General features: G+C 35.2%; 1 non-coding gene across 1 annotated transcript; it reads left to right on the top strand.

The window, feature by feature from the left end:
• Positions 1-44,129: 44,129 nt before the first annotated feature.
• On the top strand, positions 44,130-44,236 carry LOC139887063 (small nucleolar RNA R71). The gene has a single exon (XR_011772913.1). It is a non-coding gene; the product is annotated as a small nucleolar RNA R71 (small nucleolar RNA).
• The last annotated feature ends 27,853 nt before the right edge of the window (positions 44,237-72,089 follow it).

The following is a 72,089-nucleotide window of genomic DNA, read 5'->3' as shown; positions in this document are numbered from 1 at the left end:
AATAACCCTTCACCGGTGTTTGCAAATTCTTTTTGTGGGTTTGGTGGGTTTCAGATTTGAAAACTTTAGCTCAAAACTTGCGGTTTTGTGTCACCCACTTGCTAACCTTGTATTGGGAAAGCAACACGTCCAGTATACTTGCTCTGTATATGACCTTTCGATAAACTACAGTCCAGTTGTAAAGGAAAGCGTTGAACAAGCAACTGTTAAGGCAATGTCCCCTGACATGCTTTTAATTACGGTCTATAACGTGTCGGATGCAATTACTATCCTTGGTAGGAGCAATAGTAAAGCTCACCCTTATAATTTTCTGGTCTGGCACAAGGTCCTGTCTTTGACCATGCTATGCAACCACCGTTCTTACGGTTGACACCCAATTTGGTTCAGGTGACCTAATGAATTCCAGGTGAATTCCTAGGATTTTACGTTCAATGGTAATGAACACATTGAAAATGGGTTTTCAGAAAACAAATCGGTTTGAAATTTTGATCAAAATATTTTCTCGTTCAAGCTCGAGTTTAGATATCATTGAATTCCATGAGTTTGTAATTCTCAGTCTTTAAGGTCAATCTCAAGGATTGAGTAATATCAGTCTTAAAAGCTGATTTTTGATCTTTAAGGAGATTATCCTTTCTGGAGATCTGATTCATTAGTCTTATCAAGCTAATTTGCACGGCGTCCTCCGCATTTTACAAGACAGATCCTCTCATAGTTAGGATAAGTCTGACCACTTGGCGACCCTGTTTGATGCTGAGGTCCGTGGATTTTCTGCTGATTTTAGAGATGACTTTTCTAGATTTTTCGTCAACCTACAGCTGTTCTGGACGACAACTTCATGACCTAAATCAAGAAGCGCGTTTCTTTTTCGAAAGACTTTACTTCCTTTTAATGATGGAATTGATTCATCGTGTAGATCCATCTTTCTTACAGTAAATAGGGTAAAACTGTTTAGTTTAGTCCAAAGCAAAAGTATCTTCAATTATTTGTTACAAAAATATGTGACTTATGTTTTAAATAACTTGGTAAATTTTCCCACACTTGGCTTTTATTTTCTTTTATTTGCCTTTTTATTGTCCTCTATTCCATTTTAAATGAATTCTAACATTTTGGTTTGTTTCTCAATTTATGTCCTTTCCGAGGTAACAATAATTTCGGTCTTAACACCTAGTTTTATCGTTCATAAATATGTATAAACATGATTTTGAATTTATTTAATTGAAAATTTTGAAATTTTTTACTAGAAGTGGGTAGTCAGTATATAAGACTAGGGCTGTTCTTTGTTATCAGAGAGCACTAGATTCTAATACAACTACTACGTTACTAGTATTTTTAATGGTAACCAAGTGTTTAAGTTAAAAATTTTAAAAATTCGAAAGAATTTAACCCCTTCCCACACTTAAGATCAATGCCCTCATTTGCAAGAAATCAGTAACAATTTAAATTATTGAGGGTGATTAGCGTAGAAAAATAATTAAATTTTACCAAAGTTTTCAAACATATTGGCGTTTGTTTGCTGAATGATAAATGGTGCACATCATTTATTCATTCTGTCTTGTTGTTACATCACATTTGTTTTTCATTTTTGTCGTCAAAAGTACTAGTTTTTGCTGAACTTAATGCCAGTCTTTGAAAATGCGCTGTTTTACCCTGTTTTGTACATGAGATAAACTACAAACACATATATACATATTTTTGAAGTTGGGTTTTCACACCACATTCAAAAATTATTAAAATCTAATAAAGTTAGAAAATTATGAAAGCTATTATAATAATAAAATAAGAAATAAGAAATAAGAAATAAGAAAATTAAGAATTAGTAACATTACAATAAAATAAACAAAAATAGAAAATTACGGATGAGGAGGATGGTTCCAGTATGGGTCCCAAGCGTATCCATAGATGCTGTAAAATGCTTGGGCCGGGTCATATGTAGGATATGGTGGTCGGCTCTCTAAAGTCCAAGGAGCAAATTCGGGCATAACGGTAGGAATGTAGTGTAGTGACCCGAACTTTTCCATGTTTATATATATTAATTGAGATTGATATTTACATAATTAAATGTTTCCAACATGTTAAGCAATCAAACTTGTTAAGACTTGATTAATTGAAATATGTTTCATATAGACAATTGACCACCCAAGTTGACCGGTGATTTACGAACGTTAAAACATGTAAAAACTATATGATGACATATATATGGATATATATATATAGTTAACATGATACTATGATAAGTAAACATATCATTAAGTATATTAACAATGAACTACGTATGTAAAAACAAGACTACTAACTTAATGATTTTTAAACGAGACATATATTTAACGATTATCGTTGTAACGACATTTAACTGTATATATATCATACTAAGATATATTATATATCATAATATCATGATAATATAACAATTTAACATCTCATTTGTTATAATAAATAATGGGTTAACAACATTCAACAAGATCGTTAACCTAAAGGTTTCAAAACAACATTTACATGTAACGACTAACGATGACTTAACGACTCAGTTAAAATGTATATACATGTAGTGTTTTAATATGTATTCATACACTTTTGAAAGACTTCAAGACACTTATCAAAATACTTCTACTTAACAAAAATGCTTACAACTACATCCTCGTTCAGTTTCATCAACAATTCTACTCGTATGCACCCGTATTCATACTCGTACAATACACAGCTTTTAGATGTATGTACTATTGGTATATACACTCCAATGATCAGCTATTAGCAGCCCATGTGAGTCACCTAACACATGTGGGAACCATCATTTGGCAACTAGCATGAAATATCTCATAAAATTACAAAAATATGAGTAATCATTCATGACTTATTTACATGAAAACAAAATTACATATCCTTTATATCTAATCCATACACCAACGACCAAAAACACCTACAAACACTTTCATTCTTCAATTTTATTCATCTAATTGATCTCTCTCAAGTTCTATCTTCAAGTTCTAAGTGTTCTTCATATATTCTACAAGTTCTAGTTACATAAAATCAAGAATACTTTCAAGTTTGCTAGCTCACTTCCAATCTTGTAAGGTGATCATCCAACCTCAAGAAATCTTTGTTCCTTACAGTAGGTTATCATTCTAATACAAGGTAATAATCATATTCAAACTTTGGTTCAATTTCTATAACTATAACAATCTTATTTCAAGTGATGATCTTACTTGAACTTGTTTTCGTGTCATGATTCTGCTTCAAGAACTTCGAGCCATCCAAGGATCCGTTGAAGCTAGATCCATTTTTCTCTTTTCTAGTAGGTTTATTCAAGGAACTTAAGGTAGTAATTATTTTCATAACATCATTCGATTCATACATATAGAGCTATCTTATTCGAAGGTTTAAACTTGTAATCACTAGAACATAGTTTAGTTAATTCTAAACTTGTTCGCAAACAAAAGTTAATCCTTCTAATTTGACTTTTAAAATCAACTAAACACATGTTCTATATCTATATGATATGCTAACTTAATGATTTAAAACCTGGAAACACGAAAAACACCGTAAAACCGGATTTACGCCGTCGAAGTAACACCTCGGGCTGTTTTGGGTTAGTTAATTAAAAACTATGATAAACTTTGATTTAAAAGTTGTTATTCTGAGAAAATGATTTTTATTATGAACATGAAACTATATCCAAAAATTATGGTTAAACTCGAAGTGGAAGTATGTTTTCTAAAATGGTCATCTAGACGTCGTTCTTTCGACTGAAATGACTACCTTTACAAAAATGACTTGTAACTTATTTTTCCGACTATAAACCTATACCTTTTCTGTTTAGATTCATAAAATAGAGTTCAATATGAAACCATAGCAATTTGATTCACTCAAAACGGATTTAAAATGAAGAAGTTATGGGTAAAACAAGATTGGATAATTTTTCTCATTTTAGCTACGTGAAAATTGGTAACAAATCTATTCCAACCATAACTTAATCAACTTGTATTGTATATTATGTAATCTTGAGATACCATAGACACGTATACAATGTTTCGACCTATCATGTCGACACATCTATATATATTTCGGAACAACCATAGACACTCTATATGTGAATGTTGGAGTTAGCTATACAGGGTTGAGGTAGATTCCAAAATATATATAGTTTGAGTTGTGATCAATACTGAGATACGTATACAATGGGTCGTGGATTGATTCAAGATAATATTTATCGATTTATTTCTGTACATCTAACTGTGGACAACTAGTTGTAGGTTACTAACGAGGAGAACTCACTTAATAAACTTAAAACATAAAAATATATTAAAAGTGTTGTAAATATATTTTGAACATACTTTGATATATATGTATATATTGTTATAGGTTCGTGAATCAACCAGTGGCCAAGTCTTACTTCCCGACGAAGTAAAAATCTGTGAAAGTGAGTTATAGTCCCACTTTTAAAATCTAATATTTTTGGGATGAGAATACATACAGGTTTTATAAATGATTTACAAAATAGACACAAGTACTTGAAACTACATTCTATGGTTGAATTATCGAAATCGAATATGCCCCTTTTTATTAAGTCTGGTAATCTAAGAATTAGGGAACAGACACCCTAATTGACGCGAATCCTTAAGATAGATCTATTGGGCTTAACAAACCCCATCCAAAGTACCAGATGCTTTAGTACTTCGAAATTTATATCATATCCGAAGGGTGTCCCGGAATGATGGGGATATTCTTATATATGCATCTTGTTAATGTCGGTTACCAGGTGTGAAATGTCCCGTTCTTATTGATTAAAAACGTTCCATATTAATTGATTTCGTTGCGAGGTTTTGACCTCTATATGAGACGTTTTTCAAAGACTGCATTCATTTTTAAACAAACCATAACCTTTATTTCATCAATAAAGGTTTAAAAAGCTTTACGTAGATTATCAAATAATGATAATCTAAAATATCCTGTTTACACACGACCATTACATAATGGTTTACAATACAAATATGTTACAACAAAATAAGTTTCTTGAATGCAGTTTTACACAATATCATACAAGTATGGACTCCAAATCTTGTCCTTATTTAAGTATGACACAGCGGAAGCTCTTAATAATCACCTGAGAATAAACATGCTTTAAACGTCAACAAAAATGTTGGTGAGTTATAGGTTTAACCTATATATATCAAATCGTAACAATAGACCACAAGATTTCATATTTCAATACACATCCCATACATAGAGATAAAAATCATTCATATGGTGAACACCTGGTAACCGACAATAACAAGATGCATATATAAGAATATCCCCATCATTCCGGGACACCCTTCGGATATGATATAAATTTCGAAGTACTAAAGCATCCGGTACTTTGGATGGGGTTTGTTAGGCCCAATAGATCTATCTTTAGGATTCGCGTCAATTAGGGTGTCTGTTCCCTAATTCTTAGATTACCAGACTTAATAAAAAGGGGCATATTCGATTTCGATAATTCAACCATAGAATGTAGTTTCACGTACTTGTGTCTATTTTGTAAATCATTTATAAAACCTGCATGTATTCTCATCCCAAAAATATTAGATTTTAAAAGTGGGACTATAACTCACTTTCACAGATTTTTACTTCGTCGGGAAGTAAGACTTGGCCACTGGTTGATTCACGAACCTATAACAATATATACATATATATCAAAGTATGTTCAAAATATATTTACAACACTTTTAATATATTTTGATGTTTTAAGTTTATTAAGTCAGCTGTCCTCGTTAGTAACCTACAACTAGTTGTCCACAGTTAGATGTACAGAAATAAATCAATAAATATTATCTTGAATCAATCCACGACCCAGTGTATACGTATCTCAGTATTGATCACAACTTAAACTATATATATTTTGGAATCAACCTCAACCCTGTATAGCTAACTCCAACATTCACATATAGAGTGTCTATGGTTGTTCCGAAATATATATAGATGTGTCGACATGATAGGTCGAAACATTGTATACGTGTCTATGGTATCTCAAGATTACATAATATATAATACAAGTTGATTAAGTTATGGTTGGAATAGAGTTGTTACCAATTTTCACGTAGCTAAAATGAGAAAAATTATCCAATCTTGTTTTACCCATAACTTCTTCATTTTAAATCCGTTTTGAGTGAATCAAATTGCTATGGTTTCATATTGAACTCTATTTTATGAATCTAAACAAAAAAAGTATAGGTTTCTAGTCGGAAAAATAAGTTACAAGTCGTTTTTGTAAAGGTAGTCATTTCAGTCGAAAGAACGACGTCTAGATGACCATTTTAGAAAACATACTTCCACTTTGAGTTTAACCATAATTTTTGGATATAGTTTCATGTTCATAATAAAAATCATTTTCTCAGAATAACAACTTTTAAATCAAAGTTTATCATAGTTTTTAATTAACTAACCCAAAACAGCCCGCGGTGTTACTACGACGGCGTAAATCCGGTTTTACGGTGTTTTTCGTGTTTCCAGGTTTTAAATCATTAAGTTAGCATATCATATATATATAGAACATGTGTTTAGTTGATTTTAAAAGTCAAGTTAGAAGGATTAACTTTTGTTTGCGAACAAGTTTAGAATTAACTAAACTATGTTCTAGTGATTACAAGTTTAAACCTTCGAATAAGATAGCTTTATATGTATGAATCGAATGATGTTATGAACATCATTACTACCTTAATTTCCTTGGATAAACCTACTGGAAAAGAGAAAAATGGATCTAGCTTCAATGGATCCTTGGATGGCTCGAAGTTCTTGAAGCAGAATCATGACACGAAAACAAGTTCAAGTAAGATCATCACTTGAAATAAGATTGTTATAGTTATAGAAATTGAACCAAAGTTTGAATATGATTATTACCTTGTATTAGAATGATAACCTACTGTAAGAAACAAAGATTTCTTGAGGTTGGATGATCACCTTACAAGATTGGAAGTGAGCTAGCAAACTTGAAAGTATTCTTGATTTTATGAAACTAGAACTTTTGGAATTTATGAAGAACACTTAGAACTTGAAGATAGAACTTGAGAGAGATCAATTAGATGAAGAAAATTGAAGAATGAAAGTGTTTGTAGGTGTTTTTGGTCGTTGGTGTATGGATTAGATATAAAGGATATGTAATTTTGTTTTCATGTAAATAAGTCATGAATGATTACTCATATTTTTGTAATTTTATGAGATATTTCATGCTAGTTGCCAAATGATGGTTCCCACATGTGTTAGGTGACTCACATGGGCTGCTAAGAACTGATCATTGGAGTGTATATACCAATAGTACATACATCTAAAAGCTGTGTATTGTACGAGTACGAATACGGGTGCATACGAGTAGAATTGTTGATGAAACTGAACGAGGATGTAATTGTAAGCATTTTTGTTAAGTAGAAGTATTTTGATAAGTGTATTGAAGTCTTTCAAAAGTGTATAAATACATATTAAAACACTACATGTATATACATTTTAACTGAGTCGTTAAGTCATCGTTAGTCGTTACATGTAAGTGTTGTTTTGAAACCTTTAGGTTAACGATCTTGTTAAATGTTGTTAACTCAATGTTTATAATATCAAATGAGATTTTAAATTATTATATTATCATGATATTATCATGTATGAATATCTCTTAATATGATATATATACATTAAATGTCTTTACAACGATAATCGTTACATATATGTCTCGTTTAAAAATCATTAAGTTAGTAGTCTTGTTTTTACATATGTAGTTCATTGTTAATATACTTTATGATATGTTTTCTTATCATAGTATCATGTTAACTATATATATATATATCCATATATATGTCATCATATAGTTTTTACAAGTTTTAACGTTCGTGAATCACCGGTCAACTTGGGTGGTCAATTGTCTATATGAAACCTATTTCAATTAATCAAGTCTTAACAAGTTTGATTGCTTAACATGTTGGAAACATTTAATCATGTAAACATCAATCTCAATTAATATATATAAACATGGAAAAGTTCGGGTCACTACAGTACCTACCCGTTAAATAAATTTCGTCCCGAAATTTTAAGCTGTTGAAGGTGTTGACGAATCTTCTGGAAATAGATGAGAGTATTTCTTCTTCATCTGATCTTCACGCTCCCAGGTGAACTCGGGTCCTCTACGAGCATTCCATCGAACCTTAACAATTGGTATCTTGTTTTGCTTAAGTCTTTTAACCTCACGATCCATTATTTCGACGGGTTCTTCGATGAATTGGAGTTTTTCGTTGATTTGGATTTCATCTAACGGAATAGTGAGATCTTCTTTAGCAAAACATTTCTTCAAATTCGAGACGTGGAAAGTGTTATGTACAGCCGCGAGTTGTTGAGGTAACTCAAGTCGGTAAGCTACTGGTCCGACACGATCAATAATCTTGAATGGTCCAATATACCTTGGATTTAATTTCCCTCGCTTACCAAATCGAACAACGCCTTTCCAAGGTGAAACTTTAAGCATGACCATCTCTCCAATTTCAAATTCTATATCTTTTCTTTTAATGTCAGCGTAGCTCTTTTGTCGACTTTGGGCGGTTTTCAACCGTTGTTGAATTTGGATGATCTTCTCGGTAGTTTCTTGTATAATCTCCGGACCCGTAATCTGTCTATCCCCCACCTCACTCCAACAAATCGGAGACCTGCACTTTCTACCATAAAGTGCTTCAAACGGCGCCATCTCAATGCTTGAATGGTAGCTGTTGTTGTAGGAAAATTCTGCTAACGGTAGATGTCGATCCCAACTGTTTCCGAAATCAATAACACATGCTCGTAGCATGTCTTCAAGCGTTTGTATTGTCCTTTCGCTCTGCCCATCAGTTTGTGGATGATAGGCAGTACTCATGTCTAGACGAGTTCCTAATGCTTGCTGTAATGTCTGCCAGAATCTTGAAATAAATCTGCCATCCCTATCAGAGATAATAGAGATTGGTATTCCATGTCTGGAGACGACTTCCTTCAAATACAGTCGTGCTAACTTCTCCATCTTGTCATCTTCTCTTATTGGTAGGAAGTGTGCTGATTTGGTGAGACGATCAACTATTACCCAAATAGTATCAAAACCACTTGCAGTCCTTGGCAATTTAGTGATGAAATCCATGGTAATGTTTTCCCATTTCCATTCCGGGATTTCGGGTTGTTGAAGTAGACCTGATGGTTTCTGATGCTCAGCTTTGACCTTAGAACACGTCAAACATTCTCCTACGTATTTAGCAACATCGGCTTTCATACCCGGCCACCAAAAATGTTTCTTGAGATCCTTGTACATCTTCCCCGTTCCAGGATGTATTGAGTATCTGGTTTTATGAGCTTCTCTAAGTACCATTTCTCTCATATCTCCAAATTTTGGTACCCAAATCCTTTCAGCCCTATACCGGGTTCCGTCTTCCCGAATATTAAGATGCTTCTCCGATCCTTTGGGTATTTCATCCTTTAAATTTCCCTCTTTTAAAACTCCTTGTTGCGCCTCCTTTATTTGAGTATAATGTTATTATGAATCATTATATTCATAGATTTTACTCGAATGGGTTCTCTATCCTTCCTGCTCAAGGCATCGGCTACCACATTTGCCTTCCCCGGGTGGTAACGAATCTCAAAATCGTAATCATTCAATAATTCAATCCACCTACGCTGTCTCATATTCAGTTGTTTCTGATTAAATATGTGTTGAAGACTTTTGTGGTCGGTATATATAATACTTTTGACCCCATATAAGTAGTGCCTCCAAGTCTTTAATGCAAAAACAACCGCGCCTAATTCCAAATCATGCGTCGTATAATTTTGTTCGTGAATCTTCAATTGTCTAGACGCATAAGCAATCACCTTCGTTCGTTGCATTAATACACAACCGAGACCTTGCTTTGATGCATCACAATAAATCACAAAATCATCATTCCCTTCAGGCAATGACAATATAGGTGCCGTAGTTAGCTTTTTCTTCAATAACTGAAACGCTTTCTCTTGTTCATCATTCCATTCAAATTTCTTCCCTTTATGCGTTAATGCAGTCAAGGGTTTTGCTATTCAGGAAAAGTCTTGGATGAACCTTCTGTAGTAACCAGCTAGTCTTAAAAACTGGCGTATGTGTTTCGGAGTTTTCGGGGTTTCCCACTTTTCAACAGTTTCTATCTTTGCCGGATCCACCTTAATACCTTCTTTGTTCACTATGTGACCGAGGAATTGAACTTCTTCCAACCAAAATGCACACTTTGAAAACTTAGCGTACAATTCTTCCTTCCTCAATACTTCTAACACCTTTCTCAAATGTTCACCGTGTTCTTGGTCATTCTTTGAGTAAATAAGTATGTCATCAATGAAAACAATGACAAACTTGTCAAGGTATGGTCCACACACTCGGTTCATAAGGTCCATGAACACAGCTGGTGCATTAGTTAAACCAAACGGCATGACCATAAACTCGTAATGACCGTAACGTGTTCTGAAAGCAGTCTTTGGAATATCATCTTCTTTCATCCGCATTTGATGATACCCGGAACGTAAGTCAATCTTTGAATAAACAGACGAGCCTTGTAGTTGATCAAATAAGTCGTCGATTCTCGGTAGTGGGTAGCGGTTCTTGATGGTAAGTTTGTTCAACTCTCGGTAGTCGATACACAACCTGAATGTACCATCTTTCTTCTTGACAAACAAAACAGGAGCTCCCCACGGTGATGTGCTTGGTCGAATGAAACCACGCTCTAAAAGTTCTTGTAATTGGCTTTGCAGTTCTTTCATCTCGCTGGGTGCGAGTCTGTAAGGAGCACGAGCTATTGGTGCAGCTCCTGGTACAAGATCTATTTGAAATTCAACGGATCGATGTGGGGGTAATCCCGGTAATTCTTTCGGAAATACATCGGGAAATTCTTTTGCAATGGGAACATCATTGATGCTCTTTTCTTCAGTTTGTACTTTCTCGACGTGTGCTAGAACAGCATAGCAACCTTTTCTTATTAGTTTTTGTGCCTTCAAATTACTAATAAGATGTAGCTTCGTGTTGCCCTTTTCTCCGTACACCATTAAGGGTTTTCCTTTTTCTCGTATAATGCGAATTGCATTTTTGTAACAAAGGATCTCCGCTTTCACTTCTTTCAACCAGTCCATACCGATTATCACATCAAAACTCCCTAACTCTACTGGTATCAAATCAATCTTAAATGTTTCGCTAACCAGTTTAATTTCTCGATTCCGACATATATTATCTGCTGAAATTAATTTACCATTTGCTAATTCGAGTAAAAATTTACTATCCAAAGGCGTCAATGGACAACTTAATTTAGCACAAAAATCTCTACTCATATAGCTTCTATCCGCACCCGAATCAAATAAAACGTAAGCAGATTTATTGTCAATAAGAAACGTACCCGTAACAAGCTCCGGGTCTTCCTGTGCCTCTACCGCATTAATATTGAAAACTCTTCCACGGCCTTGTCCATTCGTGTTCTCCTGGTTCGGGCAATTTCTAATAATGTGGCCTGGTTTTCCACATTTATAACAAACTACATTGGCATAACTTGCTCCGACACTACTTGCTCCGCCATTACTCGTTCCGACACCATTTGTTCCTTTCGTTCTATTAACCCCTGGTCCGTAGACCTCACACTTCGCCGCGCTATGACCATTTCTTTTACACTTGTTGCAAAATTTGGTGCAGAACCCCGAGTGATTCTTTTCACACCTTTGGCATAGTTGCTTCTGATTGTTGTTGTTGTTGCGGTTATTATTGTTGTTGGGATGATTGTTGTAGTTGCTGTTGTTGTTGTTGTTGTTGTTGTTGTTGTTGTTGTTGTTGGGCCGTTTGTTGTAGTTGCGATTGATGTTGCGATTGTTGGGATAATTGTTGCGATTATTGTTGTAATTGCTGTTGTTGTTGTATTGGTGATTCTTATCACCGTTTTCCTCCCACTTTCTTTTGACTTGCTTCACATTGGCCTCTTCAGCAGTCTGTTCTTTAATTCTTTCTTCAATCTGGTTCACTAGTTTGTGAGCCATTCTACATGCCTGTTGTATGGAGGCGGGCTCGTGTGAACTTATATCTTCTTGGATTCTTTCCGGTAATCCTTTCACAAACGCGTCGATCTTCTCTTCCTCATCTTCGAATGCTCCCGGACACAATAGGCACAATTCTGTGAATCGTCTTTCGTACGTGGTAATATCAAATCCTTGGGTTCGTAACCCTCTAAGTTCTGTCTTGAGCTTATTGACCTCGGTTCTGGGACGGTACTTCTCGTTCATCAAGTGCTTGAATGCTGACCACGGTAGTGCGTACGCATCATCTTGTCCCACTTGCTCTAGATAGGTATTCCACCATGTTAACGCAGAACCTGTGAAGGTATGCGTAGCGTACTTCACTTTGTCCTCTTCAGTACACTTACTTATGGCAAACACCGATTCAACCTTCTCGGTCCACCGTTTCAATCCGATCGGTCCTTCGGTTCCATCAAATTCCAAAGGTTTGCAGGCAGTGAATTCTTTGTAGGTGCATCCTACACGATTTCCTGTACTGCTAGATCCAAGGTTATTGTTGGTATGTAGCGCAGCCTGTACTGCGGCTATGTTTGAAGCTAGAAAAGTACGGAATTCCTCTTCATTCATATTCACGGTGTGTCGAGTAGTCGGTGCCATTTCCTTCAAAATAGTTAAATGGAACAAGTTAATCATACAGAATATTAAGAGTAGTTAATAGTATTTCGTAGCATAATATGAACTCATTTATAAAAGCTTTTTCTTCATATTAGCGTTTTATAAGTTTAAATTCGGGTAGTACCTACCCGTTAAGTTCATACTTAGTAGCTAATATACAATTCAACTACTACAATTCTATATGAAAAACTGATTATAATAATATTTCGCGTTCAAACTTTTATACAATATTTTACAAACTTACAATACCGCTTATTTTACATAAAGCATGAAATATAGCACACAATAACTTTGATACAAGATAGTTGTGAAGACAATTCTAGCTAGTACACAAGTCGTTCAGCAAAGGCAATAAAGACACGTAATTCATACGTCCAGAAACAAGTCATGCATTCTGGTTTTACTAGGACTACTTCCCATCCTTGGTCTTGTGCAACATAACCGTTATGGCCGTTGATAAGACAGCGTGTTGTAACGTCATCAAAGGGACGAGGGTTACGTAATGTCCAACAGTCCCGTAATAATCTAAAAACCTCATTTCTTACCCCAATTACCGACTCCGTCACTTGTGGAAACGTTTTGTTTAATAGTTGTAGCCCGATGTTCTTGTTCTCACTTTGGTGAGAAGCGAACATTACTAATCCGTAAGCATAACATGCTTCTTTATGTTGCATGTTAGCCGCTTTTTCTAAATCACGAAGTCCAATATTCGGATATATTGAGTCAAAATAATTTCTTAACCCGTTGCGTAAAATAGCATTTGGGTTCCCCGCAATATATGCGTCAAAGTAAACACATCGTAACTTATGGGTTTCCCAATGTGATATCCCCCATCTTTCAAACGAAAGTCTCTTATAAACCAAGACATTCTTGGAACGTTCTTCGAATGTCTTACAAACTGATCTCGCCTTAAATAGTTGTGCCGAAGAATTCTGGCCGACTCTAGACAAGATTTCATCAATCATGTCTCCGGGTAGGTCTCTTAAAATATTGGGTTGTCTATCCATTTTGTGTTTTTAAACTGTAAAATAGACAAGAGTTAGATTCATAAAAAAAATACTTATTAATACAAGCAATTTTTACATATATCATAAATCATAAGAACACTATATTCCATATATTACACCACACGAATACAACTATCTTATTCCGACTCGCTCGTTTCTTCTTCTTCGGTTTTGGTTCGTTTTGCCAAGTTTCTAGGGATATATGATGTTCCCCTAATACGAGCCGTCGTTGTCCACATTGGTTTAGAAAAACCTGGTGGTTTAGAGGTTCCCGGGTCATTGTTACAACTTAAGGACTTCGGGGGTTGACGATACATATAAAGTTCATCGGGGTTGGAATTAGATTTCTCTATTTTTATGCCCTTTCCCTTATTATTTTCTTTTGCCTTTTTAAATTCAGTTGGGGTAATTTCTATAACATCATCGGAATTCTCGTCGGAATCCGATTCATCGGAGAATTGGTAATCCTCCCAATATTTTGCTTCCTTGGCGGAAACACCATTGACCATAATTAACTTTGGTCGGTTGGTTGAGGATTTTCTTTTACTTAACCGTTATATTATTTCCCCCACCGGTTCTATTTCTTCATCCGGTTCCGATTCTTCTTCCGGTTCCGATTCTTCTTCCGGTTCCGACTCTTCTTCCGGTTCCTCTTCGGGAACTTGTGAATCAGTCCACAAATCATTCCAATTTACATTTGACTCTTCATTATTATTAGGTGAGTCAATGGGACTTGTTCTAGAGGTAGACATCTATCACATAATATCAAACGAGTTAAGAGATTAATATATCACATAATATTCATATGTTAAAAATATATAGTTTCCAACAAAAATGTTAAGCAATCATTTTTAAAGAAAACACGGTCGAAGTCCAGACTCACTAATGCATCCTAACAAACTCGATAAGACACACTAATGCAAATTTTCTGGTTCTCTAAGACCAACGCTCGGATACCAACTGAAATGTCCCGTTCTTATTGATTAAAAACGTTCAATATTAATTGATTTCGTTGCGAGGTTTTGACCTCTATATGAGACGTTTTTCAAAGACTGCATTCATTTTTAAACAAACCATAACCTTTATTTCATCAATAAAGGTTTAAAAAGCTTTACGTAGATTATCAAATAATGATAATCTAAAATATCCTGTTTACACACGACCATTACATAATGGTTTACAATACAAATATGTTACAACAAAATAAGTTTCTTGAATGCAGTTTTTACACAATATCATACAAGTATGGACTCCAAATCTTGTCCTTATTTAAGTATGACACAGCGGAAGCTCTTAATAATCACCTGAGAATAAACATGCTTAAAACGTCAACAAAAATGTTGGTGAGTTATAGGTTTAACCTATATATATCAAATCGTAACAATAGACCACAAGATTTCATATTTCAATACACATCCCATACATAGAGATAAAAATCATTCATATGGTGAACACCTGGTAACTGACAATAACAAGATGCATATATAAGAATATCCCCATCATTCCGGGACACCCTTCGGATATGATATAAATTTCGAAGTACTAAAGCATCCGGTACTTTGGATGGGGTTTGTTAGGCCCAATAGATCTATCTTTAGGATTCGCGTCAATTAGGGTGTCTGTTCCCTAATTCTTAGATTACCAGACTTAATAAAAAGGGGCATATTCGATTTCGATAATTCAACCATAGAATGTAGTTTCACGTACTTGTGTCTATTTTGTAAATCATTTATAAAACCTGCATGTATTCTCATCCCAAAAATATTAGATTTTAAAAGTGGGACTATAACTCACTTTCACAGATTTTTACTTCGTCGGGAAGTAAGACTTGGCCACTGGTTGATTCACGAACCTATAACAATATATACATATATATCAAAGTATGTTCAAAATATATTTACAACACTTTTAATATATTTTGATGTTTTAAGTTTATTAAGTCAGCTGTCCTCGTTAGTAACCTACAACTAGTTGTCCACAGTTAGATGTACAGAAATAAATCAATAAATATTATCTTGAATCAATCCACGACCCAGTGTATACGTATCTCAGTATTGATCACAACTCAAACTATATATATTTTGGAATCAACCTCAACCCTGTATAGCTAACTCCAACATTCACATATAGAGTGTCTATGGTTGTTCCGAAATATATATAGATGTGTCGACATGATAGGTCGAAACATTGTATACGTGTCTATGGTATCTCAAGATTACATAATATATAATACAAGTTGATTAAGTTATGGTTGGAATAGATTTGTTACCAATTTTCACGTAGCTAAAATGAGAAAAATTATCCAATCTTGTTTTACCCATAACTTCTTCATTTTAAATCCGTTTTGAGTGAATCAAATTGCTATGGTTTCATATTGAACTCTATTTTATGAATCTAAACAAAAAAAGTATAGGTTTCTAGTCGGAAAAATAAGTTACAAGTCGTTTTTGTAAAGGTAGTCATTTCAGTCGAAAGAACGACGTCTAGATGACCATTTTAGAAAACATACTTCCACTTTGAGTTTAACCATAATTTTTGGATATAGTTTCATGTTCATAATAAAAATCATTTTCTCAGAATAAAAACTTTTAAATCAAAGTTTATCATAGTTTTTAATTAACTAACCCAAAACAGCCCGCGGTGTTACTACGACGGCGTAAATCCGGTTTTACGGTGTTTTTCGTGTTTCCAGGTTTTAAATCATTAAGTTAGCATATCATATAGATATAGAACATGTGTTTAGTTGATTTTAAAAGTCAAGTTAGAAGGATTAACTTTTGTTTGCGAACAAGTTTAGAATTAACTAAACTATGTTCTAGTGATTACAAGTTTAAACCTTCGAATAAGATAGCTTTATATGTATGAATCGAATGATGTTATGAACATCATTACTACCTTAATTTCCTTGGATAAACCTACTGGAAAAGAGAAAAATGGATCTAGCTTCAATGGATCCTTGGATGGCTCGAAGTTCTTGAAGCAGAATCATGACACGAAAACAAGTTCAAGTAAGATCATCACTTGAAATAAGATTGTTATAGTTATAGAAATTGAACCAAAGTTTGAATATGATTATTACCTTGTATTAGAATGATAACCTACTGTAAGAAACAAAGATTTCTTGAGGTTGGATGATCACCTTACAAGATTGGAAGTGAGCTAGCAAACTTGAAAGTATTCTTGATTTTATGAAACTAGAACTTTTGGAATTTATGAAGAACACTTAGAACTTGAAGATAGAACTTGAGAGAGATCAATTAGATGAAGAAAATTGAAGAATGAAAGTGTTTGTAGGTGTTTTTGGTCGTTGGTGTATGGATTAGATATAAAGGATATGTAATTTTGTTTTCATGTAAATAAGTCATGAATGATTACTCATATTTTTGTAATTTTATGAGATATTTCATGCTAGTTGCCAAATGATAGTTCCCACATGTGTTAGGTGACTCACATGGGCTGCTAAGAACTGATCATTGGAGTGTATATACCAATAGTACATACATCTAAAAGCTGTGTATTGTACGAGTACGAATACGGGTGCATACGAGTAGAATTGTTGATGAAACTGAACGAGGATGTAATTGTAAGCATTTTTGTTAAGTAGAAGTATTTTGATAAGTGTATTGAAGTCTTTCAAAAGTGTATAAATACATATTAAAACACTACATGTATATACATTTTAACTGAGTCGTTAAGTCATCGTTAGTCGTTACATGTAAGTGTTGTTTTGAAACCTTTAGGTTAACGATCTTGTTAAATGTTGTTAACTCAATGTTTATAATATCAAATGAGATTTTAAATTATTATATTATCATGATATTATCATGTATGAATATCTCTTAATATGATATATATACATTAAATGTCTTTACAACGATAATCGTTACATATATGTCTCGTTTAAAAATCATTAAGTTAGTAGTCTTGTTTTTACATATGTAGTTCATTGTTAATATACTTTATGATATGTTTTCTTATCATAGTATCATGTTAACTATATATATATATATCCATATATATGTCATCATATAGTTTTTACAAGTTTTAACGTTCGTGAATCACCGGTCAACTTGGGTGGTCAATTGTCTATATGAAACCTATTTCAATTAATCAAGTCTTAACAAGTTTGATTGCTTAACATGTTGGAAACATTTAATCATGTAAACATCAATCTCAATTAATATATATAAACATGGAAAAGTTCGGGTCACTACAAGGTGTTCACCATATGAATGATTTTTATCTCTATGTATGGGATGTGTATTGAAATATGAAATCTTTTGGTCTATTATTATGATTTGATATATATATATATATATATATATATATATATAGGTTAAACCTATAAATCACCAACATTTTTGTTGACGTTTTAAGCATGTTTATTCTCAGGTGATTATTAAGAGCTTCCGATGTCGCATACTTAAATAAGGACGAGATTTGGAGTCCATGCTTGCATGATATTGTGTAAAAACAGCATTCAAGAAACTTATTTTGTTGTAACATATTTGTATTGTAAACCATTATGTAATGGTCGTGTGTAAACAGGATATTTTAGATTATCATTATTTGATAATCTACGTAAAGCTTTTTAAAACCTTTATCTATGAAATAAAGGTTATGGTTTGTTTTAAAAATGAATGTAGTCTTTGAAAAACGTCTCATATAGAGGTCAAAACCTCGCAACGAAATCAACTAATATGGAACATTTTTAATCAATAAGAACGGGACATTTCAGCTGGTATCAGAGCGTTGGTCTTAGAGAACCAGAATTTTGCATTAGTGTGTCTTATCGAGTTTGTTAGGATGCATTAGTGAGTCTAGACTTCGACCGTGTTTACTTGAAAAATGATTGCTTAACAAATTTTGTTGGAAACTATATATTTTTAACATGTGAATATTATGTGATATATTAATCTCTTAACGCGTTTGATATTATGTGATAGATGTCTACCTCTAGAACAAGTCCCATTGACTCACCTAATAATAATGAAGAGTCAAATGTAAATTGGAATGATTCGTGGACTGATTCACAAGTTCCCGAAGAGGAACCGGAAGAAGAGTCGGAACCGGAAGAAGAGTCGAAACCGGAAGAAGAATCGGAACCGGAAGAAGAATCGGAACCGGATGAAGAAATAGAACCAGTGGGGGAAATAATAAAACGGTTAAGTAAAAGAAAATCTTCAACCAACCGACCAAGGTTAATTATGGTCAATGGTGTTTCCGCCAAGGAAGCAAAATATTGGGAGGATTACCAATTCTCCGATGAATCGGATTCCGACGAGAATTCCGATGATGTTATAGAAATTACCCCAACTGAATTTAAAAAGGCAAAAGAAAATAATAAGGGAAAGGGCATAAAAATAGAGAAATCTAATTCCAACCCCGATGAACTTTATATGTATCGTCAACCCCCGAAGTCCTTAAGTTGTAACAATGACCCGGGAACCTCTAAACCACCAGGTTTTTCTAAACCAATGTGAAAAACGACGGCTCGTATTAGGGGTACATCATATATCCCTTGAAACTTGGCAAAACGAACCAAAACCGAAGAAGAAGAAACAAGCGAGTCGGAATAAGATAGTTGTATTCGTGTGGTGTAATATATGTAATATAGTGTGCTTATGCTTTATGATATATGTAAAAATTGCTTGTATTAATAAGTATTTTTTTTTATGAATCTAACTCTTGTCTATTTTACAGTATAAAAACACAAAATGGATAGACAACCCAATATTTTAAGAGACCTACCCGGAGACATGATTGATGAAATCTTGTCTAGAGTCGGTCAGAATTCTTCGGCACAACTATTTAAGGCGAGATCAGTTTGTAAGACATTCGAAGAACGTTCTAAGAATGCCTTGGTTTATAAAAGGCTTTCGTTCGAAAGATGGGGGATATCACATTGGGAAATCCATAAGTTACGATGTGTTTACTTTGACGCATATATTGCGGGGAACCCAAATGCTATTTTACGCAATGGGTTAAGAAATTATTTTGACTCAATATATCCGAATATTGGACTTTGTGATTTAGAAAAAGCGGCTAACATGCAACATAAAGAAGCATGTTATGCTTACGGATTAGTAATGTTCGCTTCTCACCAAAGTGAGAATAAGAACACCGGGCTACAACTATTAAACAAAACGTTCCCACAAGTGACGGAGTCGGTAATTGGGGTAAGAAATGAGGTTTTTAGATTGTTACGGGACTGTTGGACAATACGTAACCCTCGTCCCTTTGACGACGTTACAACACGCTATCTTATCAACGACCATAACGGTTATGTTCCACAAGACCAAGGATGGGAAGTAATCCTAGTAAAACCAGAATGCATGACTTGTTTCTGGACGCATGAATTACGTGTCTTTATTGCCTTTGCTGAACGACTTGTGTACTAGCTAGAATTATCTTCACAACCATCTTGTATCAAATTTATTGTGTGCTATATTTCATGCTATATGTACAATAAGCGGTATTGTAAGTTTGTAAAATATTGTGTAAAAGTTTGAACGCGAAATATTATTATAATCAGTTTTTCATATAGAATTGTAGTAGTTGAATTGTATATTAGCTACTAAGTATGAACTTAACGGGTAGGTACTACCCGAATTTAAACTTATAAAACGCTAATATGAAGAAAAAGCTTTTATAAATGAGTTCATATTATGCTACGAAATACTATTAACTACTCTTAATATTCTGTATGATTAACTTGTTCCATTTGACTATTTTGAAGGAAATGGCACCGACTACTCGACACACCGTGAATATGAATGAAGAGGAATTCCGTACTTTTCTAGCTTCAAACATAGCCGCAGTACAGGCTGCGCTACATACCAACAATAACCTTGGATCTAGCAGTACAGGAAATCGTGTAGGATGCACCTACAAAGAATTCACTGTCTGCAAACCTTTGGAATTTGATGGAACCGAAGGACTGATCGGATTGAAACGGTGGACCGAGAAGGTCGAATTGGTGTTTGCCATAAGTAAGTGTACTGAAGAGGACAAAGTGAAGTACGCTACGCATACCTTCACAGGTTCTGCGTTAACATGGTGGAATACCTATCTAGAGAAAGTGGGACAAGACGATGCGTACGCACTACCGTGGTCAGCATTCAAGCACTTGATGAACGAGAAGTACCGTCCCAGAACCGAGGTCAATAAGCTCAAGACAGAACTTAGAGGGTTACAAACCCAAGGATTTGATATTACCACGTACGAAAGACGATTCACAGAATTGTGCCTATTGTGTCCGGGAGCATTCGAAGATGAGGAAGAGAAGATCGACGCGTTTGTGAAAGGATTACCAGAAAGAATCCAAGAAGATATAAGTTCACACGATCCCGCCTCCATACAACAGGCATGTAGAATGGCTTACAAACTAGTGAACCAGATTGAGGAAAGAATTAAAGAACAGACGGCTGAAGAGGCCAATGTGAAGCAAGTCAAAAGAAAGTGGGAGGAAAACGGTGATAAGAATCACCAATACAACAACAACAGCAATTACAATAATAATCGCAACAATTATCCCAACAATCGCAACATAAATCGCAACTACAACAAATGGCCCAACAACAACAACAACAACAACAACAACAACTACAACAATCATCCCAACAATAATAACAACCGCAACTACAACAACAATCAGAAGCAGCTATGCCAAAGGTGTGAAAAGTATCACTCGGGGTTCTGCACCAAATTTTGCAACAAGTGTAAAAGAAATGGTCATAGCGCGGCGAAGTGTGAGGTCTACGGACCAGGGGTTAATAGAACGAAAGGAACAAATGGTGTCGGAACGAGTAATGGCGGAGCAAGTAGTGTCGGAGCAAGTTATGCCAATGTAGTTTGTTATAAATGTGGAAAACCGGGCCACATTATTAGAAATTGCCCGAACCAGAAGAACACGAATGGACAAGGCAACGGAAGAGTTTTCAATATTAATGCGGCAGAGGCACAGGAAGACCCGAAGCTTGTTACGGGTACGTTTCTTATTGACAATAAATCTGCTTACGTTTTATTTGATTCGGGTGCGGATAGAAGCTATATGAGTATAGATTTTTGTGCTAAATTAAGTTGTCCATTGACGCCTTTGGATAGTAAATTTTTACTCGAATTAGCAAATGGTAAATTAATTTCAGCAGATAATATATGTCGGAATCGAGAAATTAAACTGGTTAGCGAAACATTTAAGATTGATTTGATACCAGTAGAGTTAGGGAGTTTTGATGTAATAATCGGTATGGACTGGTTGAAAGAAGTGAAAGCAGAGATCGTTTGTTACAAAAATGCAATTCGCATTATACGAGAAAAAGGAAAACCCTTAATGGTGTACGGAGAAAAGGGCAACACGAAGCTACATCTTATTAGTAATTTGAAGGCACAAAAACTAATAAGAAAAGGTTGCTATGCTGTTCTAGCACACGTCGAGAAAGTACAAACTGAAGAAAAGAGTATCAATGATGTTCCCATTGCAAAAGAATTTCCCGATGTATTTCCGAAAGAATTACCGGGATTACCCCCACATCGATCCGTTGAATTTCAAATAGATCTTGTACCAGGAGCTGCAACAATAGCTCGTGCTCCTTACAGACATGCACCCAACGAGATGAAAGAACTACAAAGAAAATTACAAGAACTTTTAGAGCGTGGTTTCATTCGACCAAGCACATCACCGTGGGAGCTCCTGTTTTGTTTGTCAAGAAGAAAGATGGTACATTCAGGTTGTGTATCGACTACCGAGAGTTGAACAAACTTACCATCAAGAACCGCTACCCACTACCGAGAATTGACGACTTATTTGATCAACTACAAGGCTCATCTGTTTATTCAAAGATTGACTTATGTTCCGGGTATCATCAAATGCGGGTGAAAGAAGATGATATTCCAAAGACTGCTTTCAGAACACGTTACGGTCATTACGAGTTTATGGTCATGCTGTTTGGTTTAACTAATGCACCAGCTGTGTTCATGGACCTTATGAACCGAGTGTGTGGACCATACCTTAACAAGTTTGTCATTGTTTTCATTGATGACATACTTATTTACTCAAAGAATGACCAAGAACACGGTGAACATTTGAGAAAGGTGTTAGAAGTATTGAGGAAGGAAGAATTGTACGCTAAGTTTTTAAAGTGTGCATTTTGGTTGGAAGAAGTTCAATTCCTCGGTCACATAGTGAACAAAGAAGGTATTAAGGTGGATCCGGCAAAGATAGAAACTGTTGAAAAGTGGGAAACCCCGAAAACTCCGAAACACATACGCCAGTTTTTAGGACTAGCTGGTTACTACAGAAGGTTCATCCAAGACTTTTCCAGAATAGCAAAACCCTTGACTGCATTAACGCATAAAGGGAAGAAATTTGAATGGAATGATGAACAAGAGAAAGCGTTTCAGTTATTGAAGAAAAATCTAACTACGGCACCTATATTGTCATTGCCTGAAGGGAATGATGATTTTGTGATTTATTGTGACGCATCAAAGCAAGGTCTCGGTTGTGTATTAATGCAACGAACGAAGGTGATTGCTTATGTGTAACGACCCGCACTTTTTCGATCATTCTATACTTATAAGATTAATATTTACATAAATTAAACCTTGCCAACATGATAAGCAATCCAAATTGTCGAGACTTATATTTCCGAAAAGAGTTTTACACAACGTTTGACCGTCTAGTTTGACCGATGATATCACGAACTATACAATATATGATAATTATATGTTTGTGTATATAAATGTATATATACATATTTAACATGATTAAAGAATGTTTTAATATCTCATTTTGTATTAATAACAACAAGTTATATGTGTATTTTGAAACTACTAACTTAAGTTTTCAAAACGATAACTATACGTAACGTTATTTGACATAAATACTTAAGACATATAATGTTTATACATATATTGTATAAGTAATGTTTTTAATCACTTTTAAAGACTTAAATACATAAAACCATATAAGTGTATTCACAAAAGATAGCTATATTTGAATCCTCATTCCATTTTTCACAAAATTTCTATACGTATACCTAGAGTATTTGTACTCGTATCATACCAAGCTCCTATACGTATTTACTAATAGTAAATACACATCAAAATCACCACCTAACCAGCCATTATTCATGCCATGAGGGCTAGGTAATTGAACTTGGAAGCAATTAGGACTAGATACATAAAATTATCACTTGAAATTTTGTCCATATACACCATGTTACACGTTTTTTTGGTGTATATATACATGCTCATTTTGATCCATTTTTACTACCATTTTCTTATCAAAAACACACACTCTTTCTTACTCTCTAAACTCCATAAACATCCAGCAAGAAACCTTGAAGATCTAGCTTCAAAAACCATACTAAAACACCATAAGAAAACCATACAAAAACACTTCAAGAAAACCCTCCAAGAACACCAACTTACTTCCAAACTTTCATCCACTTCTATCACCCTTTTGATTCTAGCTTCTTACTCCTCTTTTACAGCAAACTTATCCAAGGAACTTGAGGTAGAATCTATGTTCATAACCTTATTCGATTCATATATATATAGCTATCTTATTTTGTGGTACAAAAGTTTAACAACAAGAACATAGTTTGAATGTTTTCAAACTTGTTTGCAAACTAAATAGATCCTTCTAACTTAACTTTTAAAATACTTCAAGACATGTAACATAACTTATTTATATGTTAATTTAACAAGGTAAAACTTGGTTTTTCAAAGTATAAGTATTTTTGGAAAAATGGTCATTAAATGATTTAGTTGTAACAAAATGTTTAACTTCATATGTTTCACTAAACTTTCACTTATGCCGTATGATTTTGAATACAAACCAAGGTATTTACAGTTCATAGTCTTAAAGAAGAACTCGATCCAAGAAGATGGCAATTTGAATCAACGAAAACGGACTTGTAACGAAGAAACTATGACCGAAACAAAATTGGCTATCCTAGACATTTTCAACTTCGGGATTCATTGGAAAAATTTACATAAAATCACATACTTCTAAGATAACATGATATTTTATATATATGTACTCATAATTCAATTTCATATGGTTCAGGATCACCCGTAAGCAACACGAGAAGATTAATCATAAGATCCCATGTTTGTACGCAATACGTCATTTGACAACACCGGTACTTTATGTACGCAATACGTCATTTGACAACACCGGTACCGTGGGTCAAGATTAATCTCGACCAATACATATACGATGGGGTTTTATTTATTTCGTTAGGGGTTTTGTTTATTGCGGGTATATTAAACATCTAAAAATGAACCATTAAAATTGAATTACTAACATCGGAATGCTAACTACGGACTAAGGAAATATTCAAAATATTAAAAGTATAACAAGTATATATATATATATATAACGTTTGTTTTAAAATGAAAACATATTGATATATTATATATGGATAGGTTCGTGATATCAACCGGAAGACCGAGTCAAAATATATATATCATCAAGACAAGGGTGAGTATATAGTCCCACTTTTAAACTCTAAATATTTCGGGATGAGAATACATGTATTTTATGTTTTACGATATGGACACAAGTAACTGAAAAATATGTTCAACGTTGAGTTGTACCACTGGCATACTTCCCTGTAGCTTGGTAACTAATATTTACAGCGGTATTGTAAACGCGAATCCTGTTGATAGATCTATCGGGCCTGACAACCCCAACCGGACTGGACGACCAGTATTCAACGGTTGCACAGTACTTCGTTTTGTGACTACACTTGGTACGGTGTAGTAAGATTTCATATTAAAGGGAATATGCGACGTGAAAATGTTAAGTATGGTTACCAAGTGCTCAACCACTTAGAATATTTTTATTAAACTGTTTATATACGAAATCTTGTGGTCTATATATATATTGCTGCCGGCATTAAACCTATATCTCACCAACTTTATGTTGACCTTTTTAAAACATGTCTATTCTCAGGTGATTTCTAAAGCTTCCGCTGCATCATGTTGGATCTAACCAGGATCTTGCGTACGCATGTTTGTGTCAAAAATAAAACTGCATATCCGAGATGTTGTATTGTAAAATATGCTAGAAACCGTGTTGTTGTCATCATTTGTAAAGTTTGTAAGTCGAAGATTATCGCTAAACGTTAATCTTCTTTTTATTGTCTTAAGCTTGTAACAAAAATAATGGTTATGGTTTGTAATGTATAATATATGCAGTTTTCTTTCAAAAATGTCTCATATAGAGGTCAATACCTCGCAATGAAATCATACGTTATCTAACGCGTTCTTATGGTTAAGGACGGGTTATGACATGTGGTATCAGAGCGTTGGTCTTAGCGAACCAGGTTTGCATTAGTGTGTCTAACCGAGAAGTCGTTAGGATACATTAGTAAAGTCTGGACTTTGACCGGGTCTGATTTAAAAAAAAAAAAAAACCATTGCTTATCACTGTTGGTTAAAATTTATGTGTAAATATTATGTAAGTACTAATGGGTTAGTTGTTGTGTGATAGATGTCGGGCTCGAAACTTATTATCACATTCAGCGACTCCGAATCAGAACCTTCAGATTGTGTTTCAGTCATTAACATATCCGATGACGAAAGTGGTATTTTTGGGGAAGACTCACAATTTCCGGATGAACCAACTATAGAAATATCGGAAAGTGAACCCGAGGAGGAAAGTGAACCCGAAGAGGAAAGTGAACCCGAGGAAATTACGAAAGAAAAATATAATCAAGGAAAGAAACGAAAAGCTAGTGAATTAGAAAATCCAAATCCCGAGTTTAATGAGAATGATGTGGCACCAATTCCACTCAACACTACCACCCCTATCCCCGCTATTCCTATTAGTGCTATCCCCGCATCTAGTTCTTCGGCACCTCAGCCAAAACGTAGGGAGACAGCTAGGATTCGCGTTGGGGGATTCCCTGGACATAAATGTTTTGGGAAATAGACCAAATGATGCGCTACCGTATTAAACCATGGAATCACATAATGTTTTGTATAATATTATTAGTGTGGTTTGTTTAAGGTTTGATGTAAGCATATGTAAAATAGCGAAGTATGAAATGCAATAATTTTCCATGGTTAAGTATTATTTAGATTGTAGTAATTGATTCTGTACTAAGCTATTAAGTATGAACATTAACGGGTAGGTACTACCCAAGATATAATTATAAAACGCTAATAAGAAGAAAAGGCTTTTATAATAATACCTGGTTCATATTATTAACAAGCTATAAATGTACTATAAATACACACTACATCTATAATATTCCATGTGAATAATTATTTTCTTTCATTAGGAAATGGCGCGATTGAATCGAATGACGGAACAAGAACTCGAGGAACTCATCAACCAGCGAGTGAACGACAGAATGTTATGGGTTGAGGCTGCAAGAGCTGCTGCAGTTAATCCAAATCCTCGTGTAGGATGCTCCTACAAGACGTTCCAAGCTTGCAAGCCATCATCATTCAGTGGAACGGAAGGACCGATCGGTTTAACCCGATGGATAGAAAAGATGGAGACGGTGTTTAAAAGCAGTGGTTGTGATGAAAAAGACATGACCAAGTTTGCATCGTGCACTTTACAAGATAGTGTACTCACATGGTGGAAGAATTATGTGAAGGCGGTAGGAGGAGATGTAGCTTATGATACTCCATGGGAAGAATTCAAAGCAATGATAATCACCGAGTATTGTCCAAGGAATGAGGTTATTAAGTTAGAAGATGAGTTACGAAGTTTGAAGGTGGTTGGTACTGAAATCACCAACTACAATCAGCGATTCATGGAATTGGTTTTACTATGTCCTGAATTGGTTCCAACCGAAGCACGGAAGATTGAAATGTACAAAGGTGGTTTGCCCAAAAAGGTCAAGGCAAATGTTACAGCATCGAAACCTAAGACAATTCATGAAGCTATAACCATGGCAAACGAGCTAATGGATCAGGTCATCATGGATAAGAAAGTATCCAATACTGATGTGAAGGTATCAGGTAACAAAAGAAAGTGGAATGGAAATTATGATCGAGGTAACCAACAACAATCTTTTAAGAAACAAGAAACCACGAAAGGTGCGGGTAGTGGTTCAGGCTTTGGTTACAAAGGACAAAGTCCTTTATGCAACCGTTGTCACAAACATCATTTTGGTTACTGTAGTGTGTTGTGCACTAAATGCAATAGACAGGGACATCTTGCTGAAGATTGTAAGGCTCTCGTTACAAATGCAAATGGTAACAAGACTCCTGCCACCAACGCAAATAGAACTGCTTTGGCTACCATTACTTGTTTTGGGTGTGGAAAACAAGGTCACTATAAGAGCCAGTGCCCGAATCCAGAGAAGAATATCGGACCTGCACGTGGGAGAGCATTTGTTATTAATGCTAGAGAGGCATGTGAAGACCCAGAGCTTGTTACGGGTACGTTTACCATTAATAACTTATCCGCATCTATTATATTTGATACTGGTGCTGATAGAAGTTACGTGTGTAGAGACTTTCACGCTAAATTGAATTGTTCATCATTACCTCTAGATGCTAAGTACATGATTGAGTTAGCTAATGGTAAACTAATTAAAGCCGATAAAATTTGCCATGATTGTAAAATAAATTTAGCCGGAGAAACATTTAAGATTGATTTGATACCCGTAGAATTAGGAAGTTTTGATGTAATAGTCGGCATGGACTGGATGTCTAAAATAGGAGCTGAAGTTGTGTGCGCCAAGAAGGCAATTCGCATTCCTCGTAAGAATAAAACGCCAGTAATGATTTATGGAGAGAAGGGTAACTCAAAGCTAAAACTCATTAGTTATTTGAAAGCTCAAAAGTGCTTGAAGAAAGGGTGCTATGCTATCTTAGCACATGTTAATAAAGTCGAAAAGAAAGAAAAAGAGAAGTGCATCAATGACGTGCCTGTGGCAAGAGATTTTCCTGAAGTATTTCCGGAAGAGTTGCCGGGATTACCTCCATTTAGATCGGTAGAATTTCAAATAGATTTAGTACCAGGAGCTGCACCAGTGGCTCGTGCTCCATATAGACTTGCACCGTCCGAGTTAAAAGAACTTCAAAGCCAGTTAAAAGAATTACTGAACCGTGGATTCATACGACCGAGTACTTCACCGTGGGGAGCTCCAATTTTGTTTGTTAAGAAGAAAGATGGATCTTTTAGGATGTGTATAGACTATCGTGAATTAAATAAGTTAACTATCAAGAATCGGTATCCACTACCGAGAATTGATGACTTATTTGATCAATTGCAAGGATCATGTGTTTATTCGAAAATCGACTTAAGATCGGGCTATCATCAATTACGTGTCAAAGAAGAAGATATACCGAAAACTGCTTTTCGGACACGTTATGGTCATTACGAATTTTTGGTCATGCCGTTTGGGTTGACAAATGCGCCAGCTGTATTCATGGACTTCATGAATCGAGTTTGTAGTCTATATTTAGATAAGTTTGTTATCGTTTTCATTGATGATATTCTTATCTATTCCAAGAGTGAGCAAGAGCATGAGCAGCATGTAAGGTTGATATTAGAGTTGTTAAGAAATGAACAACTTTATGCTAAATTTTCTAAGTGTGCTTTCTGGTTGAAAGAAGTGCAATTTCTTGGTCACGTTGTTAATAGCGAAGGAATTCAGGTTGATCCAGCAAAAACTGAAGCTATTGAAAAATGGGAGACTCCTAAGACACCAACGCAGATACGCCAATTTTTGGGTTTAGCCGGTTATTATAGAAGGTTTATTCAAGATTTTTCCCGAATAGCTAAGCCGTTGACAGCGTTAACGCAAAAAGGGAAGAAATATGAATGGACCTCGGAGCAGGAGAACGCATTTCAAATACTGAAGAAGAAGTTAACTACGGCGCCTATTTTATCGTTACCAGAAGGGAACGATGATTTTGATATATATTGTGACGCTTCGCGACAAGGTTTTGGTTGTGTTCTTATGCAACGGAAGAAAGTTATTGCATTCGCATCCCGACAATTGAAGATTCACGAGCGAAATTATACGACGCATGATCTAGAATTGGGAGCAGTCGTGTTTGCATTGAAGATGTGGAGACACTACTTGTATGGGGTTAAATTCACTGTGTTTACTGATCATAAAAGCCTTCAACATATTTTTGATCAGAAACAATTGAACATGAGGCAACGTAGGTGGGTCGAGTTAATAAACGACTATGATTGTGAAATTCGTTATCATCCCGGGAAGGCAAACGTGGTGGCTGATGCTTTAAGCAGAAAAGAACGAGAACCAATTCGAGTTCGAGCAATGAACATAAAAATTCGTATGAATCTCAACTCACAAATCAAAGAAGTTCAACGAGAAGCACTCAATGAAGAAAACATAAAGAATGAAATAATGAAAAAGTACGAGAAACAACTTGTTGTACGGGAAGATGGAATTCGGTATTTTGCAAATCGTATTTGGGTACCGAAGTTGGGTGGATTAAGGAAGTTGATATTGAACGAGGCACATAAGACAAGATACTCGATACATCCTGGAGTTGGAAAGATGTATCAAGATCTTAAGACACGTTATTGGTGGCCTAATTTAAAAACAGACGTTGCAACATATGTTGGGGAGTGTTTAACTTGTTCCAAGGTTAAAGCAGAACACCAAAAGCCGTCAGGGTTACTTCAACAACCAGAAATCCCAGAATGGAAATGGGATGGTATTACCATGGATTTCATCACGAAGTTACCAAAGACTGCCTGGGGATACGACACCATTTGGGTGATTGTTGATCGTCTCACCAAGTCTGCACATTTCTTGCCTATAAAGGAAATGGATAGAATGGAGAAACTATTACGATTGTATATAAAGGAAGTTGTTTCAAGGCATGGGATACCTATTTCCATTATATCCGATCGTGATAGTAGATTTACCTCAAAGTTTTGGCAATCACTACAGGAGGCACTAGGAACTCGTTTGGATATGAGTACCGCATATCATCCACAAACCGATGGACAGAGTGAGAGAATGATTCAGACTCTCGAAGACATGCTCAGGGCATGTGTGATCGATTTTGGAAACGGATGGGATAAATATCTACCGTTAGCAGAATTCTCGTATAATAATAGTTATCATGCGAGCATTGGAGCTGCGCCATTCGAAGTATTGTACGGAAGGAAGTGTAGATCTCCTATCTGTTGGAATGAAGTAGGAGATCGACATTTAACTGGTCCCGAGATCATACACGAAACGACCGAGAAGATAGTACAAATCAAGGAGAGATTGAAAACAGCCCGTAGTCGCCAAAAGAGCTACGCCGATGTCCGAAGGAAACCATTAGAGTTTCAGGTCGGGGACATGGTTATGCTAAAGGTGTCACCTTGGAAAGGTGTGATACGTTTCGGCAAAAGGGGTAAACTAAACCCAAGGTACGTAGGCCCGTTCAAGATCATCGAACGCATTGGACCGGTAGCTTATCGACTCGAGTTACCGCAACAACTCGCCGGAGTACATAATACCTTTCACGTCTCAAACCTTAAGAAGTGTCTTGCAAAGGAAGACCTCACCATTCCTCTTGAAGAAATCCATGTCGACGAGAAACTACAATTCGTCGAAGAACCAATTGAAATCATGGACCGTGAAGTTAAACAGCTCAAATAGAGCAATATACCGATTATTAAGGTTCGTTGGAATGCTAGAAGAGGTCCCGAGTTTACTTGGGAACGAGAGGATCAGATGAAACGAAAGTATCCGCATTTGTTTCTCGATGACGCAAAATAGGTACAATTTTAAAATTTCGGGACGAAATTTATTTAACGGGGAGGTAATGTAACGACCCGCACTTTTTCGATCATTCTATACTTATAAGATTAATATTTACATAAATTAAACCTTGCCAACATGATAAGCAATCCAAATTGTCGAGACTTATATTTCCGAAAAGAGTTTTACACAACGTTTGACCGTCTAGTTTGACCGATGATATCACGAACTATACAATATATGATAATTATACGTTTGTGTATATAAATGTATATATACATATTTAACATGATTAAAGAATGTTTTAATATCTCATTTTGTATTAATAACAACAAGTTATATGTGTATTTTGAAACTACTAACTTAAGTTTTCAAAACGATAACTATACGTAACGTTATTTGACATAAATACTTAAGACATATAATGTTTATACATATATTGTATAAGTAATGTATTTAATCACTTTTAAAGACTTAAATACATAAAACCATATAAGTGTATTCACAAAAGATAGCTATATTTGAATCCTCATTCCATTTTTCACAAAATTTCTATACGTATACCTAGAGTATTTGTACTCGTATCATACCAAGCTCCTATACGTATTTACTAATAGTAAATACACATCAAAATCACCACCTAACCAGCCATTATTCATGCCATGAGGGCTAGGTAATTGAACTTGGAAGCAATTAGGACTAGATACATAAAATTATCACTTGAAATTTTGTCCATATACACCATGTTACACGTTTTTTTGGTGTATATATACATGCTCATTTTGATCCATTTTTACTACCATTTTCTTATCAAAAACACACACTCTTTCTTACTCTCTAAACTCCATAAACATCCAGCAAGAAACCTTGAAGATCTAGCTTCAAAAACCATACTAAAACACCATAAGAAAACCATACAAAAACACTTCAAGAAAACCCTCCAAGAACACCAACTTACTTCCAAACTTTCATCCACTTCTATCACCCTTTTGATTCTAGCTTCTTACTCCTCTTTTACAGCAAACTTATCCAAGGAACTTGAGGTAGAATCTATGTTCATAACCTTATTCGATTCATATATATATAGCTATCTTATTTTGTGGTACAAAAGTTTAACAACAAGAACATAGTTTGAATGTTTTCAAACTTGTTTGCAAACTAAATAGATCCTTCTAACTTAACTTTTAAAATACTTCAAGACATGTAACATAACTTATTTATATGTTAATTTAACAAGGTAAAACTTGGTTTTTCAAAGTATAAGTATTTTTGGAAAAATGGTCATTAAATGATTTAGTTGTAACAAAATGTTTAACTTCATATGTTTCACTAAACTTTCACTTATGCCGTATGATTTTGAATACAAACCAAGGTATTTACAGTTCATAGTCTTAAAGAAGAACTCGATCCAAGAAGATGGCAATTTGAATCAACAAAAACGGACTTGTAACGAAGAAACTATGACCGAAACAAAATTGGCTATCCTAGACATTTTCAACTTCGGGATTCATTGGAAAAATTTACATAAAATCACATACTTCTAAGATAACATGATATTTTATATATATGTACTCATAATTCAATTTCATATGGTTCAGGATCACCCGTAAGCAACACGAGAAGATTAATCATAAGATCCCATGTTTGTACGCAATACGTCATTTGACAACACCGGTACTTTATGTACGCAATACGTCATTTGACAACACCGGTACCGTGGGTCAAGATTAATCTCGACCAATACATATACGATGGGGTTTTATTTATTTCGTTGGGGGTTTTGTTTATTGCGGGTATATTAAACATCTAAAAATGAACCATTAAAATTGAATTACTAACATCGGAATGCTAACTACGGACTAAGGAAATATTCAAAATATTAAAAGTATAACAAGTATATATATATATATATAACGTTTGTTTTAAAATGAAAACATATTGATATATTATATATGGATAGGTTCGTGATATCAACCGGAAGACCGAGTCAAAATATATATATCATCAAGACAAGGGTGAGTATATAGTCCCACTTTTAAACTCTAAATATTTCGGGATGAGAATACATGTATTTTATGTTTTACGATATGGACACAAGTAACTGAAAAATATGTTCTACGTTGAGTTGTACCACTGGCATACTTCCCTGTAGCTTGGTAACTAATATTTACAGCGGTATTGTAAACGCGAATCCTGTTGATAGATCTATCGGGCCTGACAACCCCAACCGGACTGGACGACCAGTATTCAACTGTTGCACAGTACTTCGTTTTGTGACTACACTTGGTACGGTGTAGTAAGATTTCATATTAAAGGGAATATGCGACGTGAAAATGTTAAGTATGGTTACCAAGTGCTCAACCACTTAGAATATTTTTATTAAACTGTTTATATACGAAATCTTGTGGTCTATATATATATTGCTGCCGGCATTAAACCTATATCTCACCAACTTTATGTTGACCTTTTTAAAACATGTCTATTCTCAGGTGATTTCTAAAGCTTCCGCTGCATCATGTTGGATCTAACCAGGATCTTGCGTACGCATGTTTGTGTCAAAAATAAAACTGCATATCCGAGATGTTGTATTGTAAAATATGCTAGAAACCGTGTTGTTGTCATCATTTGTAAAGTTTGTAAGTCGAAGATTATCGCTAAACGTTAATCTTCTTTTTATTGTCTTAAGCTTGTAACAAAAATAATGGTTATGGTTTGTAATGTATAATATATGCAGTTTTCTTTCAAAAATGTCTCATATAGAGGTCAATACCTCGCAATGAAATCATACGTTATCTAACGCGTTCTTATGGTTAAGGACGGGTTATGACATTATGCGTCTAGACAATTGAAGATTCACGAACAAAATTATACGACGCATGATTTGGAATTAGGCGCGGTTGATTTTGCATTAAAGACTTGGAGGCACTACTTATATGGGGTCAAAAGTATTATATATACCGACCACAAAAGTCTTCAACACATATTTAATCAGAAACAACTGAATATGAGGCAGCGTAGGTGGATTGAATTATTGAATGATTATGACTTTGAGATTCGTTACCACCCGGGGAAGGCAAATGTGGTAGCCGATGCCTTGAGCAGGAAGGACAGAGAACCCATTCGAGTAAAATCTATGAATATAATGATTCATAATAACCTTACTACTCAAATAAAGGAGGCGCAACAAGGAGTTTTAAAAAAGGGAAATTTAAAGGATGAAATACCCAAAGGATCGGAGAAGCATCTTAATATTCGGAAAGACGGAACCCGGTATAGGGCTGAAAGGATTTGGGTACCAAAATTTGGAGATATGAGAGAAATGGTACTTAGAGAAGCTCATAAAACCAGATACTCAATACATCCTGGAACGGGGAAGATGTACAAGGATCTCAAGAAACATTTTTGGTGGCCGGGTATGAAAGCCGATGTTGCTAAATACGTAGGAGAATGTTTGACGTGTTCTAAGGTCAAAGCTGAGCATTAGAAACCATCAGGTCTACTTCAACAACCCGAAATCCCGGAATGGAAATGGGAAAACATTACCATGGATTTCATCACTAAATTGCCAAGGACTGTAAGTGGTTTTGATACTATTTGGGTAATAGTTGATCATCTCACCAAATCAGCCCACTTCCTGCCAATAAGAGAAGATGACAAGATGGAGAAGTTAGCACGACTGTATTTGAAGGAAGTCGTCTCCAGACATGGAATACCAATCTCTATTATCTCTGATAGGGATGGCAGATTTATTTCAAGATTCTGGCAGACATTACAGCAAGCATTAGGAACTCGTCTAGACATAAGTACTGCCTATCATCCACAAACTGATGGGCAGAGCAAAAGGACGATACAAACGCTTGAAGACATGCTACGAGCATGTGTTATTGATTTCAGAAACAGTTGGGATCGACATCTACCGTTAGCAGAATTTTCCTACAACAACAGCTACCATTCAAGCATTGAGATGGCGCCGTTTGAAGAACTTTATGGTAGAAAGTGCAGGTCTCCGATTTGTTGGAGTGAAGTGGGGGATAGACAGATTACGGGTCCGGAGATTATTCAAGAAACTACCGAGAAGATCATCCAAATTCAACAACGGTTGAAAACCGCCCAAAGTCGACAAAAGAGCTACGCTGACATTAAAAGAAAAGATATAGAATTTGAAATTGGAGAGATGGTCATGCTTAAAGTTGTACCTTGGAAAGGCGTTGTTCGATTTGGTAAACAAGGGAAATTAAATCCAAGGTATATTGGACCATTCAAGATTATTGATCGTGTAGGACCAGTAGCTTACCGACTTGAGTTACCTCAACAACTCGCGGCTGTACATAACACTTTCCACGTCTCAAATTTGAAGAAATGTTTTGCTAAAGAAGATCTCACTATTCCGTTAGATGAAATCCAAATCAACGAAAAACTTCAATTCATCGAAGAACCCGTCGAAATAATGGATCGTGAGGTTAAAAGACTTAAGCAAAACAAGATACCAATTGTTAAGGTTCAATGGAATGCTCGTAGAGGACCCGAGTTCACCTGGGAGTGTGAAGATCAGATGAAGAAGAAATACCCGCATCTATTCCAGAAGATTCGTCAACACCTTCAACAGCTTAAAATTTCGGGACGAAATTTATTTAACGGGTAGGTACTGTAGTGACCCGAACTTTTCCATGTTTATATATATTAATTGAGATTGATATTTACATGATTAAATGTTTCCAACATGTTAAGCAATCAAACTTGTTAAGACTTGATTAATTGAAATATGTTTCATATAGAAAATTGACCACCCAAGTTGACCGGTGATTCACGAACGTTAAAACTTGTAAAAACTATATGATGACATATATATGGATATATATATAGTTAACATGATACTATGATAAGTAAACATATCATTAAGTATATTAACAATGAACTACATATGTAAAAACAAGACTACTAACTTATTTACATGAAAACAAAATTACATATCCTTTATATCTAATCCATACACCAACGACCAAAAACACCTACAAACACTTTCATTCTTCAATTTTCTTCATCTAATTGATCTCTCTCAAGTTCTATCTTCAAGTTCTAAGTGTTCTTCATATATTCTATAAGTTCTAGTTACATAAAATCAAGAATACTTTCAAGTTTGCTAGCTCACTTCCAATCTTGTAAGGTGATCATCCAACCTCAAGAAATCTTTGTTTCTTACAGTAGGTTATCATTCTAATACAAGGTAATAATCATATTCAAACTTTGGTTCAATTTCTATAACTATAACAATCTTATTTCAAGTGATGATCTTACTTGAACTTGTTTTCGTGTCATTATTCTGCTTCAAGAACTTCGAGCCATCCAAGGATCCGTTGAAGCTAGATCCATTTTTCTCGTTTCCAGTAGGTTTATCCAAGGAACTTAAGGTAGTAATGATGTTCATAACATCATTCGATTCATACATATAAAGCTATCTTATTCGAAGGTTTAAACTTGTAATCACTAGAACATAGTTTAGTTAATTCTAAACTTGTTCGCAAACAAAAGTTAATCCTTCTAATTTGACTTTTAAAATCAACTAAACACATGTTCTATATCTATATGATATGCTAACTTAATGATTTAAAACCTGGAAACACGAAAAACACCGTAAAACCGGATTTACGCCGTCGTAGTAACACAGCGGGCTGTTTTGGGTTAGTTAATTAAAAACTATGATAAACTTTGATTTAAAAGTTGTTATTTTAAGAAAATGATTTTTATTATGAACATGAAACTATATCCAAAAATTATGGTTAAACTCGAAGTGGAAGTATGTTTTCTAAAATGGTCATCTAGACGTCGTTCTTTCGACTAAAATGACTACCTTTACAAAAACGACTTGTAACTTATTTTTCCGACTATAAACCTGTACCTTTTCTATTTAGATTCATAAAATAGAGTTCAATATGAAACCATAGCAATTTGATTCACTCAAAACGGATTTAAAATGAAGAAGTTATGGGTAAAACAAGATTGGATAATTTTTCTCATTTTAGCTACGTGAAAATTTGTAACAAATCTATTCTAACCATAACTTAATCAACTTGTATTGTATATTATGTAATCTTAAGATACCATAGACACGTATACAATGTTTCGACCTATCATGTCGACACATTTATATATATTTCGGAACAACCATAGACACTCTATATGTGAATGTTGGAGTTAGCTATACAGCGTTGAGGTAGATTCCAAAATATATATAGTTTGAGTTGTGATCAATACTGAGATACGTATACACTAGGTCGTGGATTGATTCAAGATAATATTTATCGATTTATTTATGTACATCTAACTGTGGACAACTAGTTGTAGGTTACTAATGAGGACAGCTGACTTAATAAACTTAAAACATCAAAATATATTAAAAGTGTTGTAAATATATTTTGAACATATTTTGATATATATGTATATATTGTTATAGGTTCGTGAATCAACCAGTGGCCAAGTCTTACTTCCCGACGAAGTAAAAATCTGTGAAAGTGAGTTATAGTCCCACTTTTAAAATCTAATATTTTTGGGATGAGAATACATGCAGGTTTTATAAATGATTTACAAAATAGATACAAGTACGTGAAACTACATTCTATGGTTGAATTATTGAAATTGAATATGCCCCTTTTTATTAAGTCCAGTAATCTAAGAATTAGGGAACAGACACCCTAATTGACGCGAATCCTAAAGATAGATCTATTGGGCTTAACAAACCCCATCCAAAGTACCGGATGCTTTAGTACTTCGAAATTTATATCATATCCGAAGGGTGTCCCGGAATGATGGGGATATTCTTATATATGCATCTTGTTAATGTCGGTTACCAGGTGTTCACCATATGAATGATTTTTATCTCTATGTATGGGATGTGTATTGAAATATGAAATCTTGTGGTCTATTATTATGATTTGATATATATATAGGTTAAACCTATAACTCACCAACATTTTTGTTGACGTTTTAAGCATGTTTATTCTCAGGTGATTATTAAGAGCTTCCGCTGTCGCATACTTAAATAAGGACGAGATTTGGAGTCCATGCTTGTATGATATTGTGTAAAAACTGCATTCAAGAAACTTATTTTGTTGTAACATATTTGTATTGTAAACCATTATGTAATGGTCGTGTGTAAACATGATATTTTAGATTATGATTATTTGATAATCTACGTAAAGCTTTTTAAAACCTTTATCTATGAAATAAAGGTTATGGTTTGTTTTAAAAATGAATGCAGTCTTTGAAAAACGTCTCATATAGAGGTCAAAACCTCGCAACGAAATCAACTAATATGGAACATTTTTAATCAATAAGAACGGGACATTTCATGTAGTCTCTACCTACGTGTGTACAATGACTTATGATTTGGCTTTGATGATACTGCCAATCTTGAAATGCTTTTTGTCTAGCCATTTCATACTCGTGTCGAGCCATAAAAATTTGCATTTCCGTCATTGGATTACCCCCTCCCGGTTGACCTTGCTGTTGATCTCTCTCAACCTGTGGATGCCTGCCATCATAACGTGATGCCGCATTGTTTCGTTTCTTTAAGACCTTAGCACCATGATAAACACGCAAATCTATTCTATCGCGGGGTTCTGGTTCTGCCATTAATATTCCCCCCCCCCCCCCCGACTTCTATCCACACCAAGATATTCAGCAATTAAAGTAATAAATATACCACCTCCTATTATGCTACCACACCTCATACCCCTAACCATAGTCAATAAATAATAACCCACACAAAAAGGTATACTTACAGCGCTCTGTGGGTCTCGAATACACATGTGGTAAAACAAATCCTATTCATTTACCTTTTTCTTATTCTTACCTCGTTGTGTAATCGAATTGGCTAAAAACCTATGGATTACTCTTAATTCAGCTCTATCAATATCAAGATAAGAGTATAATCTCCCCTGGAATCGGCGATGGCTAGTCATCCTACTCCTTACGTCATTCGTATCAAAATTCTCATCCACCCTCCTGCCATAAACTATTAACCTCTGACAATCATAAGATGCTAGCTCCTCGGGCATATATATACGTAAAGCCCGAGCCATATCTAGTAAAGACATATGGCGCATCTCCCCTCCTAATAAAAATCTAAGAAAACTACGATCGGTTAAAGTATCTACCCGATCATTTATTTCAATAGTACATAATAACTCTATACACCATTCTCTATACACAGGTCTACGTATGTTGAATAAACTTACCCATTCACTAAAAGTAGAATTACCATACCTTTGAGTAAGTAATTCCCTGATTGGCTCGGCCAATTCCACTACCTCTAATGGTTCTCAATCTATAACTCTGGGTACCTCAACATTATTAGACACAAGGTTGTGTAGGTTCTTTTGATATTTTGGATAGTCTATCCAATATCTATCAAATCTCAAATTCGGATGTAAATCTGCCTCATGAATGTTTGAATATAAAACAATTGGGTGAGGCATATCTTGTCGGTATTGGTTATTAATTTCCTGTTGATCTGCATCTTCCGGAGGAGCATTGCGAGCCTGGGATGAAGATTCACCCCTTTCAGTCTGCAAAATAAACACAATTTTTGTTCATCCAAATATGCATTAGTTTTAGAAAAATCATAAATCTAAACAATTACAATGGCATGTTTAATCCATATTAAACTCTACACACATTTTCAAAATATTAACAATTCTACACTTTTACAAATATACTTTTACAAAAATGTACACAAAGTTCCTTCGCATTTATCTTTTAAAACATGTCAAAAACAATCATTATAACAATTAAATAAGTTCCTCATGGCATTCATATCAATTAAATCAAGTTCATGCAATTTTGGTTCAAAAAGTCCACTTTAATCTTCATAAATCATGTTTAGGATCAAAGTTTTGATCATTTAGCAACCTAAACATGTTACACTACTCAATTTAGCATAAACTAACAACAAAATTCAGCCATAACCTGTTTATATCAAAAAGCCCTAATTTTGCTCAAGAACACAAACCCTAGATTATTCAAAAATTGAAGTTCAAAGCTTCTAATCATGTTAAATAGCATCAATCTAGGTTATACAAGCATAATACACAAACAATTGAAGCATTATTACACTAGAAAGTATCAAAATCGAATTAGGCATGAAATTGTTCAAGAACACTAAAAATTCGGATTAAATGGTGTTTAGGTGTAGAAATTTACCGATTTCCTTGAGTAATTCCTGGATAATAGTCTCCTCATTGTAATTTTATGAAAGATTTGATGAAAAATGGTGAAAAATCACGAATTTGGGAGTGTTTTTCGTGGGTTTTTTCGCAAAAAATTGATGTGGTTGGTGTACAAACTAGTCTGTTCGACCAGTTATATTTTTTTCTGGATTTTCTAACCTCCGCGAGTGCGGTGGTGGGAACCCACAAAGCACCGCGAGTCACGGCTAATTTTTATTTTTTATTTTTATAAAACCTTATAACTTTTTAAAACATTTAATTAATTAAATTCTAAAAATTTTGTTTTCCTTTAGGAGCGAGGGCGTTTCGGATCGTTGTCCTAGTCCGTCCCTCGACAAAATTTTAAAATTTGTCAATTTAAAGCGCGGTTTTAAAAGCAAAGATTTTGGGTTTTTTTTTTAATGTTTTTGGCATACTTTAGTTCAATAAGATTAAAAATAATGATAATAAAAGTTCTCGTCCCTCCCTCGGGTAAAGCAATTTCGGTTCAACGACCTAGTCTTCAACTCACGACCAATTTTAAAAATCATATTTTTAACTTAGCAAAATAAAGTAAATTTTTGTTTTTAAATTTACACCAAACTTAAATTTAAAATACATAAAATAAAAAATTCATATTAAAAATTCACACCACACTTAAATTATATTTTTGTTTTAAAAATATTAATTTTTCAAATATTTACAATTTTAAATATATATTAATTTTAACAAGTTTACAATATTATTTTAAAATTAATTTTTAAAACAAAGTAAAAATAAAATTAAAATTTTTTTTGGTCTTTTATCCCACTTTAATCAATCAAATATTATCAACAATATACGCCCCTCTTTTCGGTAAAGTAATTTCGGTAAGCATTCGTTCAAGATTAACTAGACATGATTCAAAAGTATCACCGAAGACTGAAAAGTCATCCATGAAAACTTCCATGCATTCTTCTATCATGTCGTGAAAAATCGCCATCATGCACCTTTGAAAGGTTGCAGGGACATTGCAAAGTTCAAATGGCATGCGTTTGTAAGCAAAAGTACCATAAGGGCACGTGAATGTGGTTTTCTCTTGATCCTCGGGTGCTATTGGAATCTGAAAATATCCGGAAAAACCATCAAGAAAACAATAGTAACTGTTTCCGGCTAATCTTTCCAACATTTGATCAATGAAAGGTAAAGGAAAGTGATCTTTTCTGGTGGCGTCATTTAATTTTCTATAATCAATACATACACGCCATCCTGTTACAGTCCTAGTAGGAATAAGCTCATTTTCTCATTTGTAATGACAGTCATGCCACCCTTCTTAGGCACGCATTGAACTGGGCTTACCCATGGACTATCTGAAATTGGATAAATTAAACCTGCATCAAGTAGTTTAATAATTTCTTTCTTAACAACATCTTGCATATTAGGATTTAGTCTTCGTTGGCGTTGCACATACGTTTTATGACCTTCTTCCATAAGGATTTTATGTGTGCAATACGAAGGACTTATTCCTTTAATATCATGAATCTTCCATGCAATAGCTAGTTTATGAGCTTTCAACACAGAAATGAGTTGAGATTTTTCATTTTCAGTAAGAGAAGACGATATTATTACAGGTAATTCAGATTCATCATGTAAATAAGCGTATTCCAAATGGTTTGGAAGTGGCTTTAACTCTATTGTCGGAGGTTCTTCTATCGATGATTTATATAGATATCTGTCTTCTTCTTTTAGCATTTGAATTTCTTCTGTTGTTGGTTTATATCCATTAGCCATAAGTGTAGCTAACATTTCAGTTTCATCAATTGGTTCAGTTCCTTCTCCTAAAGAACATTCTCCTGTTCCTTGTAATTCTGGAAATTCTTCTAACAATTCTGCATGTGAATCTATAGTTTGAATATAATAGCATGTATCATCTGCAGATTGCGGTTGTTGCATTGCTCTATCAACAGAAAAAGGTAACACTCTCGTCCTCTATACTTAGGGTAAGTTTCTTACCGAACACGTTTATCATTGCTTTAGCCGTGTTTAAGAATGGTCTTCCTAATATGAGAGGAACTTGAGAATCTTCTTCCATGTCCAGAACAACAAAATCTACTGAAAATACTAAAGTACCAACTTTAACTAGCATGTTCTCCATTATCCCTCTAGGATATTTTACTGATCTATCGGCTAGTTGTATGCTTATTCTTGTTGGTTTCAATTCTCCAAGGTCTAGTTTAGTGTATAGTGAATACGGTATTAAATTTATACTAGCACCTAAATCTACCAATGCTTCTATTGAACTAAGACTTCCCAGAAAACATGGAATTGTGAAACTTCCTGGATCAGATAGTTTTTCTGGTATTTTATTCAACAGCACTGCAGAACAATTAGCATTCATAGTAACAGCTGAGAGTTCTTCCATTTTCTTTCTATTCGTGATTAGATCTTTCAGAAATTTAGCATATCTAGGCATTCCTGAAATCACATCAATGAAAGGAAGATTTACATTTATCTGTTTAAACATATCCAAGAATTTGGATTGCTCGACTTCAAGTCTCTCTTTTTTCATTTTACTCTAGTAAGGAAGTGGTGGTTGGTATGGTTTAACATAAGGTTTAGCTTTAACTGTGTTATCTTCATTAACCTTTTCAACTACCGGTTCTTTTTCCTTATCTTGATCAGGTTGTGGTTCTTGTGGAGTAGGAATAGCTTCATCAGAAATTACAGGTAATTCAGGTGGTTTAAGTGTAATACCACTTCTTGTGGTAATGGCTTTAGCTGTTTCATTCCGGGGGTTAGCATTTGTATCACTAGGTAGACTTCCCGATTTTCTTTCACCTATTAACCTTGCTAGGTTACTTACTTCTTGTTCCAGATTTTGAATAGAAGCTTGTTGATTTTTAAATGCTTGAGCATTTTGTTCATTGGTTTGTTTCTGAGATGCGAAAAACTATGTTTGAGATTCAACTAGCTTCGTCATCATATCTTCTAAATTCGGCTTTTTATCATCGGTTTGTGGTGATTTGTTTTGAAAATTAGGTCTTTGCTGATTGTAAGTATTATTAGATACTTGTTGATTGCTAGGACCTTGTTGGTTGTTGTATGGAACATTTCGATTATAATTTTAGTTTTGATTGTAAATTGGTCTTGGCGATTGATAATTATTCTGATAATTATTTCCATGCCTTTGGTTTATGTATGAAACATTCTCTCTTTGTTCCATTGTTAGTTTAATACTGAGACAATCTTTTGTTAAATGTGGTCCTCCACACTGCTCACAACTAATTCGTATTGAGTGGATATCTTTAGTCATCTTTTCCATTCGTCTCTCGATTGCATCTATCTTTGCGGAAATGGAATCTAAGTCATGGCTAGAATCGGCTCTAGCTGCTTTAGATGATCTAACGATATCTTTTTCTTGGTGCCACTCATGTGAGTGGGAAGCAGTGTTATCAATAATTTTGTAAGCATCAGTTTCTCTTTTCTTCATAATGGAACCACCAGCTGCTATATCGATGTCTTTCCTTGTAGTGATGTCGCATCCTTGGTAGAATATTTGTACTATTTGACAAGTGTCTAAACCATGTTGCGGACATCCTCTCAATAACTTTTCAAATCTTGTCCATGCCTCATATAGAGTTTCATTTGGCTTTTGTGTGAACGTAACAATTTCTCCTTGAAGTCTCACGGCTTTAGATGCCGGAAAGAATTGTTTAAGAAATTTTTCAACTAAAACGTCCCATGTATCAATCGCCCCTTCAGGTAACGATTCTAACCATTCTTTGGCTTCTCCCTTTAAAGTCCAGGGAAATAACATGAGATATATCTGTTCATCCTCCACTTATCTTATTTTAAATAGAGTGAAGATCCTATTAAAGGTACGAAGATGTTCATTTGGATCTTCCTTCGGCGCCCCACTAAATTGGCATTGATTAGTTACCATGTGTAGAATTTGTCCTTTGATTTCATAATCTGGCGAATTAATGTCTGGATGAGTAATTGCATGACCTTGGCCAGTGCGTTTAGCTCTCATTCGGTCTTCCATACTTAAAGGTTCCAGATTTTCTATGATTGAATTTGTTGAATCTGAATCACTAGAGGATTCTGATTTAATGGTTCGTTCCTCAACAATCTCTGTTTGAATGATTGGTGGTTCTGGAGGAAAAATTAATGGTTCAGGATCTATGAATTGTCCTTGAATATTCTCCGGATTCTCAATTGTGAGGTCGGGTTCAAAAAATGGATTATCGGAAATTTGAATTGGAGTACTTGGTCGACTGGATGATAATTCTGAAGAAAAATCAACGACGACAATATTTGCTAGATGTCTTGATCAAGTTACAGGTGGTGAACGTACAAAAGGTGGTGAACGTTTTGCTCGGTGCATTCACTGAATATCCTATTAGTTTTTAAAAAGAAAGAAAAATTATATAAGTTATCCAATTAATAGACTTTTCTGATTTTGCCCACATTTCGAATAGCCAAAAGATGCAGCAGAGGGGCAGGATTCGTTTGGTCTCAATATAATTGAGTACTGTTTGGCTCCAATAACCCGGTCCACGTACAAATCCAACTATTACTACGAACCAGAAAATTTTGATGTCTATCAATTTAACCACTTAAAACAATTTTTCGTTTGAAATTTAAAGAAATATTAGATAAGAAATAGAGAAAATTCTAAGTCCTAAAAACTAGAATGGCGAGAAATAAGAGAGAAAAAGAGCGTGTTGAAAAATGTCGGTGAATAAAAGATAAGAAAGTAGCGCGTCGAAACTTAAAAAGAAACTAAAATTTGTAGCGTCGTAAAATTCTAAAGCACCTAAATCTTAGTCTAAGAAAAAGCACTTAAGGGATTTTACGGCAAATCTTAAAAATCTAGAAATAAAATAACTACGGCAAAAAACTATGTCTTAAATTAAATACGAGCGAAAAAAAATTAAAAATATAACAAGAAATGATTAAAAAGGTACGAAATATAAAAAAATAAAACTAAAGTTTATGAAAATATAATTTTTATAAAAATATAATTTTTATATTATTTATTTTATAAAACTATTAATTTTATAATTTATTAAAACTTAATATAACTTAAAAATTCAAATTAAAATAAAACTAAAACTAATTTTATTTAATTAAAACCCTAATTATTAATAATAATAAAATTTTAAACCGTAATTTCGTATTAATTGCAGTCCTAGGTTTGACCTGTCAGAAGACCTCTGCGAGTGCGGTATGGTCCAATTCGAATGTTCCGCGAGTCGCGGAGGGTCCAATTTCAGCTCAAAAGGGGTCGATTTTTACAGGTTCAGTTTTTTTTTATATTTTTATTTTTTTACTTTTTATATTATACATAAAATATAAATATAACTTAAATAAAAATTTAATTTTAAAACTAAAATAAAAATACTTATAAATATTATAAACTCTTAAAAATAAAAATGTATTTTTATTTCTTTTTGAATTTTTATATTGTTATTATTTTTAAAACTTATATTTATAAAAAGAACTAAACAAAAACTTTTATAAAAACTTTTTTTTTATTTTTTTTATTTTTAGCGTTGCGCTTTCGGCGTTTATGTTCCCCGGCAGCGGCGCAAAAAATACTTGATGTTATGCGAGGCGTATATGAAATAGTGTATATTTTACTAGAAAAAACTATTAAATACGATACAATTTTACACAAGATATTTATTTATTTATAGAATGGATATATCTAAACCTTGCTACAACACTTATAGGCAGTGTACCTAATCGTACAGTAGTGTAGTTTTTAGTAAGTCCGGTTCGTTCCACAGGGAAATCTTTAAACAAAGCTTAACGGTATATTAGTTTTAATTTATAAAAATACAAATATATATATATATATAAGTAATATTATTATTATAAAGGGGGGTTTTTACTGTTTAATGACCGGTTTGTCGATTTTTAAAACTTTAGTCGCAGTTAAAACCTAATGTAAAATATTAAATAAATAAAAGACTTAATTTAAAGCGTAAAGTAAATAACGATAATGAAATTGCGAATAATAAAAGTGCGATAAAATAAAATTTCGATAATTAAAAGCGCAATTAAATACAATGACAATAAATAAAAATGTGATAATTAGAAGTGCAATTAAATATGAAAATAAAGGAATTATGCTTATTTAAACTTCCGTAATCAAGATGTTTGACGCGTTGATTTTAGTTTTATGCCCATGGGTTAATTGTTCTTTATCCTGGATTATTCAATTTGTCCGTCTGGTTTTTGTCCATAACAGTCCATCAGTCATAAATATAAAGTGCGAGTATCCTCGTCAAATTATTCTTATACCCGAAGTCAAATATTCCAACTAATTGGGGACTTAAACTGTAACAAGGTCTTAATACTTTGTTTAATAATTACACCAGGATATCGACTGCGTGTAATCCAAGGTTTTAATACTTTGTTATCAATTATGCCAAGTGTCCTTGTACATAATTTCACCCCTGTTTTAATAATTCTAGTGACTATTAATCCATTCCCGTGTCCGGTTAAATGAACGATTATTCGTACATATAAATATCCCGCCCATCGTGTCCGATCGAGTGTATATGGTTATTTATAGGTACGTCCAATTGTAAATCTTTATATTAAAATTAACAAACTATCATTTAGTTAAACAAATATAAAGCCCATTAATAGCCCATAGTCTAATTTCCACAAGTGTCGTTCTTTTGTCTAAACCCCAATTATGGTACAAAGCCCAATTACCCAATTTTAATATTTTTAGCCCAACATCATGATTACTTTGGTTTAAATAAGCATAATAATAACTTAGCTACGAGATATTAAATTAAAAAGGTTGAACATAACTTACAATGATTAAAAATAGCGTAGCGTTACACGGACATAATTTCGACTTACACCCTTACAACATTCGCTAACATACCCTTATTATTAGGATTAAAATTAAAATTATAATATATATATATATATATATATATATATTTACGTATGATGAAAATAAAATAAAGTAAATAATCCGTCGAATTGCATGGCCTTTTATAGGTGGATTTCTGATTTTGTGGGCTCCGCGAGTGCAGCCTTTTTGGGCTTTATAAGCTCCGCGAGTGCGGAGCTGTGGAATCCAGCTCACACAAGTTTGGCTCCTAGCTTGCCGACGGATTTTATTATATAAATATAATATAAATATATAATTTATATAATTAATTATATATTATATTATATTTATATACATAATTAATTTGTAACTTTCGGTCCGTTGCGTCGTACGTTGAAAGTTGGTTCATATCTCGGTTCCGGATTTTCGAACGTCCTTTCGTATAATTTAATATCTTGTACTTTGCGTTTTGCGTCTTGTACTCTTGTAATTTTGAGACGTTTCTCATCAATAATTTGAACCTCTTTGCTTGTACTTTGTACTTTTTAGCTTTTTGGTCGTTTGCGTCTTCAATTCGTCGAATCTGTCTTTTGTCTTCACCTTTTAATATTTAAACAAATATTCCTTGTAAATAGGACAACTGCAACTAAAAGCTTGTCTTTCTTGAGGGATAATGAGATGAAATATATGTTCGTTTTTAGCATTATCAAGAACCCAAATGCAATTTTACGCTACGGGTTAAGAACCTATTTTGACTCAACATATCCCAACATAGGATTTCGTGAATTAGAAAGAGCTTCTAACATGCAACATAAAGAAGAATGTTATGCTTACGGGTTAGTGATGTTCGCTTCTTACCAAAGTGAGAAAAAGAACATCGGATTGCAGCTTTCACAAGTGACGGATTCAGTAGTTGGGGTGAGAAACAAGGTTTTTAGATTATTACGGGGCTGTTGGACATTACGAAACCCTCGTCCTTTTGATGGCATTACAACAAGCTTCCTAGCCAATGGTCATAATGGTTATTTTCCACAAGACCAAGGATGGGAAGTCGTCTTAGTAAAACCAGAATGCATGACTTGTTTCTGGACTTATGAATTACGTGTCTTTATTTCCTTTGCTGAACAACTTGCGTATTAACTAGATTTATCTTCAAAACTGTCCTGTATCATAGTGTACTATATTTCATGTTATATGTAATATAACGAAGTTGTAAGTTTGAAGAATATTTGTATGTGATATATTATTATAATCAGTTTTTCATATGGAATTGTAGTAGTTGAATTGTATATTAGCTACTAAGTATGAACTTAACGGGTAGGTAGTACCCGAATTTAAACTTATAAAACGCTAATATGAAGAAAAAGCTTTTATAAATGAGTTCATATTATGCTACGAGATACTATTGACTACTCTTAATATTCTGTATGATTAACTTGTTTCATTTGACTATTTTGAAGGAAATGGCACCGACTACTCGACACACCTTGAATATGAGCGAAGAGGAATTTCGTGCCTTTCTTGCTTCAAACATAGCTGTAGTACAGGCCGCGCTACATACCAACAATAACTCTGAATCTAGCAATACAGCTAACGGCGCAAGAAATCATGTAGGATGCTCCTACAAGGAATTCACTGCCTGCAAACCTTCAGAATTTGATGGGACTGAAGGACCAATCGGATTAAAACGGTGGACTGAGAAAGTTGAATCGGTGTTTGCCATAAGTAAGTGTGCTGAAGGAGACAAAGTGAAGTACGCTACGCATACCTTCACAGGTATTGCGTTAACATGGTGGAATACCTATCTAGAGCAAGTGGGACAAGATGCTGCTTACGCGCTACCGTGGTCAGCATTCAAGCACTTGATGAACGAGAAGTACCGTCCCAGAACCGAGGTCAATAAGCTCAAGTCAAAACTTAGAGGGTTACGAACACAGGGATTCGATATTACTTTGTATGAAAGATGATTCACAGAATTGTGCCTATTGTGTCCGAGAGCGTTCGAAGATGACGAAGAGAAGATCGACGCATTTGTGAAAGGGTTACCGGAGAGAATCCAAGAAGATATAAGTTCACACGAACCTGCCTCCTTACAAAAGGCATGTATAATGGCTCACAAACTAGTGAACCAGATTGAGGGAAGAATTAAAGAACAGGCGGCCGAAGAGGCCAACGTGAAGCTAGTCAAAAGAAAGTGGGAGGAAAACGGTGATAAGAGTCACCAATACAACAATAAATATCCCAACAATCGCAACATCAATCGCAACTACAACAAACGGCACAACAACAACAACAACAACTACAACAATCATCCTAAGAACAATAACAACCGCAATAACAACAACAATCAGAAGCAGCTATGCCAAAGGTGTGAAAAGTATCACTCGGGGTTCTGCACCAAATTTTGCAACAAGTGTAAAAGAAATGGTCATAGCGCGGCGAAGTGTGAGGTCTACGGACCAGGGGTTAACAGAACGAAAGGAACAAATGGTGTCGAAACGAGTAATGGCGGAGCAAGTAGTGTCGGAGCAAGTTATGCCAATGTTGTTTGTTATAAATGTGGAAAACTGGGCCACATTATTAGAAATTGCCCGAACCAGGAGAACACGAATGGACAAGGCCGCGGAAGAGTTTTCAATATTAATGCGGCAGAGGTACAGGAAGACCCGGAGCTTGTTACGGGTACGTTTCTTATTGACAATAAATCTGCTTACGTTTTATTTGATTCGGGTGCGGATAGAAGCTATATGAGTAAAGATTTTTGTGCTAAATTTAGTTGTCCATTGACGTGTAGCGACCCGTCCAAATCATGTTTGACGACGCCGACTACTTCGGTCCCGTTGCGTGGTCATAAGTCTTTATTATGACGTTTGACCAAAATATGTCGAATTCATTTCATAAGTAAAAGGATGTTTCAAGTTTACAAATGTAGTTCAAAAGATTAGTTACAATACAAAGTTTAACGTACGAATGAAACCTATGCGACACAATTTAAAGTAGTCAAAAGACGCTCCAACTATGCATGCATACTCGACATCCAAGCAAGTATCAAAAAGAGTGCGGAAGCATGTATCAAGTAGCTTTTAAGGACCTGAGAAAACATATAGAAAACTGTCAACGAAAACGTTGGTGAAATCATAGGTGTTTTAGTAAACGTTGCATTTGAACCACAAGATTTAATATAATATGATTATCAAAATCATTTGCATTCCAAAGTTGTTATTTGTTTCGCGGGCACCCAATTATCAAACTTAACTATTTTGCACCCTTTGCGTAGTGTTAGAACATACACTAGACCCGAAAATATATTTCATCCGCTAACGGTAGCGAACCGTCCGAATGAGGCTCGTCAAGCCCATGTGATCACATAATATAAGTTCACGTTTACACCCTGCAAGTGTAACTAATGATAATTGAATTGAGAATTTTCGTTCAAACCAGTACGTGGAATGTTCGTTTTCGTACTCGTGTTCAATGTATAAAAGTATGATACGTATATGTTTCTCATCCCATAGTTTAAAGCATAAAAGTTGTTTGAAATATGGGACTATGATCTCACCTTGAGTGCACGTATGAAAAGTACTTCACAAAGTAACGTGTGCGAAGGATAGTTCTAGTCTTGACCTAAACAAATAGGTCGTATCAATAACGGTAATCACGATAGATCAAAGATGTTCAATTAGTCCTATGGCTCGTTACGACTCGATTATGTAGCGTGTGAAATCAAATTGTCAAGTTTTATGCAAGATACAAGTATAGAAACAAGTTAGGAAGGTTGCATAATCATTTGGTTAAGTTTGACAAAAAGTCAAACTTTGGTCGGTCAAAGTCAACGAAAAAGTCAACACGTTCGGGTCGAGTCCCGAACTATTTTTCTGAGGTTTTTAATCATATATGAGCATGTTAGAACAAGTTACATGTGAATCGGAGGTGCGTAGCATAGCAAACATTATCCGAAAATCGACAAAGTTGGACAGACCACTTTGGCGCGCCGCGCGGGTATATGGCGCGCCGCGCCATTACCTGTGCAGAGAATTCTGGCAGTTTTTAAGTTTTATGCACGAACCTAACTTCAACCAATCACCATTTATGACCCGCAAAAAACCAAAGCATGTATCTTATATCATCGGAAAGGTATTTTGACAAGGAAAACAACTAACCACATTTCATCCATCACATTTACTTTTACAACAACCAAAATCACATTCAAAGCTCCTCATTAAATGCACTCAAGTTCATAAATGAAATTCGATGATTCGGCAACCAATTTACATGAATGATATGCCATTTCGAAGGTGATCAAGCATACAATACAACCTAACACTTACAAATAACATTTCATGTCATTCAAAGCATCAAAAGTTCATTTCAAGTTCATCAAACCCTAACCACAATCCACCAAAACCAATAATCAAGTTTATGAAGTTTTCTAAAACAACCTACACATCAAATTGAAGCTAGTGCTACTAGTAACACATTTAATACTTGCACTTTACCATAACAACAACATTTAAGCAACCAAATTACCAAATCAAACACACCAAAGTTCATATTCAAGCTAGTTACTTCAAATAACGAAATCGAGCATATAAATCATATAATCATGTTAGACTTGAGCCATAGACACTAATTAACAACTTTATAAGTTAAAAACATCAAGAACACAAAATCTAGTGATTTTAGAAAGTTACCCAAACTTGATGAAATCGGTATGGAATCGAAGAGGAAGATGAGAGGATTCCGAATATGCAATTTGTTTAGATGGATGCTTGCTCGATTTGATTTAGATGATGATTCTTGAAATTGGAGAATTGAGAGAAAATATGGAAGTAGAAGAAGAAAAGGGAAATGAAAAAGAAAAATATGGGTGGTGGGGTGACTAGTCAAAAGCTAGTCACCTCTTTGGCACTTTGGCGAAACTAGTCCCTCGAGTTCGGTTGCGGGTGCGTGAATTACCTAAACGAGATATTTTTAAAACGCGTATTAACGAGGGATGTCATAATCATATAACGGAATTTAAATAGTTAAACGGAAAAGTAAACGGAAAAAGGCGGGATGTTACATTACCTACTCCTTAAAAGAAATTTAGTCCCGAAATTTAAGTAGGCGTAGTAGTCGTTGTTTCTTCCTCGAAATTTTGCGTTTCTGGAATCGGGAATAAGTGAGGGTATTTCTTTTGCATTTGATCTTGCCTTTCCCAAGTAAACTCGGGTCCCCTTTTGGCATTCCAACGAACTTTAACAATCGGAATTCGGCTTTGTTTCAATGTCTTGACGGAGGTGTCCACAATTTCAACCGGTTACTCCACAAAATGAAGTTTGTCATCAATAGTAAGTTCCTCAAGAGGGATGACGATATCGGGTTCGGCAAGACACTTTTTCAAGTTAGATACATGGAAGGTAGGATGAACGGAGTTCAATTAAGGCAGAAGATCTAAACGATAAGCAACGGTTCCAATACGCTCCAAGATTTTGAAAGGACCAATATACCGCGGATTTAGCTTCCCGCATTTCCCAAAACGGATTACACCCTTCCAAGGTGAGACTTTTAACATGACGTGGTCACCGACTTGAAATTCAAGGTCGTTGCGTCTTTTGTCGGTATAGCACTTTTGACGACTCCGGGCCGTCCGAAGCCTATCTCGAATTTGAACGATCTTCTCGGTGGTTTCGTGAATGAGTTCGGGTCCGGTGATTTGTACGTCGCCTACTTCGGCCCAACAAAGAGGAGAACGGCATTTTCGGCCATATAATGCTTCGAATGGGGCAGCTTTAATACTCGCGTGATAACTATTGTTGTAAGAGAACTCGGTGAGAGGTAAGTGCTTGTCCCAAGCTTTTTCAAAATCAACCACGCAAGCTCGTAGCATGTCCTCTAAGGTTTGAATTGTACGTTCACTTTGTCCATCGGTTTGAGGATGATATGCGGTGCTCATGTCTAAACGCGTTCCCAACGCTTCTTGCAAGGTACGCCAAAATCTAGAAACAAAACGGCCATCTCGGTCAGAGATAATCGATAAAGGTACACCGTGTCAGGCTACGATCTCCTTGATATAAAGTCGTGCAAGTTTCTCCGTTTTGTCGGTCTCCTTCATGGCGAGAAAGTGTGCGGATTTGGTGAGACGGTCAACAATAACCCAAATGGTATCATAACCGCCCGTCGTTTTTGGTAGTTTGGTGATAAAATCCATTGTTATTCTTTCCCACTTCCATTGCAGGATTTCGGGTTGTTGAAGTAATCCAGACGGTCTTTGGTGTTCGGCTTTGACTTTGGAACATGTCAAACACTTGGAAACATAAGTAGCTACGTCCTTTTTGATGTTCGGCTACCAATATAGTTGTTTAAGGTCGTGGTACATCTTATTGGCACCGGGGTGAATCGAGTATCGTGACTTATGGGCTTCATCTAAAATAAGGCTTCGTAGGTCCCCATAACTAGGCACCCAAATCCTTCCGGCGAAATATCTGAGTCCGGTTTCCTTGATTTCGAATCGAGAGACGAGAATATTCAAGAGCTCGTGTGAAATGTTTTCATCCTTGAGAGCCTCATCTTGGGCTACCCGAATTTGGCTATTAAGGTTTGTGTGGATGGTGATGTTTAAGGCTCGTACACGAAGAGGCACTGCTCTTTCTTTTCGACTTAAGGCATCAACTACTACATTTGCCTTTCCGGGATGGTAACGAAGCTCGCAATCGTAATCGTTTAAGGTTTCAATCCACCTTCGTTGTCTCATGTTTAGTTGCTTTTGATCGAAAATGTGTTGGAGACTTTTGTGATCGGTAAAGATAGTACTCTTGGTTCCATAAAGATAGTGTCTCCACATTTTAAGTGCAAAGACAACGGCTCCGAGTTCGAGATCATGTGTCGTGTAGTTTCGTTCATGAATTTTGAGTTGTCGAGAAGCATAAGAAATGACTTTCGTTCGTTGCATCAACACACACCCAAAACCATGTTTCGAGGCATTGCAATACACAACAAAATCGTCATTGCCTTCGGGAAGTGACAAGATAGGAGCGGTGGTTAGCTTTGTTTTCAAGATTTGAAATGCGGATTCTTGTTAGGTCGCCCAATTGAATTTCTTTCCCTTGTGAGTTAAAGCGGTTAGAGGATGAGCAACCAAAGAAAAATCCTTGATGAATCTACGGTAGTATCCGGCGAGACCCAAGAATTGATGAATGTGAGTAGGAGTAGTGGGAGTCTCCCATTTACTAATGGCTTCGATTTTCATTGGATCGACTTTAATACCTTGGTCACTTACAACATGACCAAGAAATTGAACTTCCTTCAACCAAAATTCACACTTGGAGAATTTGGCATAGAGTCGTTCTTGTCTTAAAAGTTCAAGTACGAGCCGGAGGTGTTCCTCGTGTTCTTCTTCGCTTTTAGAATAAACCAAAATATCATCGATGAACACGATAACGAATTTGTCAAGATACGGTTTGCACATACGGTTCATAAGATCCATGAACACCGCCGGTGCGTTAGTGAGACCAAATGGCATTACAAGAAATTCATAACTACCATAACGAGTTCGGAAAGCGGTTTTGGAGACATCTTCCCCCTTAACCCTTAATTGATGATAACCCGAGCGGAGATCGATTTTTGAATATACACAAGACCCTTGTAGTTGATCAAAGAGGTCATCGATGCGAGGAAGAGGATATTGGTTTTTAACCGTCAATTTGTTTAGTTCACGATAATCAATGCACATTCGTAGGGATCCGTCTTTCTTTTTAACAAACAAAATCGGAGCGCCCCAAGGTGAATGGCTAGGTTGGATAAAACCAAAATCAAGTAGTTCTTGGATTTGACTTTGCAATTCTTGCATTTCGGATGGAGCGAGTCTATAAGGTGCATGTGCTACGGGTGCGGCCCCCGGAATAAGATCGATTTGGAATTCAACCGGTCGATGAGGTGGAAGACCTGGCAATTCGTCGGGAAATACATCGGAATAGTCACTAACAATTGGCACATCATCGATGTGTTTCTCATCGGACTCGACTTTCTTAACATGAGCAAGGATCGCAAAACAACCCTTACGGAGTAGTTTTCTAACTTTAATACACGAAACGAAGTTGAGTCCGGTGCAACTCTTATCGCCATAGACGATCAAAGGTTCACCATTCTCTATAGGGATTCGGATTGCGTTAAGATCACAAAGGATGTGAGATTTCGTTTTGGCTAGCCAATTCATACCGATTAATACATCGAAGCTTCCTAGTTCCATGGGTATCAAGTCAATTTCAAACTCATTACCCAAAATGTTTAACGTACACCCCCGGTAATATGTGTCGGCACTTAATAGTTTTCCATTGGCCACTTCAATGGTATAAGTGGTATCTAGTGGGAGTGGTGGAGTATTAAAAGAATGAGTCAAAGTCTTGGATACAAAACTATTATCGGCACCCGAATCGAATAAACAAGTAACATAAGTGTTGTTGAGGAGAAACGTACCCGTGACTAATTCATTGTCATCTCGGGCTTCCTCGGTGTTGATGTTGAAAGCTCGGCTACGTGTGTTGGGGTTGGCTTTCTTCTTCGGACATGCATTTCTAAAATGTCCCGTTTGGCCACATTCATAACAAGTACCCGGTTTTGGTGCATTGGGCACCTTTTGAGCGACGGGGGCGACACTTCTACAATCATTGGCCACATGACCACCCCTTTGGCACCGGTGGCAAAATAGATTGCTACATTCACCATAGTGGTGCTTGTGGCATTTGTTGCAAAAGGGTTTATTTCCGCCATAACCTTTCTTGGCGTCGGAGGTGTAAGGCTTCTTAGCAAAGTTGTTGTTGCTTGATTGGGAGGGTTCCCACTTTCTTTTGTTGCCGCCCAATTTATCATCAGCCTTAGGTGCCGGAACTACGATTTCATCTGCCATTTCGATCAATTGGCGGGCCATATTCAATGCTTGTTGTAGGTTAGCGGGTTTGGATGACATCACCCCTTGTTTGATGCTCTTTGGAAGACCATACATAAAAGCCGACCCTTTGAGATTCGGGGATCACGAGGTTGGGACACATCAAGGATAGTTCGGCGAAGGTGTGAGTGGAGTATTTTACCTTGTCTTGGTCCCGACAACCGCTTATGCTAAAGACGGCCTCCGTTTGTTCGAACCATCGAGTAAGAGTAACCGGTCCCCCGGTTCCATCAAAAGTGTGAGGTTTGCACCCCATGAAGGATTTGTAGGAGCACCCTTCGTTTGAGTTACCGGTGAAATGTCCCGTTCTTATTGATTAAAAACGTTCCATATTAATTGATTTTGTTGCGAGGTTTTGACCTCTATATGAGACGTTTTTCAAAGACTGCATTCATTTTTAAAACAAACCATAACCTTTATTTCATAAATAAAGGTTTAAAAAGCTTTACGTAGATTATCAAATAATGATAATCTAAAATATCCTGTTTACACACGACCATTACATAATGGTTTACAATACAAATATGTTACATCGAAATCAGTTTCTTGAATGCAGTTTTTACACAATATCATACAAACATGGACTCCGAATCTTGTCCTTATTTTAGTATGCGATAGCGGAAGCTCTTAATAATCACCTGAGAATAGACATGCTTAAAACGTCAAAAAAAATGTTGGTGAGTTATAGGTTTAACCTATATATATCAAATCGTAACAATAGACCACAAGATTTCATATTTCAATACACATCCCATACATAGAGATAAAAATCATTCATATGGTGAACACCTGGTAACCGACATTAACAAGATGCATATATAAGAATATCCCCATCATTCTGGGACACCCTTCGGATATGATATAAATTTCGAAGTACTAAAGCATCCGGTGCTTTGGATGGGGTTTGTTAAGCCCAATAGATCTATCTTTAGGATTCGCGTCAATTAGGGTGTCTGTTCCCTAATTCTTAGATTACCAGACTTAATAAAAAGGGGCATATTCGATTTCGATAATTCAACCATAGAATGTAGTTTCACATACTTGTGTCTATTTTGTAAATCATTTATAAAACCTGCATGTATTCTCATCCCAAAAATATTAGATTTTAAAAGTGGGACTATAACTCACTTTCACAGATTTTTACTTCGTCGGGAAGTAAGACTTGGCCACTGTTGATTCACGAACCTATAACAATATATACATATATATTAAAGTATGTTCAAAATATATTTACAACACTTTTAATATATTTTGATGTTTTAAGTTTATTAAGTCAGCTGTCCTCGTTAGTAACCTATAACTAGTTGTCCACAGTTAGATGTACAGAAATAATTCGATAAATATTATCTTGAATCAATCCACGACCCAGTGTATACGTATCTCAGTATTGATCACAACTCAAACTATATATATTTTGGAATCAACCTCAACCCTGTATAGCTAACTCCAACATTCACATATAGAGTGTCTATGGTTGTTCCGAAATATATATAGATGTGTCGACATGATAGGTCGAAACATTGTATACGTGTCTATGGTATCTCAAGATTACATAATATATAATACAAGTTGATTAAGTTATGGTTGGAATAGATTTGTTACCAATTTTCACGTAGCTAAAATGAGAAAAATTATCCAATCTTGTTTTACCCATAACTTCTTCATTTTAAATCCGTTTTGAGTGAATCAAATTGCTATGGTTTCATATTGAACTCTATTTTATGAATCTAAACAGAAAAATTATAGGTTTATAGTCGGAAAAATAAGTTACAAGTCGTTTTTGTAAAGGTAGTCATTTCAGTCGAAAGAACGACGTCTAGATGACCATTTTAGAAAACATACTTCCACTTTGAGTTTAACCATAATTTTTGGATATAGTTTCATGTTCATAATAAAAATCATTTTCTCAGAATAACAACTTTTAAATCAAAGTTTATCATAGTTTTTAATTAACTAACCCAAAACAGCCCGCGGTGTTACTACGACGGCGTAAATCCGGTTTTACGGTGTTTTTCGTGTTTCCAGGTTTTAAATCATTAAGTTAGCATATCATATAGATATAGAACATGTGTTTAGTTGATTTTAAAAGTCAAGTTAGAAGGATTAACTTTTGTTTGCGAACAAGTTTAGAATTAACTAAACTATGTTCTAGTGATTACAAGTTTAAACCTTCGAATAAGATAGCTTTATATGTATGAATTGAATGATGTTATGAACATCATTACTACCTTAATTTCCTTGGATAAACCTACTGGAAAAGAGAAAAATGGATCTAGCTTCAACGGATCCTTGGATGGCTCGAAGTTCTTGAAGCAGAATCATGACACGAAAACAAGTTCAAGTAAGATCATCACTTGAAATAAGATAGTTATAGTTATAGAAATTGAACCAAAGTTTGAATATGATTATTACCTTGTATTAGAATGATAACCTACTGTAAGAAACAAAGATTTCTTGAGGTTGGATGATCACCTTACAAGATTGGAAGTGAGCTAGCAAACTTGAAAGTATTCTTGATTTTATGAAACTAGAACTTTTGGAATTTATGAAGAACACTTAGAACTTGAAGATAGAACTTGAGAGAGATCAATTAGATGAAGAAAATTGAAGAATGAAAGTGTTTGTAGGTGTTTTTGGTCGTTGGTGTATGGATTAGATATAAAGGATATGTAATTTTGTTTTCATGTAAATAAGTCATGAATGATTACTCATATTTTTGTAATTTTATGAGATATTTCATGCTAGTTGCCAAATGATGGTTCCCACATGTGTTAGGTGACTCACATGGGCTGCTAAGAGCTGATCATTGGAGTGTATATACCAATAGTACATACATCTAAAAGCTGTGTATTGTACGAGTACGAATACGGGTGCATACGAGTAGAATTGTTGATGAAACTGAACGAGGATGTAATTGTAAGCGTTTTTGTTAAGTAGAAGTATTTTGATAAGTGTATTGAAGTCTTTCAAAAGTGTATAAATACATATTAAAACACTACATGTATATACATTTTAACTGAGTCGTTAAGTCATCGTTAGTCGTTACATGTAAGTGTTGTTTTGAAACCTTTAGGTTAACGATCTTGTTAAATGTTGTTAACCCAATGTTTATAATATCAAATGAGATTTTAAATTATTATATTATCATGATATTATCATGTATGAATATCTCTTAATATGATATATATACATTAAATGTCTTTACAACGATAATCGTTACATATATGTCTCGTTTAAAAATCATTAAGTTAGTAGTCTTGTTTTTACATATGTAGTTCATTGTTAATATACTTTATGATATGTTTTCTTATCATAGTATCATGTTAACTATATATATATATATCCATATATATGTCATCATATAGTTTTTACAAGTTTTAACGTTCGTGAATCACCGATCAACTTGGGTGGTCAATTGTCTATATGAAACATATTTCAATTAATCAAGTCTTAACAAGTTTGATTGCTTAATATGTTGGAAACATTTAATCATGTAAATATCAATCTCAATTAATATATATAAACATGGAAAAGTTCGGGTCACTACAGTACCTACCCGTTAAATAAATTTCGTCCCGAAATTTTAAGCTGTTGAAGGTGTTGACGAATCTTCTGGAAAGAGATGCGGGTATTTCTTCTTCATCTGATCTTCACGCTCCCAGGTGAACTCAGGTCCTCTACGAGCATTCCATCGAACCTTAACAATTGGTATCTTGTTTTGCTTAAGTCTTTTAACCTCACGATCCATTATTTCGACGGGTTCTTCGATGAATTGAAGTTTTTCGTTGATTTGGATTTCATCTAACGGAATAGTGAGATCTTCTTTAGCAAAACATTTCTTTAAATTCGAGACGTGGAAAGTGTTATGTACCGCCGCTAGTTGTTGAGGTAACTCAAGTCGGTAAGCTACTGGTCCGACACGATCAATAATCTTGAATGGTCCAATATACCTTGGATTTAATTTCCCTCGTTTACCAAATCGAACAACGCCTTTCCAAGGTGCAACTTTAAGCATGACCATCTCTCCAATTTCAAATTCTATATCTTTTCTTTTAATGTCAGCGTAGCTCTTTTGTCGACTTTGGGCGGTTTTCAACCGTTGTTGAATTTGGATGATCTTCTCGGTAGTTTCTTGTATAATCTCCGGACCCGTAATCTGTCTATCCCCCACTTCACTCCAACAAATCGGAGACCTGCACTTTCTACCATAAAGTGCTTCAAACGGCGCCATCTCAATGCTTGAATGGTAGCTGTTGTTGTAGGAAAATTCTGCTATCGGTAGATGTCGATCCCAACTGTTTCCGAAATCAATAACACATGCTCGTAGCATGTCTTAAAGCGTTTGTATCGTCCTTTCGCTCTGCCCATCAGTTTGTGGATGATAGGCAGTACTCATGTCTAGACGAGTTCCTAATGCTTGCTGTAATGTCTGCCAGAATCTTGAAATAAATCTGCCATCCCTATCAGAGATAATAGAGATTGGTATTCCATGTCTGGAGACGACTTCCTTCAAATACAGTCGTGCTAACTTCTCCATCTTGTCATCTTCTCTTATTGGTAGGAAGTGTGCTGATTTGGTGAGACGATCAACTATTACCCAAATAGTATCAAAACCACTTGCAGTCCTTGGCAATTTAGTGATGAAATCCATGGTAATGTTTTCCCATTTCCATTCCGGGATTTCGGGTTGTTGAAGTAGACCTGATGGCTTCTGATGCTCAGCTTTGACCTTAGAACACGTCAAACATTCTACTACGTATTTAGCAACATCGGCTTTCATACCCGGCCACCAAAAATGTTTCTTGAGATCCTTGTACATCTTCCCCGTTCCAGGATGTATTGAGTATCTGGTTTTATGAGCTTCTCTAAGTACCATTTCTCTCATATCTCCAAATTTTGGTACCCAAATCCTTTCAGCCCTATACCGGGTTCCGTCTTCCTGAATATTAAGATGCTTCTCCGATCCTTTGGGTATTTCATCCTTTAAATTTCCCTCTTTTAAAACTCCTTGTTGCGCCTCCTTTATTTGAGTAGTAAGGTTATTATGAATCATTATATTCATAGATTTTACTCGAATGGGTTCTCTGTCCTTCCTGCTCAAGGCATCGGCTACCACATTTGCCTTCCCCGGGTGGTAACGAATCTCAAAGTCGTAATCATTCAATAATTCAATCCACCTACGCTGCCTCATATTCAGTTGTTTCTGATTAAATATGTGTTGAAGGCTTTTGTGGTCGGTATATATAATACTTTTGACCCCATATAAGTAGTGCCTCCAAGTCTTTAATGCAAAAACAACCGCGCCTAATTCCAAATCATGCGTCGTATAATTTTGCTCGTGAATCTTCAATTGTCTAGACGCATAAGCAATCACCTTCGTTCGTTGCATTAATACACAACCGAGACCTTGCTTTGATGCGTCACAATAAATCACAAAATCATCATTCCCTTCAGGCAATGACAATATAGGTGCCGTAGTTAGCTTTTTCTTCAATAACTGAAACGCTTTCTCTTGTTCATCCTTCCATTCAAATTTCTTCCCTTTATGCGTTAATGCAGTCAAGGGTTTTGCTATTCTGGAAAAGTCTTGGATGAACCTTCTGTAGTTACCAGCTAGTCCTAAAAACTGGCGTATGTGTTTCGGAGTTTTCGGGGTTTCCCACTTTTCAACAGTTTCTATCTTTGCCGGATCCACCTTAATACCTTCTTTGTTCACTATGTGACCGAGGAATTGAACTTCTTCCAACCAAAATGCACACTTTGAAAACTTAGCGTACAATTCTTCCTTCCTCAATACTTCTAACACCTTTCTCAAATGATCACCGTGTTCTTGGTCATTCTTTGAGTAAATAAGTATGTCATCAATGAAAACAATGACAAACTTGTCAAGGTATGGTCCACACACTCGGTTCATAAGGTCCATGAACACAGCTGGTGCATTAGTTAAACCAAACGGCATGACCATAAACTCGTAATGACCGTAACGTGTTCTGAAAGCAGTCTTTGGAATATCATCTTCTTTCACCCGCATTTGATGATACCCGAAACGTAAGTCAATCTTTGAATAAACAGACGAGCCTTGTAGTTGATCAAATAAGTCGTCGATTCTCGGTAGTGGGTAGCGGTTCTTGATGGTAAGTTTGTTCAACTCTCGGTAGTCGATACACAACCTGAATGTACCATCTTTCTTCTTGACAAACAAAACAGGAGCTCCCCACGGTGATGTGCTTGGTCGAATGAAACCACGCTCTAAAAGTTCTTGTAATTGGCTTTGCAGTTCTTTCATCTCGCTGGGTGCGAGTCTGTAAGGAGCACGAGCTATTGGTGCAGCTCCTGGTACAAGATCTATTTGAAATTCAACGGATCGATGTGGGGGTAATCCCGGTAATTCTTTCAGAAATACATCGGGAAATTCTTTTGCAATGGGAACATCATTGATGCTCTTTTCTTCAGTTTGTACTTTCTCGACGTGTGCTAGAACAGCATAGCAACCTTTTCTTATTAGTTTTTGTGCCTTCAAATTACTAATAAGATGTAGCTTCGTGTTGCCCTTTTCTCCGTACACCATTAAGGGTTTTCCTTTTTCTCGTATAATGCGAATTGCATTTTTGTAACAAACGATCTCCGCTTTCACTTCTTTCAACCAGTCCATACCGATTATCACATCAAAACTCCCTAACTCTACTGGTATCAAATCAATCTTAAATGTTTCACTAACCAGTTTAATTTCTCGATTCCGACATATATTATCTGCTGAAATTAATTTACCATTTGCTAATTCGAGTAAAAATTTACTATCCAAAGGCGTCAATGGACAACTTAATTTAGCACAAAAATCTCTACTCGTATAGCTTCTATCTGCACCCGAATCAAATAAAACGTAAGCAGATTTATTGTCAATAAGAAACGTACCCGTAACAAGCTCCGGGTCTTCCTGTGCCTCTACCGCATTAATATTGAAAACTCTTCCACGGCCTTGTCCATTCGTGTTCTCCTGGTTCGGGCAATTTCTAATAATGTGGCCTGGTTTTCCACATTTATAACAAACTACATTGGCATAACTTGCTCCGACACTACTTGCTCCGCCATTACTCGTTCCGACACCATTTGTTCCTTTCGTTCTATTAACCCCTGGTCCGTAGACCTCACACTTCGCCGCGCTATGACCATTTCTTTTACACTTGTTGCAAAATTTGGTGCAGAACCCCGAGTGATTCTTTTCACACCTTTGGCATAGCTGCTTCTGATTGTTGTTGTTGTTTCAGTTATTATTGTTGTTGGGATGATTGTTGTAGTTGCTGCTGTTGTTGTTGTTGTTGTTGTTGTTGGGCCGTTTGTTGTAGTTGCGATTGATGTTGCGATTGTTGGGATAATTGTTGCGATTATTGTTGTAATTGCTGTTGTTGTTGTATTGGTGATTCTTATCACCGTTTTCCTCCCACTTTATTTTGACTTGCTTCACATTGGCCTTTTCAGCAGTCTGTTCTTTAATTCTTTCTTCAATCTGGTTCACTAGTTTGTGAGCCATTCTACATGCCTGTTGTATGGAGGCGGGCTCGTGTGAACTTATATCTTCTTGGATTCTTTCCGGTAATCCTTTCACAAACGCGTCGATCTTCTCTTCCTCATCTTCGAATGCTCCCGGACACAATAGGCACAATTCTGTGAATCGTCTTTCGTACGTGGTAATTTCAAATCCTTGGGTTCGTAACCCTCTAAGTTCTGTCTTGAGCTTATTGACCTCGGTTCTGGGACGGTACTTCTCGTTCATCAAGTGCTTGAATGCTGACCACGGTAGTGCGTACGCATCATCTTGTCCCACTTGCTCTAGATAGGTATTCCACCATGTTAACGCAGAACCTGTGAAGGTATGCGTAGCGTACTTCACTTTGTCCTCTTCAGTACACTTACTTATGGCAAACACCGATTCAACCTTCTCGGTCCACCGTTTCAATCCGATCGGTCCTTCGGTTCCATCAAATTCCAAAGGTTTGCAGGCAGTAAATTCTTTGTAGGTGCATCCTACACGATTTCCTGTACTGCTAGATCCAAGGTTATTGTTGGTATGTAGCGCAGCCTGTACTGCGGCTATGTTTGAAGCTAGAAAAGTACGGAATTCCTCTTCATTCATATTCACGGTGTGTCGAGTAGTCGGTGCCATTTCCTTCAAAATAGTTAAATGGAACAAGTTAATCATACAGAATATTAAGAGTAGTTAATAGTATTTCGTAGCATAATATGAACTCATTTATAAAAGCTTTTTCTTCATATTAGCGTTTTATAAGTTTAAATTCGGGTAGTACCTACCCGTTAAGTTCATACTTAGTAGCTAATATACAATTCAACTACTACAATTCTATATGAAAAACTGATTATAATAATATTTCGCGTTCAAACTTTTATACAATATTTTACAAACTTACAATACCGCTTATTTTACATAAAGCATGAAATATAGCACACAATAACTTTAATACAAGATAGTTGTGAAGACAATTCTAGCTAGTACACAAGTCGTTCAGCAAAGGCAATAAAGACACGTAATTCATACGTCCAGAAACAAGTCATGCATTCTGGTTTTACTAGGACTACTTCCCATCCTTGGTCTTGTGCAACATAACCGTTATGGCCATTGATAAGACAGCGTGTTGTAACGTCATCAAAGGGACGAGGGTTACGTAATGTCCAACAGTCCCGTAATAATCTAAAAACCTCATTTCTTACCCCAATTACCGACTCCGTCACTTGTGGAAACGTTTTGTTTAATAGTTGTAGCCCGATGTTCTTGTTCTCACTTTGGTGAGAAGCGAACATTACTAATCCGTAAGCATAACATGCTTCTTTATGTTGCATGTTAGCCGCTTTTTCTAAATCACGAAGTCCAATATTCGGATATATTGAGTCAAAATAATTTCTTAACCCGTTGCGTAAAATAGCATTTGGGTTCCCCGCAATATATGCGTCAAAGTAAACACATCGTAACTTATGGGTTTCCCAATGTGATATCCCCCATCTTTCAAATGAAAGTCTCTTATAAACCAAGACATTCTTGGAACGTTCTTCGAATGTCTTACAAACTGATCTCGCCTTAAATAGTTGTGCCGAAGAATTCTGGTCGACTCTAGACAAGATTTCATCAATCATGTCTCCGGGTAGGTCTCTTAAAATATTGGGTTGTCTATCCATTTTGTGTTTTTAAACTGTAAAATAGACAAGAGTTAGTTTCATAAAAAAATACTTATTAATACAAGCAATTTTTACATATATCATAAAGTATAAGAACACTATATTACATATATTACACCACACGAATACAACTATCTTATTCCGACTCGCTCGTTTCTTCTTCTTCGGTTTTGGTTCGTTTTGCCAAGTTTCTAGGGATATATGATGTTCCCCTAATACGAGCCGTCGTTGTCCACATTGGTTTAGAAAAACCTGGTGGTTTAGAGGTTCCCGGGTCATTGTTACAACTTAAGTACTTCGGGGGTTGACGATACATATAAAGTTCATCGGGGTTGGAATTAGATTTCTCTATTTTTATGCCCTTTCCCTTATTATTTTCTTTTGCCTTTTTAAATTCAGTTGGGGTAATTTCTATAACATCATCGAAATTCTCGTCGGAATCCGATTCATCGGAGAATTGGTAATCCTCCCAATATTTTGCTTCCTTGGCGGAAACACCATTGACCATAATTAACTTTGGTCGGTTGGTTGAAGATTTTCTTTTACTTAACCGTTTTATTATTTCCCCCACCGGTTCTATTTCTTCATCCGGTTCCGATTCTTCTTCCGGTTCCGATTCTTCTTCCGGTTCCGACTCTTCTTCCGGTTCTTCTTCGGGAACTTGTGAATCAGTCCAAAAATCATTCCAATTTACATTTGACTCTTCATTATTATTAGGTGAGTCAATGGAACTTGTTCTAGAGGTAGACATCTATCACATAATATCAAACACGTTAAGAGATTAATATATCACATAATATTCATATGTTAAAAATATATAGTTTCCAACAAAAATGTTAAGCAATCATTTTTAAAGAAAACACGGTCGAAGTCCAGAATCACTAATGCATCCTAACAAACTCGATAAGACACACTAATGCAAATTTTCTGGTTCTCTAAGACCAACGCTCTGATACCAACTGAAATGTCCCGTTCTTATTGATTAAAAACGTTCCATATTAATTGATTTTGTTGCGAGGTTTTGACCTCTATATGAGACGTTTTTCAAAGACTGCATTCATTTTTAAAACAAACCATAACCTTTATTTCATAAATAAAGGTTTAAAAAGCTTTACGTAGATTATCAAATAATGATAATCTAAAATATCCTGTTTACACACGACCATTACATAATGGTTTACAATACAAATATGTTACATCGAAATCAGTTTCTTGAATGCAGTTTTTACACAATATCATACAAACATGGACTCCAAATCTTGTCCTTATTTTAGTATGCGATAGCGGAAGCTCTTAATAATCACCTGAGAATAGACATGCTTAAAACGTCAACAAAAATGTTGGTGAGTTATAGGTTTAACCTATATATATCAAATCGTAACAATAGACCACAAGATTTCATATTTCAATACACATCCCATACATAGAGATAAAAATCATTCATATGGTGAACACCTGGTAACCGACATTAACAAGATGCATATATAAGAATATCCCCATCATTCCGGGACACCCTTCGGATATGATATAAATTTCGAAGTACTAAAGCATCCGGTGCTTTGGATGGGGTTTGTTAAGCCCAATAGATCTATCTTTAGGATTCGCGTCAATTAGGGTGTCTGTTCCCTAATTCTTAGATTACCAGACTTAATAAAAAGGGGCATATTCGATTTCGATAATTCAACCATAGAATGTAGTTTCACATACTTGTGTCTATTTTGTAAATCATTTATAAAACCTGCATGTATTCTCATCCCAAAAATATTAGATTTTAAAAGTGGGACTATAACTCACTTTCACAGATTTTTACTTCGTCGGGAAGTAAGACTTGGCCACTGTTGATTCACGAACCTATAACAATATATACATATATATTAAAGTATGTTCAAAATATATTTACAACACTTTTAATATATTTTGATGTTTTAAGTTTATTAAGTCAGCTGTCCTCGTTAGTAACCTATAACTAGTTGTCCACAGTTAGATGTACAGAAATAATTCGATAAATATTATCTTGAATCAATCCACGACCCAGTGTATACGTATCTCAGTATTGATCACAACTCAAACTATATATATTTTGGAATCAACCTCAACCCTGTATAGCTAACTCCAACATTCACATATAGAGTGTCTATGGTTGTTCCGAAATATATATAGATGTGTCGACATGATAGGTCGAAACATTGTATATGTGTCTATGGTATCTCAAGATTACATAATATACAATACAAGTTGATTAAGTTATGGTTGGAATAGATTTGTTACCAATTTTCACGTAGCTAAAATGAGAAAAATTATCCAATCTTGTTTTACCCATAACTTCTTCATTTTAAATCCGTTTTGAGTGAATCAAATTGCTATGGTTTCATATTGAACTCTATTTTATGAATCTAAACAGAAAAATTATAGGTTTATAGTCGGAAAAATAAGTTACAAGTCGTTTTTGTAAAGGTAGTCATTTCAGTCGAAAGAACGACGTCTAGATGACCATTTTAGAAAACATACTTCCACTTTGAGTTTAACCATAATTTTTGGATATAGTTTCATGTTCATAATAAAAATCATTTTCTCAGAATAACAACTTTTAAATCAAAGTTTATCATAGGTTTTAATTAACTAACCCAAAACAGCCCGCGGTGTTACTACGACGGCGTAAATCCGGTTTTACGGTGTTTTTCGTGTTTCCAGGTTTTAAATCATTAAGTTAGCATATCATATAGATATAGAACATGTGTTTAGTTGATTTTAAAAGTCAAGTTAGAAGGATTAACTTTTGTTTGCGAACAAGTTTAGAATTAACTAAACTATGTTCTAGTGATTACAAGTTTAAACCTTCGAATAAGATAGCTTTATATGTATGAATTGAATGATGTTATGAACATCATTACTACCTTAATTTCCTTGGATAAACCTACTGGAAAAGAGAAAAATGGATCTAGCTTCAACGGATCCTTGGATGGCTCGAAGTTCTTGAAGCAGAATCATGACACGAAAACAAGTTCAAGTAAGATCATCACTTGAAATAAGATAGTTATAGTTATAGAAATTGAACCAAAGTTTGAATATGATTATTACCTTGTATTAGAATGATAACCTACTGTAAGAAACAAAGATTTCTTGAGGTTGGATGATCACCTTACAAGATTGGAAGTGAGCTAGCAAACTTGAAAGTATTCTTGATTTTATGAAACTAGAACTTTTGGAATTTATGAAGAACACTTAGAACTTGAAGATAGAACTTGAGAGAGATCAATTAGATGAAGAAAATTGAAGAATGAAAGTGTTTGTAGGTGTTTTTGGTCGTTGGTGTATGGATTAGATATAAAGGATATGTAATTTTGTTTTCATGTAAATAAGTCATGAATGATTACTCATATTTTTGTAATTTTATGAGATATTTCATGCTAGTTGCCAAATGATGGTTCCCACATGTGTTAGGTGACTCACATGGGCTGCTAAGAGCTGATCATTGGAGTGTATATACCAATAGTACATACATCTAAAAGCTGTGTATTGTACGAGTACGAATACGGGTGCATACGAGTAGAATTGTTGATGAAACTGAACGAGGATGTAATTGTAAGCATTTTTGTTAAGTAGAAGTATTTTGATAAGTGTATTGAAGTCTTTCAAAAGTGTATAAATACATATTAAAACACTACATGTATATACATTTTAACTGAGTCGTTAAGTCATCGTTAGTCGTTACATGTAAGTGTTGTTTTGAAACCTTTAGGTTAACGATCTTGTTAAATGTTGTTAACCCAATGTTTATAATATCAAATGAGATTTTAAATTATTATATTATCATGATATTATCATGTATGAATATCTCTTAATATGATATATATACATTAAATGTCTTTACAACGATAATCGTTACATATATGTCTCGTTTAAAAATCATTAAGTTAGTAGTCTTGTTTTTACATATGTAGTTCATTGTTAATATACTTTATGATATGTTTTCTTATCATAGTATCATGTTAACTATATATATATATATCCATATATATGTCATCATATAGTTTTTACAAGTTTTAACGTTCGTGAATCACCGATCAACTTGGGTGGTCAATTGTCTATATGAAACATATTTCAATTAATCAAGTCTTAACAAGTTTGATTGCTTAATATGTTGGAAACATTTAATCATGTAAATATCAATCTCAATTAATATATATAAACATGGAAAAGTTCGGGTCACTACAACCGGCTCCATTGTTTTTGTTGTTGTGGTTGTTGTTATTGTTGGAGGAGTGATCGGCCATGGCCGCTTCCACGGCGGTGGCTATCATTCGTTGTAGAGCTTGTTCGGGAGTCTCATGGCGTGGTACACCACGAGGAGGCATTGTTCCTTCAAAACACAAGAATACCGTTGATTAGTATTCTTAATAATACTAACCATGATATGGAATAAGGATAGAGAAAAATTTTCCTTGACTCGCCTTAAATTCTTTATGTCAAAATGTCGGAATGTTCATATGAGTCACCGTAATATAATCCCGGAAATTATATTAGCCTAATTCATATGTGCATTCGACACTAATTCATATAGTCAAGGTGGCGCTTCAATTAAATTAAGTAACGTGAGATTAAGGTTGAATAAGAATTTGATGTGATAGACGAGTTCGAGTATAATGCACAAGTAGTCAAGTAATTCCTACTTCAAGTCTATATGCCGGTTGTAGTCTAGACTCACCAATGTACCCTATGACTCGGGGTTGACACCAATGAACTCTAAATCCCTACAACCAACGCTCTGATACCATCTGTAGCGACCCGACCAAATCATGTTTGACGGCGCCGGCTACTTCAGTCCCGTTGCGTGGTCATAAGTCTTTATTATGACGTTTGACCAAAATATGTCGCATTCATTTCATAAGTAAAAGGATGTTTCAAGTTTACAAATGTAGTTCAAAAGATTAGTTACAATACAAAGTTTAACGTACGAATGAAACCTATGCGACACAATTTAAAGTAGTCAAAAGACGCTCCAACTATGCATGCATACTCGACATCCAAGCAAGTATCAAAAAGAGTGCGGAAGCATGTATCAAGTAGCTTTCAAGGACCTGAGAAAACATATAGAAAACTGTCAACGAAAACGTTGGTGAAATCATAGGTGTTTTAGTAAACGTTGCATTTGAACCACAAGATTTAATATAATATGATTATCAAAATCATTTGCATTCCAAAGTTGTTATTTATTTCGCGGGCACCCAATTATCAAACTTAACTGTTTTGCACCCTTTGCGTAGTGTTAGAACATACACTAGACCTGAAAATATATTTCATCCGCTAACGGTAGCGAACTGTCCGAATGAGGCTCGTCAAGCCCATGTGATCACATAATATAAGTTCACGTTTACACCCTGCAAGTGTAACTAATGATAATTGAATTAAGGATTTTCATTCAAACTCGTACGTGGAATGTTCGTTTTCGTACTCGTGTTCAATGTATAAAAGTATGATACGTATATGTTTCTCATCCCATAGTTTAAAGCATAAAAGTTGTTTGAAAGATGGGACTATGATCTCACCTTGAGTGCACATATGAAAAGTACTTCACAAAGTAACGTGTGCGAAGGATAGTGCTAGGCTTGACCTTAACAAATAGGTCATATCAATAACGGTAATCACGATAGGTCAAAGATGTTCAATTAGTCCTATGGCTCGTTACGACTCGATTATGTAGCGTGTGAAATCAAATTGTCAAGTTTCATGCAAGATACAAGTATAGAAACAAGTTAGGAAGGTTGCATAATCATTTGGTTAAGTTTGACAAAAAGTCAAACTTTGGTCGGTCAAAGTCAACGAAATAGACACAACGAAATAGACACAAGTAATAGACAATGTAGTAATTCTATTTCGCATATTCCCTTTATTATGAAATCTCCCTACACTGTACCAAGTGTAGTAACAAAACGAAGTACTGTGCAACCGTTGAATACTGGTCGTCCAGTCCGGTTGGGGTTGTCAGGCCCGATAGATCTATCAACAGGATTCGCGTTTACAATACCCATGTAAATAGTAGTTACCAAGCTACAGGGAAATATGCCAGTGGTACAACTCAACGTAGAATATATTTTTAAGTACTTGTGTCTATTTTGTAAACATTTATAAAAGCAGCGCATGTATTCTCAGCCCAAAAATATATATTGCAAAAGCAATTAAAAAGGGAGCAAATGAAACTCACCATACTGTATTTTGTAGTAAAAATACATATGACGACATTGAACAAGTGTAGGGTTGATCTCGGATTCACGAACCTATATCAATTGTATATTTATTAAAACATTTAATAGAAATCTCATAATTTCATTCATTAATTATATAGATTTTTAGATATGTGTAGTAATATAGAATTTATACTATAATTTACTTAAATATATACTTTATTTATATATAATATATCTTATGTTATATTTGTATATTTTGTATATATATTTAAAATTAATTTTTTATTTATACATTTAGTTATATGTAAGTATTTATATATAAAAATATTAGTATGTTTGATATATTATTATATGAAATATAATTATAGTATATATAGTAAGT

Source organism: Rutidosis leptorrhynchoides, chromosome 1 (genome assembly GCF_046630445.1).
Source record: "Rutidosis leptorrhynchoides isolate AG116_Rl617_1_P2 chromosome 1, CSIRO_AGI_Rlap_v1, whole genome shotgun sequence".
NCBI lineage: Eukaryota > Viridiplantae > Streptophyta > Magnoliopsida > Asterales > Asteraceae > Rutidosis > Rutidosis leptorrhynchoides.
This window is presented reverse-complemented; position numbering and strand designations above follow the sequence as displayed.